The sequence below is a fragment of the Asparagus officinalis genome, chromosome 5, assembly GCF_001876935.1.
Source record: "Asparagus officinalis chromosome 5, Aspof.V1, whole genome shotgun sequence".
Lineage (NCBI taxonomy): Eukaryota > Viridiplantae > Streptophyta > Magnoliopsida > Asparagales > Asparagaceae > Asparagus > Asparagus officinalis.
Genome location: NC_033798.1, coordinates 124014725 through 124085326, shown reverse-complemented (window position 1 = coordinate 124085326; position 70602 = coordinate 124014725). Strand labels below are relative to the sequence as shown.

Sequence of the window (70602 nt, the reverse complement as noted above, 5' to 3'; positions counted from 1 at the left end):
CCCGATGGTTCATTAGTTCGTGTTGAGCCGTGTTAAGGGACCTATAAGCAATTTTATATGCCTACAGTATCATAGTGAATACGTGGACCAAATTCCATACAGCTTATTCAAAATCTGATTGTCACGGCAAGACATATTTCCTTGACTTTCCTACAGAATTATCTCATGTCATTCATGGCCAATCATAGTCCCAATAAAAGAGTATTCACAAAAATACAGACAAAACCAACATCTCATTTGTGAAATGAATGAAAAGACCACAAAAATTTCATTGATACAAATAAGATTATCAAATGTATTCCTTGAGGTTGTAAAATGAGATCCTATTCCTTTTCCTACCTACAACTACAACATCATAGGCGCAGTTGCTTTAAAAATAATATTCATTTCTTTCTTAAATCTTGAAACATGCAAAGTAGCAAAAATAAGAAAAAGGCTACTAACAACGCCCACTAAACATGCAAACAGTCCAATTAAAATGCAAAGTAGCAAAAATAAGAAAAAGGCTACTAACAACGCCCACTAAACATGCAAACAGTCCAATTAAAATAATCAAGTTGTGTAACAACTAACCAATATTGACACTAATCCATTGGTGCACGTAACCAAATATTTGAAACGACCGAATGCATGAAGCCACAGAGCTAAGAACAGTAACCATCCAAATCTATGGTAATCAGAAACATAACCTGTACTAGAGGGTAACCATCCAAAATCTATGGTAATAAAAAACATAACCTGTACTAGAGGAGACTGCAGGATGCTGAACACTCCTTGAATTGCACTTAAAGAACTCTTGATACGCACGTTTGTAGTACCTGACATACCATGCAAGTTTATGATGATCAGTTGTGGAAACCTGTCAATTAAAAATGTAAGAGAACTAGAAACAGGCAGAGTGTATAAACACAGAGCATACACCTATGCACACAGTAAGATGCAGAGCAAAGAAAACCCAGCATATGAAAAATAGGGACATATCCTTAGATCACCATTTCACAACAAAATCACCTTCACACTGGATCTGACCATCACTTTCGAAACTGAGAACTGGCTATATGTTTAGTTATCACAAGCAAAAAAACATCATATGCTATTTTTAAGTTGAAATCATACCACAACTTGTTTGCATGTTCGTCATCACAACATCATCTATTATAGCTGTATCCAACATATTGGAACCATACTAATAGCTGATATAAAATTACTAAAGAATTGTCATCAGATGTAGTTTACAGTTATTTAAGCTGCTTAGCAATCCATCAAACAATACTTATAGCACAAAGAAGTACCAAGTTCAATAAAGTGAGGAGAAAAAATTGCATGTTTAGGCATTACACATGACAAAAGCAAAACCAGAACAGAAGGTTATAGCCAAAGAGACCAGACAAGACAAGAAAGCAAGTTGTTGGTAAAACTGTCATTAAGAAGTTCAATAGGAACTGCTTCCTTCATAACATCTTCTAGGGTAAACTCACAAGTATTAACTGCCCTTACTATAGTGGCTTACCATGATAATTTGCATTAATCGACGGAAATATAACAGATCATACTAGATGGATGCTTGGGCCTTTACCTGCTAAGAAGACTTAAATTGACAAAATTTGCCTGTAGCTCCTTCAACTATTGCAAACAGGACAGCCAAACGAACAACAAACAGGGTCAAATAATGGATAAAAGAAAGTTAAATCAACCCATACAAAGATGGAAATGAAATGCTTTAATACCTCAAGTTCTACTAAAATCACTGAAGAAAACCATCGCCTGCCTCATTGTGCTCTCATCAAGCCCCAAATCATTCTTCTCATGCATCAAAATCAGAAAAAGAAAAATACATGAGACCTAAAACCTAAATAAATACCAAAAGTAGAGAAAATTTCCCCTAAATCTGAGAAATTTAGCAGAACGAACCTTGCAGAGATTAGAAAATCGAGCTTCAATCGTGCCGCCCTCATCCGAATGTGACGAAATCTCCGGCTTCACATCCTCCATCTCTCAAAATCAACTGAAAGAACATGAAATACAACGGATCCGACGGAGGCAGCGGTGAACTTCGACGGAGGCGGAGATCTCCGACGATGGCGGCGGTAGGCTTCGACGAAGGCGGCGAACTTCAGAGAAGAAGGTTTGGGGGCGATTTTTATGATGAGCGAGAGAGCGGGGGTGGGGGTCTTCGTGAAAATAAAAAGGGGGAATTTTCCCTCCCTTGTACGAGTGGGGAAAATGTCGCGGGGGTGGTTTTGGCGACGCGGATAAATAAAGAAACGTCGCAAAAAATACAACTTTTAGCGACGTCAAATAGATACGTTGGGAAAAGAAAACTTTTAGCGACGTTAGCTTAATACGTCGCTATAAATGCATATTATTAGCAACGCTAATCCTAAACGTCGCTAAAAAGCTATATTTTTGCCGACGAAAATAAAAAAACGTCGGGAAATCCATAACTTTTACCGACGCTAAGTTAAAACGTCGCTAATAATATACACTTTTAGCGACGCTAATTATAAACGTCGGGAAAAATATATTTTTTGCCAACGCTAACTAAAAACGTCGGGAAAAACATACTTTTTGGCGACGTATTTAACCATGCGTCGGGAATAAGCGTCGGGAAAAGTGTAATTTGTTGTAGTGATTTCTCAATTGTGAAAACTCATTATTTTGTAAAAACATGCATGAATATGAATTTGTTAAGAACATGTTTTTGACAAAAAGAGTTTAAACGCATATTGAAACTTTATGAAATGTCTTCATAAACATTATAACACATGAATATAAAGTAAACATGGTCAATAAAATAATATCACAAAGTTTTCTCAAAATAGCTCATTTTGTGAGAAAATCCAATATTGTGTGTGTATATGATATTGAGCTTAGAGTATTAAACACACATAATATAAACCTATACTAAATATACCCAAGCTTGATGAAGGTCTTCAATGAGCATGACTTGGTAAACTCGCGGATGAAGCTTGAACTTGATCTTTAACTTTGAATTGCAAGGCTCCACTCTACTATTCCGCCAACCTTCATTGGATATGATCGTTGAAGCTCTATTCCATCCATCCTCCAACTCGTTGTTTGCATAGAATAAATACGAAAACATAAACACTAGACAAACAACATTAGTTGTAAATTGTTTGTTAAACATCATCAAAACAAGAAGGCCAACATTGACAACTTCTTATTTCAATCGATCATTTAGAATGAAAGACAACTTTAATACCTTAGTGTCATATTATTTGAAATAACTAATTGATCCACTACCAAATTTAATTTAAATTAAATAATTTAATTTAAATCAACTGAATTTCCATAGATTAATTAAGGGTCCATAATGAATTATGACCCACAAATAGGATTTAATTGATAAATTTAATTAATCCTTGTGCCCAAAACGAGCTTAAAGGAGCTTATACCTGATAATTAAATACATGTCCAAATTCTTAATAAATTTCTCAAGTCAAGGCCTAATGTTTAAAAAAGGACACCAGAATGAACGCAAGGCTCATTTTGGAACAAACGCAAGGCTCGTTTTGAAACGAACGCAAGGTTCGTTTGACTGAGCACGAGGCTCGTCGCAGGATTCGACGAACACAGATTTCGACGAACGCAGGTTTCGACGAACACATGGTTCGTTAGAGAACGAACGCAACGTTCGACGAATGCATGTTTCGTTAGAGAACGAACGTGGGTTCGTTTGAGAACGAACGCAAGGTCCGTTTGAAGCTTTCAAGCCTCGCCAAAAATTAAGGTAACCACCTCCTTAATTTCCGCACGTTTTCACGCGCACGAACCCCTTGAGGGTTTAATCTGAAACCGTCGCCGCTGAATCAACTCCGGCGAGGAGTTTTGGAGATTTACGACAGATCAAAAAATCCCAAAAAAAGATAATTATTTTTCTGTCGATTTTTGAACTCAAATCATTTAGATCCAAACCTCAAAAAATTGAATCAAACACAAAAGAAATGAACTTTGGAGTTCATAATTGCTACAGATCCAAAAATCGAAAGAAAAAACCAAACAACCTGGAAATTTTACTATTCATCCAAAAATAAAAAACCTTTACTGTTCATCCGAAAATAAAAAAGTTTACTGTTTAACCAAAAATAAAAACGGTTACTGTTCATCCAAAATTAAGAAACTTTATTGTTCATCCGTGAACGGCGGATCTGAATCAAACACAAATTAAGATCAAAGAACCCTAATTTTAATCTTAATCTCTTAGAACAAATCAATGGTGGCCCTAATACCACTTGTTATATCTAATAAAAACTTAAGATCTAAACCATAAAGCCATTATTTAATTCAAAGAGATTAACAAGAATCAAAAGGTACGGAAGCATATACCTGAATCCATTGGAAAAAAACTTGATTATGGTTTTGATGATCTTCTAACCTTAGGGTTTCTCTCTTATGGATCTCTTTAGATGGGGATAAGAGAATGAGAGTGGTTAACCCTAGATTAGGGACCATAACCCATTATATATAGGTGTTGTATATTTATAATTTGGCCCCTCATCAAATTACAATTACAACCTGGTATCTGCACATATAACCCCCATGATTTATTTAAATACCTATTAACCCAAATTGATTGATCACTTTAAGTGGGTTATCCTTAAAGATAGTAATACACATTGATTAATCATATGTGCCTACAAATAGATTTAATTAGATTTAAATCCAACACCTCCATGTAACCAGCCGCGGATAGTAGGAGAAGACTAAATAGGAAAACTTGCTTAAGTTGATATAGCCGCTAATATAGTGGTGCATTGTGCTGCAAATAAGAAGGCAAAGACACTTGAATGAGTATTTATTATGGATTTAATGCAGGTTAAGGTAAAGAAATGAGAGAGAGGCTGCCGCATTGCAACTAAAATAAAAACAAAGAAGGCTTAGCACAACGGGACTCAGATGCATGATAAGACAAAAACAAGTTTACAAATTATTACCTGGAGAATTGCAATGTCAGAAAAAAGAAAGAAAAGAAAAGAAAAAAGGGATTCAGATGCATGATAAGACAAAAACAAGTTTACAAATTATTACCTCGAGAATTGCAATGTCAGAAAAAAGAAAGAAAAGAAAAGACTCGGGTTGGACCTCAATGTAACCAAAACTGAAATATTCTGGCCCTCACCGAATCCTAGAAGTTTGCTGGAGGGGCTTTTTCCCTTGAATATCAGTCGGCCTCGTGATGGAGTAAGGCTTTTAGGTGGAGCAGTTAGCATGGATGATGGGTTTGTTGGTGGGTTAGCAGCAAAGAGGGTGGCAAAGGCGACTCAGTTAATGGAAGCGTTGGACCAGCTTAGGGATCCACAGTGCGAGCTCGTTCTTTTGAGGGCTTGTGCGGGTTTGTCCAAGTTGTATTTCGCCTTAAGGACTTGCCCGCCACAGCTCTTTGGAAAGGCCGCGACTCAGTTTGATATTGCGCTTCGGAGGTCAGTCGAGAGCATTGTCACATCCGAAGGCCCAGGCTTCGGGGATCTCCAATGGAAGTTGGCCTCTTTACCTATCAAGGCAGGCGGGTTAGGGGTCTATGCAGCGGCTGATGCCATACAATTTTCTTTTGTGGCCTCTCGGATTCACTCCATCGAGCTCCAAGACCACATTTTGAGAGGTTGTGGTGAGGTCTCTTTAGGTGAGCATTTTACTACCGCTCGGGCCTCTCTTCAAGCCAAGCTACCTGAGGTTGATCTTCTTCAAATCACCACTAAAGGGTCTGTAGAGATTTATCGACAGAGTTTGACCTTTCAGAGAGGCAGGTTGCGATTGTTGAGTGCCTGTGGGCAAAGCACGCCCAGGATTTCTTGTTGGCCACGCCTATTGAGGGTTTGGGGCAGCGTATGACTCCGGGGGAATACCATGCCATCCTTAGGTACATGTTGTTGGTTCCTTTATTCGTGGAGGGGACAGTGTGTCCAGTTTGTCGTAGGACGCAGATGGATGCTTTTGGAGAGCATGCCATCCATTGTCAGAAGCAGCCGGGGTTCAAGTATAGGCACGACTTAGTGAGAGATGTCTTGTATGATATCCTCCAGAGAGTAGGGATCCCATCAAAGAAGGAAGCGTCGGTCAACTTCCTTACTCCTCCTGGAGAGACTAGATCTACTCTAAGGCCGGCAGACGTTCTTGTCTACAGTTGGAGCGGGGGGAAGCATGCTTGTGTTGATCTTACAGGGGTGTCTCCGTTGGTGGGGTTTGGTAATGGAGAGTTCAAGGTTGGGCATGCAGCGGATAGAGCGGCAGAGGCCAAGGTGGGCAAACATGATCAAGCTTGCAAGGACAACCACCACAGCTTCATCCCGTTCGCTTTCGACACGTTTGGTTTCCTTGCAGCTGATGCGGTGGAGTTCCTCAGGAGGGTTCAGAAATTCGCGAATAAGAATGTGGCGACAGCAGGGCCCGCTGAGTATGTGTTTCGTAGGTTAGGTTTTGTAATTCAGAAAAGATTAGCGGCGCAACTTGTTATCCGCTTGTCATCATCACATGTGTAATATTTTTATATTAGTTATAATATTGATAAAAAAAGAAAAATTGCAAAAAATAAGAAGATTTGCACCAGCCGGGAATCGAACCCGGGTCTGTACCGTGGCAGGGTACTATTCTACCACTAGACCACTGGTGCCACAACGACAACAAGACCTGAACCTTTTAACATGATGCATTAAAGTTGCCAATGATAACTTGTAAAAAGAAAGCAGGGTATATCATCGACATCCCTAGCATCATTAAGCATGGCTTGACACTGAGCTATTACGTGATAAAAATATTTCCTTGATATTTTAATATAACAACATCAACAAACAGAAGTGAGAACAATTTTTAAAAAAAAATTGACTAATAGCGTCAAAGGTGCAGAAAGAATGAAGGATTTAAGGTGAGGATAAACGCATTGCTCGCAAAGGCTCTATGTTAATTACTTTAACTGGCTTAATCAATTGACCCTAATTTATTGGCTCAGCTGGGAGCTTCAGAGCCTTAATTACTAACACCCAGTTTCTTGCTCCTTTTCCTCAAAAATAAAAATAAAAAAAAAGATCAACTGTCTTATGTTTCCAATGTTGTTCTAATTCAATTTACTGCATACTTGGAACAAGCAATCATTTTGATACAGGAACAAAACAACTAGGATGGACCACGGCTTAAGAGATGTCTCTAATCATTTTGATACTGTGTAAACTATCAACCACGTTTCTAAATTCTGACCCTTTATTATTTGGATCTACAAGTGTTGCAGGTTCGGCGGGGCTCCACAATGCTCATCAATGCATCTTCATGTTGAATCTAGACTGTGATCAAAATGTGTTACCTCGATGAACCCCCAGGTTTGAAAGAAGCTTTGTGATATTTGCGATCTCTAGTTGCCAAATATATTCATAGGCATCCATCAGCAAGATAGATATAGTTTACACAGTCTTCTTTGATGCGAGCTAATAAAACACAAGAATCTGAAGAACACAACGATTTTTTGAATGAATCAAAAAGAAAATCAGAGGGAAAGCATATGAACATTCTATTAACTTGGTTCGAGTAATACTATAAGGTACAAGCTTCAGGACAACTCTTCCATGTACTAAATAATAATTTTCCTAATGAACAAATGAAGTGGTAGAAGCAAGAATTAGGTCATTACTATTCCACCTTACATACTGTATGTTCTCAAGTAGACAATAAAAAATGATTAATGTTTTAATGTCAATATGAAATGTATAGATGTGATCCAAGAACCAGTGTTCATAGGCACTCAACCTGCAGGCTCTCCACGGCTATGATCCCCTTGGTACTGCTGAGGAAATCTGACATAAAGAAGGAAGATAAAGTGCAAAGACGACCAAAAAGAATTTTCTGGAAAAAATGAGGAAAAGAACTACATGAAGAGAGGCTAGAGGGGTACAAGGAGCTCGAGAAGTCACATTTCATGACGCACGAAAGCTCTGAGAAGACATTTGGACTAGTATAGAGTGCCCATCACGTACGTTGACAGTTATGTAGAAGATGGAGGCCACAGGTTTCCGATTTGGGATCCTCTACTCATGAATAGTATTCTAATATTTGCTAATACTCGATCTTGACCTTTCATTTTACATATGTGGGGCCCATTGGAAGGAATGGAGGGTGATGGAGGGGATGAATCTATTAGGAAACATTAGGAAACCCTATTCACGAGTAGAGAATCCGGATCCTAGGTTTCCACTTCCTGCTAATTCCATTTACTAACAAACTAGGAAACATATTTGGATAATTATTCTGTTACGCTAGGAGGAATGACAGAGCGGGGATTCTGGCCCAGTGACTATACATATGTAAATAACGCTGATGATAATTTAACATGCATGATAAGACAAAACTGCTTTCAACAAGGAGGGCTGGAATGTCCAAGGAATATCCAATGAACATCGTCAAAGAGCAGATCTCCATTATAACTGTTGATGTTAATAATCACACAGATGATGTACTAAAGGTGAGATTGAGTGGGAACCACTAACTTTTTCGAATATCCGGTTTTAGGGTTGGGCTGCTTCCTCCCTACACATGTAACAATTTGTACGAGGACGGGGACTAGTTCCCCTGTTGTTCCTCTGACGATCAAGTCAGTGATATATTTGAGTATGAAAGTGATGAACTGTGCGAATTCTCTAGCGAAGAAATTCTGAGAAATTACTTACCCTTGTATTTAGAATATTTTTTCTTTTTATAACCATGCAAGAGTAGTCTAGCCTTTTTGGCCGAGCCTGAGCTGACGGCTGAATCAGCGTTGACTTTACAGGTGTCGGTCGTAGAGCGGTCACAGGATGGGCGCTGTCACTTCGGCATTAATGAGATGGGATAAGCGGCGCACGAAGCCGGCGTGGTCCGATGTGTCATAAATAGTGCCATAAATCTTATAAGTTGAGCATTGACGATGCACTGGTACATGATAGCCTGAACAATCCTGCAACAGTAGAGGTTGGTGACAATGAGGAAGATGATATCGCGAAAGCAGGATCGGCATTGCAGCATCATCTTTTAGCAGTACACAAAGCATACACTATTCTTGATGTTTCTCGATATGCAGGACTGGGAAAAGTCGGCTTTGTTAAAGGAAAGTTGCGCGCGATCTATGGAGATGCCCAAATGTCATGTTTTGCAAGAAAAAAATAAGTGGTTTGGAGTTTCACTTTTGAAAGTAGAGAGATTTTTAAGATGGAGAGTAAGACATGAGGTAAGAGTAAGGCAAGAGGTAAGATATTTATGGATTAATGAGTTTGATAGTTGTAAGAGACGAAGAGGCCTTATTATTGACGAAGAGACTAAATGTGGTTCTCAAGAGGTCTCTTTTATGATTAACGCTATACATGAATATATTTAGATATGAGACTTAAAAAGGCACATATTATTACTTCATGTTATGTAAAGACGCATGTTAAATTAATATTGATTAACGCTAAATTAAATGTTATATAAAGAGATATGTCATAAGCTTCTGAAACTTTTGATGGATGTCGTCGAGTTTCATTAATAAGGATAATATTCTTTTATATCGAATAAATGTTAATATTTCAATTGTGGTAATATACTATAATATACAATAATATATAATAATATTATCTTAATATGTAACATATCTTACAGATAAATTTAGTACCTATAGCATTATATCTACATAACATTTATGTCTATTTTCTATAGTATTACACTGCAAATTATATTTTATCTATGTATATACATCTAGTATGAGAATAAATTAGTATTGGATTAGATTATTAGATTTTGCTCTAGTGAAAAAATAGCATTCATAAATATTAATTATTGAAGTTAATTAAATATTACATTTAATTGTAAAAATTTTAGTGAAAACAATGAAAGTTTTAAAACTGATATGTAATGACATATAAGGGTCTTTTGGTGATTATGAATGAAACTCGAATTGAAGGATATTTTCGGAAAATTTATTTTAAAATACTATTAGATTAGTTAGCTAGTTAGAGATAATTGTTATACTTAAGAAATATCAAAAAATACGAGGATAAAAGGGGAATTTAAAAGTTTTAACACCCCAATCCTCTTTTATATGTAGTATAGATAGATATAGATGAGCTTCTACCGAAGCGAAACGTATTTATAAGCAGAAAATGACATTATTCCGTGAGTGATACATTTATACGCTACTCGGCAAAACACCCACATATGTTACGCGTATATTCTTATACATTTACATTTTACGTGTATATCTTACGCTTATTTTTAGCTTATATCTTAAGCGTGTATTCTAACATGTATTCATATGTATATTATTGTATTTATAGCAAAAAAATCCCTGACATTTACCCCTCTTTCTAAGAAGACCTTAGTTTCCTATGTTTAACTACCCCCTAGGTTTTACCCCTCTTTTTAAGAAGCCCACACTTTTTTAAACAACAAAATTCCTATGTTAACAAGAAAACTTGCGGGCGGGGGATTCTAGAAAGAAAGGAATAAAAATTAGTTGTTCATTGCCTAATAAAAAGTTAAGGGCTTTTTAGAAAGGAGGTGTAAACATAGAGACTTCTTTGCAAAAAATAAAAAATTAGGATTCCCAATATATGTTCTTGGTCATCCACAAATCCTAACTCTACTCTAAAAAGAGACAGATAAAACTTTGACTCTTTAGACTACGTTCGGTCTGTCTGAAGCATCTTAAGTTATGAGCGTTTCTTAAATAACCTCTTAAATAACCCCTTCGCCCTTCTATTTTCAACAGTTTTAAAATTTCAACATTTTAAAAGTTAAGAGGTTTATCTAAAAAATTCCCAACCTCAAGGGGGTTTTAGTAAACTTAGCCATTCTAAAAAGTGCGAAAATCTAGTCCTCGCCGGTTTGGGCTTTGGACCAGTCCAGGATAAGCCTCGACCCACCGCGAGGGTGACCGCTACCGAAAGAGGGCGAAACCCAGAACCCTCGCTCTTGAGTCCAAATGCAGGCCCTGCTACTGCCGTCGTCGTCGCCGCTGCAGGCCGACGCGGTTCGCTGCAGCGGAGCTCCGCCTCGCTCTCGTTATCCGCGAACCCTAACCCTACCCTTCCCTCAAAAACCCCCTTCTCTGCTCCCAAGATCTCCCCTTCAATCTTCTCCCTTCTCATTCGGCGGAGAAATCTCGAGAATCGCGGAGAACCGCAGGAGGAGTGATGGAGTCGTTGCCTCGGCAGCTTCTGCTGGCTTCGCCTCGCCGAGCGATGAGTCTGACAAGGAGAAGCTCGCGCAGGTGTGGGATTTTCTTTCTCCATTTCTTGTTTTTTCGGTTAAATTTGGAGCTTTTGGTTGTCTGATACCTGTTTGCTGAAATGCCGCGATGAATATTTTTATGTGTTGTCTGATTTCACAGCGCTTGTCTTTTTGACAATCATTGTAGTCTAAACTAAAGCTCCTTAGTCCCAGTGTTTAACATAATTCACCCTATTTCCGTTGAATTTCGGTGTTTATCAATGCGTGCTGAATTTTCCAGTTGTATCGATCAACAGGCGGTCGAAGAATTAAAAGGAGGGCACCAATGAGTAATTGGTTCAGGGAGATATTTATATGTTTTCTTCTAGTATTTGGCATTTGAACATAGTCAATTACTTTTGATCATATAACGGAATTACAATTGCGTTCGTGTTTATGTTTGAATAAGTGTCAGACCGGGGCTTACTTCAGTGAAAGTTTCAATTATCATAATCATAATCTTTGAGGCTACATGTTTTGAATGGGTATATATGTATTTTCTCTGTCAGGATGTGCACGCTCAATACATGCTTGAGTATCAAAATGGCCCTGATGATCTGATCGAGCCTACTCCCGTTTTACCAAGTATTATTGTAGGTATCGTACTGAGTACTACTCAAAATGATTTACCTTGTACTCATACCACAATCCAAAGCAAACAGGGAATCTGGTCAGACTGATCCTTACTATTTCGACCTTGTCAGGGCAAGCACAAACTACTTGAGACTGAAGGCCTTATCCTAATAGATCAATGATTTGGAACCTTTGGATACTCCAGTCAGTCTTAGTATTTGTAACATTGAGGTACATCGTGCTTCGATGAAGAGGCCAGAGTTAGCATCTATTCTTATGTGAAATAATGGATGTCATAAATGTGTTGACAAGATAAAGTTATTTTTGAAGGAAGGTGCAGTGGTTGCATGTAAAAGATTCATAAAATTAGCCACCCTCCATTTCTTTCATAAGTCCCAGTTATCTGAGTATGACGACTTGCAATGCGTAGGGAATTCATGGAGTTACGTTGACTATGTTATGCAAGTGAGACTCCCTCTTGAACATGTTATGGCTATAATGATCTATGTTTGAGATTTAGGATTTTTGATAATGCAAAACATTTCTACAATTTTTTTTCTCTCGTTAAATATACGATAGTGATTATTAAATGATGCTTTATTTATCTCACTTGCCTACTCACCTTCTATTGCAGCACACAAAGCCTTGTAGGATTTTTTCCCCCTTTTATGTAAGGTTAAGTAAGTGAAAGTTTTCCTTGCTTGAAGATTCAGTGCGAGGTCCTTTAGGATGCTACATTGTGGTCATTATGATTGGTCCAATAAAAAAAATTCTAGGTCTGTTGGAGTTCAAAACATAACTTCGCTTATCAGTTCACTTTTCTGTGGACACTTCTATAAAACTAACCATGCAAGTTTCTCACTTTTATTGGTTATGATGATTTCATGGTGTATCTGCAGAATGAAATATCTTTGTACACTTACAGACAGTTGTTACTTTTAACATGATTAAATGACATGATATTTTTCATATCTTTGATGTACATGCTAAATTAACCTTTAGATGGCTTTTGGTTGCATGAGCAGGTGGCGAAGAGATTAGAGAGTACCTCTAGATCCTTTAAGCGGTTGGGTAGTCTAGGATTCTGGGGACAGCTAGTGTGTACCATTGTGGCTGCCGTCATTCTATCATTCTCTGTTGTTATTACGGGGAAGATCACATCACCAGCAACATTCTATGCCACTGCTGGTGGCATTGCTGCAGCGTTTGTATCTACCTTTTGGTCCTTTGGCTATATCCGTCTATCAGAGAGGCTCCGAAGAACAGCTAATGATCCTGCAAAGGTATTTTATTTTCACGCTTCCTCCTTTTGTGCTGCTACATTAAATTGTTTTGTTAAACAAATCGGTTTGTTATAGATTTATTTGCATCTTCCTTTTTCCTGTCCTTGACATTGAGCGGGAGTTTTTCTTTATGGAAATGCTGATGTTTGTATTCATTAAGACTGCTGATATCTTTACTGTGAGTTTGCTATCCATGACAGCTTGCCAGTCTTTTGCATACAAGAGCCATAAAGATGCATGTTTTCTTTCAGTAGCTAACTTAAACAAGACAAGGCTCCTACATAGTAACCGAACCCAGAAGAAAAATGTTAACTTGACTGTATACCTTTCCTTTCTTCTTACATATATTTCTCTCTGTTACAATGCAATTACTTGTCATAGAATGCAGTGCTTTCATGTTAGTCATATTTCTGAAGGTATGTATTGTTGGTGAACATAACTACCTCCTGAAAGTATTTATGTAATTGCCGCATGATATATTGATCACCTTTATAATTTGCTTGGAATCTTCTTTTTTTAAACTGTCATCTTTTGTGTGAATCTCATGTATATACGGATGTATGTTTTCCAGGCTCCTCCACGTGCTGAAGTTGTTAAAAGTTTGAAAAATGGGATAGTGTTAAATGTTCTTGGGATGGGTGCTGCAATCCTTGGCATGCAAGCAACCGTTGGATTATTGGTTGCAAAAGCACTTACTACCTCAGCAGTTCCATATTACCAGGGGATACCTCCTGGTCAGAGTCCTGTTTTAGCTCTAGATGTGTTCTTGGTCCAGGTACATGCATAGTTTTTTCTTGTATATCAAATAAATAATTAAATAATCTTTCAAGCTTGTTTCTATTTTCAGTTTGATAGCAAGTAAAACAATTGTTATGTCATTCCTTAGAGCAAGCTGGTTTATCACCTTTACAAAACAAATTTGTGGATATGAATACATTGATCATGGTCACTTCTCAACCGCTTGGCGTAGAATGAATACGTTATTTTCGTTCAGTAACTAGAGGGAGCATTACCAAATTGTGAAGATCACACATACATGCAGAGGAAAACCAGAAAACCCTCAACATTATCTTTTTCCTAGACTGATGCTTGGATGACTTCAGTTATTTGCTGGAATTAGGGAATCCATCACAGAGTTATATGCTAAGCTTAATAAGAGCCTGAAGGCTGAGGCAAGTGTAATGTATGGCCAGATAAGATACTTGGGGCTAATCTTTTTGAGTTATTATATATGAGTAAGAGTTATGTTTTAATTTAATTATTTGTTCCATAAGTTTGGTTTGAACTATTTAAGTTTTAACAAATGCGTCTTGGGTGTGTTTTAGAACCCTACAGTTTCCAATTCAGTCAGTCAACGAAGGATAAGCCTCATTGAGGGGTCATTTGGAATCTAGAAGAGAAGGAACTACAGTCACGTCAGATGCTTAAAAAAACATGGGCAATACCATCAAGTAGGCGTATAAAGTGCACAATGGGAAAGAGATACCTTCTTATTTTGCTTCATAGCGAAGACAAAATAGCAAGCATGCTACTAATACAAAAATTCTATTATTTCATGATCTATTACATTCATTAGCTTTTTGTGCAACTAATTTTAAAATACAAGGGTATTGATAGCTGAACACGTACTAGAGGAATAATAGTGTGCATATTTTTCATCATATTCACAAATCACTTACCCAAAGGTTAAGCTGTTAGGTTTTGGACTTACTATATAAAACAAGTGATCTTGGCATGGGCACCACCTTAACAATCTTAATAGAAGCTGTGGGTCATTAGTAGGATTTAGTTTTAGCAATAACAACAGCCATCAAAGAAATATGAATCGGACAGAAAATTATATAGCAATGACACAATTTGAAATACAAACATCATGTAAGCTCATGATTTTGAGAGGAAATGTGGAGGAGGTACTGTTTATGTAAATTTCTATCATGGTGCTCATGTGATAGTAACCACACAATGGAATTATATTTTATTAGACAGAAGCATATCTTTGAGTTCTAGTATCTCTGTGAATGGTCCCTGCAAGTTGTCACAGGATCTGGAAGAAGCTAAATAGAAATACTGGCTAGCTTTTGCAATTGAAGAGTTTTGATTTTATATCCGCTATTCTGAATCTCTGGTAGAGGATATCTGGTCCAACCTGAAAGTCAAAGCTCAAAACAAAATAAACCAAAAGCTGTCTATTCACCCAATAATATCCTTTCTATACCAGAACATCTTTTTTGGTGATTTCATACTTCCATTCCTGGCCATCAAGAGGTTGTTCTGTAGGTGTGGCTACAGCTCTAAACGAATGCTTAAAACGTCAATCATGGTGAAAGTAGATTCTTCTATACGTGAAGCAAGCACTAAATGATACTGTCAGATGTCTAATAATTTATTAAATACTTAGGGGTCACGTTATTAGCATTTTTTTAAAGTTAAATAAAAAGGAAATTATCTGCAGGCTGCTAGTTCCATATTTATAACCACATGCCTGATACTCCTTGAATGAAACACGTCTTGTACATTTATTTTTTGTGATCTGCATCTCTATTACCTTGAGTCTTGACAATTACTTGTTTTTGAAAAGTATCAACTCATTTTTTAGAGAAGAAAATCGATGCTTGCAAATCTTAATTTATGCTATAATAATAATAGTATAAATTATATTGAAGATTTATCAATGACTACTTCATGATCTTCAAAACATGTTACATCTGATTTTCCCAAACCATTTTGCTTCGAGTTTCCTGTGTTGCCTTGGTGACAACAGATTGTCGGTTTTGCAGGCCTCAGCCAACACTATCCTCTCACATTTCTTGGGGCTTGTTTTCTCTCTGGAACTTCTTCGGTCGGTCACACTACCGAACGTGCAGGGTGTTCCTATTCCCAAAGCAGCATAGCCCCATTCAATTCTACCATTGCGTTGTGTTTCAAGTTTCTTGAGTTTGTTTGTTTTCTTCTTTGTTCAATGTAAGAAATAAGAGTTTTGAGAATTAAGAGGATCCATGAACATTATATGTATGTGACAGTTGTGTGAGTTCTTTCAGCCAGGAAGGGAATAGGTGTGTGCGGTATCGCTAAAATTGCTTCTCCCCTGCTATCCTAATTTCTTTGGGGGAAACCAAATAGGGTTTTCAGAGGTTTTCTTTGTCGTTTGGGGGAGAGTGTAGAGTCTATAGACTTTTGACAGCAAAATTTACTGTCATGGCAGTCAGTTACTGTGTACAGGAAACTCGGATACAGCCATTTCTGGGAGTATTCAAGCAACCATTTAGTCTAAAACAGTGGTCTCTATTTCAATAGAATATCCCAATAATTTTTTTATTTTTTTATTTTTTTATTTTTTTATTTTCACTTCTTTATTTTTTTATTTTCTTGTATTCTCATGTGAAAGGACAATTTTTTAAAATAGATCCTATTAGAATTTTATTTGTAAAAATCGACCCATTTGCAATTTATTCACCATTTTCGATCTGGTTTCAGCTAACTTGCTGAAACTGGATCGAAAATAATGAATAAAACTTCACGGGATTTTAAATTCCGTGAAACTTAGTACCTAATTGCCCAGTCTAATTGTGATTATGTTCGGTAATTTAGCGACTAAACTGCACGGGATTCTAAGTCTCATGAAGTTTTCGAGATTTATTTATCATTTTCGACCTAGTTTCAGCTAAATAAACCTTCAATATAATTTAGTGAAACTGAGTCGAAAATTGTAATTAAATCTCAAATGTGTTAATTTTTACAAATAAAGTTCTAATAGAGTCTGTTTTGAAAATTTGTCCTAGAGGTGGGCAAAAACCGAAAAAAACCGGTTCAACCGAAAAAACCGTCCGAAAAAACGGACCGTTTAACCGAACCGAATTAAATGGATGAGAAGAAGTCTCTAAACCGCCTGAACCGAATTAAATCGGTTTGGATCCGGTTTGAACCCCTGAACCGCCCAAAAAAAACCGATCCGAATTCTGTTGGGCGGTTTAGAGACTAAACTTATACCTCAAAACTTTTCCTGTTATCATCCAATAGATTCAAACGGCGCAATGAGCAGTTTCAAGCAATGAGTACAACAATATCAAAGAAAAATATCCTTGAGAACTAAGTAAAGATTCAAATCAATCCAGAAAATTTGTTATGCACATAATGCACTTACAAAAGATGCATATGCTACATTATATGAACAATATCATACAAAACATCACTCCCCCGTGTAATTAAATAAACTTAAACTTTAGTTAAAAAATTTCACAGAAAAGATCTTGAGAATTACATAAGATTCAAATCAATCACAAAATGTGTTATGTACATGATACTTACAAGAGATAAGCATGCTGTATTATATGAACAACATCTTTAAAACATCAGTTCTCTGCGTAATTATATCAACTCAAAACTTTATTCTAAAGATGATAACCAGTCTAATAAAGCTTTGTTGGCGAGCTCAGGAACCTCATCATGAGGACAATGCCCAGCTTGCAAATTCACAACATTAGTCTTTGGATAGAACTCTTTGCAAATTCAAAACCGAAACCGAACCGAATTTCGGTTGGGCCGAATATTCGGATGAAGGGGAAAAAATCTGGATCTGGATGAGAGTTTTGAGAATCCGAAAAATTCGGATTGGATGCGGATTGGGCATAAAACCGAACCGAACCGAATACCGATGTGGAATGCACACGCCATCTCCAAGCTGCACAGGTGTTTTGAAGTAAGTTTATCTTTGTTGACCTTGATCGGTGAGATATTTTTGAAATGAACAAATTTTCAAATCAGACCCATTTCAATTTTTTTTTATTTAAACCGACACATTTTTTTTATCAAAACCGACCCGATTTTGTAATTAGCAGCTTAATCACCATCCTAAACAGTCGGGGTTGCCAACCCCGACTATTTAGGAAGGTGTTAAACCCTAAAAATTAATGTCCTAAATAGTCGGGGTTGTCAACCCCGACTGTTTAGGAAGGTGATTAAGTAGCTAATTATAAAATCGGGTCGGTTTTGGTAAATAAAAAAAAAAGGGTCAATTTAAAAAAAAAATGGAAATGGGTCTGTTTTGAAAAATTCTTCTTTTGAAATCTTTCTTCTAGGATTCCAATCTAATACAATATGAAGTGCAGATCGATGCAGCCATAGGCCAGCATCGTACAATTGTACTATAAGTAGAGTGTATCTTCATGTAGGTTTGTGCATGTTCATGCGTTGGTGCGAGACAGTAATAAGGCCGTTTTGATTCTTATCATATCCGGTGCCAGACTCATGGATTTCTGGTTGCTTGCTAACTTGTAATATTTCGCATTTTCGGTATCACATGGATTTAACGATGTTGTTGTACCTTCATTCACACTCACCAAGTTTCTTGCCGGTGAATGAAAGGATCGTTCTCGTCTTCAGTCCAGTTGAATGATCCACGCGACCTGAATTTAAAATTAAAACACTCAATTGTATACACACGAGGAATTTTCTCCTCTTATCCCTCCTAAACCTCAAAAACTTGCTCATTTAGTTCACTAACGTTTTGATGGAGGAAAACACACGTGGTCAGGATTTCTCCTCGAACACAAACCAAGACCGCCAAAAAGATTTGTTGTTGTAGACGACAAGGCAAAAAATCGGGAGTGCCAAGGCGAAAATTGACGAAGGGAGAGGCTGCTTCCATCTGATGTGCTTACTGAAAAGATGAGAAAAACAAGCCCACAAACTTTTACACACGAGAGAATACTACGACAGCCCTCAACCTCATCGTAGTCGATGTTCAAGGGATAACCCCACGCAAAGACCATCACGTGTAACTACATATACTCTGTAAGTTACATGGCACCAGTAGTCGGAGACGTTCCCATTCAAGATAGCAAAACCATCGTTACGAAAAAGAGAGGACGAAAGGAACCATCAATATGGAAGTGAGAAACCAAGTGGAGACCGGTTAACAGTTTGTACAAAATAACATCAAAGATTCAATGAAGATTGACAAAGATAATGTTTCAATCGAAAGATGATACAACAATACATTCAGCTGGCTATTAAACCAGAACCACCACAAATTGACCTTACGAGAAATTCGAGTAGAAATCGAAAATAACAACAACGATTTGTTAACACAAACATACCAGAATATGAAACCTCGTCATGCAAAAAGTACTCTTTTGATACAAGATGGTTACCGTCAATGATATTGAATACTTTGCACTAATTTTTCTAATAAAGATTTAGCACTGCAGGATGAAATTGGTGAACAGAACAATATTAACAAGGGGCTGGCAACTCGAATACTCTTCTGTGGACCAGTCAACGCCTAACGCATGATGAAACAGTGTTTCCATAGCAATTTTCACATCACAGCTCTACTTGTAGTTGAAGCATCAAATAAATGATACATCCCTGAGTAAATCAAAGAAGTGTTGTCAGTCTTACAAAACCTTGGTGCGACCAAAGTGAAATGATAAAAAGACCAATAGTTCTTGCAAGTTATTATCAGTTCAAAAGTTGAATTTGCCCATGCACAACAGATAACAAGTAAAACAAAATTGGTCAAAACACATTAAAGCCAAGTTTCCTCCATTTGGTCAACAGTTCCCCCTAAGACAGTCTCATTTAGGCAACTAAAAGATGCCGAAACATAAAAGTTTTTTTCAGAGGCTTTTATAACTCCTGCTAGTGTCTATATTTTTTGGTCCCCAGAATTCTCTCTCAGCGGCTCAGCCTACATGAAGCTTGGTTTTTGATTCAATAAGATGTTATCCTTTTAACATGTCTCAATGCAAGTAACAGGATCCACCACGATAGTCAGTGAGGACTTTATTCAGACCCACCGGTAAACAAAGCCTTTACCGTATTTGTGGTGGACATGCTCAGGCAGCTTATCTGTGTGCAACCTATACCGTAAAAGTTTCATATCCAACATGAGATGCACAAAGTGTTGATGCCAAAAAGTTATAATATTATTACATCTGGATTTTGCTTAAACCCAGCCAAACAGATGTATCCATGTTACTAATAGCAAGTTATACATGTCTTTTGACCAAAAAGGCCAAAGCAAACCATTAGTTTGGAGCAGTTAATGTCTCCACTAAATGTCAAATGTATTCATATGCTCTGAAAGTCAACTATGTTAGTGTATTCTCAACGTGGGAAGCTTATGGATTTTATGCGTATTAAAGAAATACAAATTCTCAGAATTAGTCTAATCTATAAATACTGCATCCGGTAAAGTAGACCCAGCACTTATCCAGAAAAGCACAAGGGTATAATTTGCTCATATTGTTGCATAAATCAACTTTTAAGGCCAGAGAAGACTATTCTGAATCGAGAAATAATTGTCCATCTACCCTCACATATTTTAATGGACACGTGTAATGGTTACAAATATCATACTTGGATACATGTAGCATACTTGGATAAACATTGCATACACCTAAGATATTTAATATTCCAAACAGTGTTCTGTGGTATGGTATGGAACAATACGTTATATGCTAGTGCATATGGGCATAGATCACATATGCACCGCATAGCAGTCACTTATGCAGTGTACATAATTAAAAAGGGAAAGACCAAAAATACTTTAATAAACAAATAGAAGACTTAAGCACTTGCAAAATGTGTGCAAATCAAATGAGAAGAGCCAGAGGTGACCACTTAAATCAAAGTAAACAATACTAATTACTCAAGTTAACTAAAGAACAAACATTAGTTGACAATTACCTTACCTAGCAAGTACAATGTAAGAAAAGCATTTGTAGTAAGAACTAAGGAAATAAAAACCAAACGTAACTTCCAGTGTTATCAAAGGCATGCACTTCACTGGCCCTCATGCGCCCTATGACGCGGGGCAGTGGGAAAGCGCCCTGCATATGATGTGGCAATGGCTTTTTGTGCCTTGCAAGCGAGAGCTCTTCATGCAGGGCGCCTGCAAGACATAACCTTGTATATCTTTTGTTCTTTAGCATTTCAATCGGCCAATGATAATCCATATCCCAAAAAACAAAATAAACACATTAAGCCTTTTAGTAACCCGCTAGAGGACCCTAAATGATCCTCGTTTACTATTTGATTTTGCTTCGATATTAGAGATTTGACTTTTAATTTGGAAAAAAATATGATTTTTGCTACCATGTTTGATGTGTTGACATTATGAATTAAGACCTTATTTTGTGACTTGGTAGTAGATATAATTTATCTTAACGTATTTAATGTAAAAATTCATAAACATGTTCTTTCATGCTTAATACTATCTCGAAGAACTATGTGTGCAGTGTGCGCCTCACTTCCCTCAAGCACGCACATCACATTGCACCTTGCGCATGTGCACATGAATGGACTTTGCGCGCTGCATTGCGCCTCACGCTTAGATAACACTAGTAACTTTAGTGTTAAGTTATCAAGCATTCAAATGGTGAAACTACCATTGACTTAGCAGGAATTTTAACTGAGAAGTTTCCAAAGGGATACAATAAAGAAAAGGAAAAGTGGAGGAGAAAAATACAATGAGGAAAGGAAGCATTAGTGTGTAGCAGTCTTTAAGTTGAAAGGTCGGGTATCGGCTTAAATTTTAGACCCACCTCACCCACATATGCAGGCACATAAGAATTATGCATCTTGATAATTATTTTATGTGATGAGTACTATTCTTCTGCTGCATTTTGGCCGAATGTGGGTATGAGAAAGAGATTACAAACACATGGCTGGTCACATAAAGCGCTCACTTGAAGATTGATCCTAAAATTCAAAAAGGATTTTAAATGTATCAAGCCATATCAGAAATGCAACATGGCCAAGAAGTTAAAAGAGGTAGAATTTATGAATGACAAGTTCTAGGTTCTATCTGATTGCAGATGCATTGCATTGTATAACTCGTGCAATTCCTCAATAAGGATTATTAATAAGAAATAATATTATTCGGGCAATCGTTGATTAATATAAACTGGAAAAGTGCAACAATATCTAAGAATTTTTCTGCATTAATATTTCTGGCCTCACAGATAATGAATGTTACTACACATTCACACACAAACACACCATGTATATTTTATTTTTGTTATATCCACAACCTATCACTATCCTTAACTTCAAGGATTTGTTGTATCCATATATCCACATTGTTTTGTACTGTATCGTGGCTTTGCATTGTAGTTTTGTGTTTATATCTTTTAGATATTATTTTGAACCCTAAAATTATTAAGCAGTTGAAACCTTTTTCTCAGTTAGATTGGGACTTGCATAGAAGGCTTCACACCTTACTTTTGCAATCAAGCTTTATGCTAACTAGATAATCAACAGAACTATGGTTTCTTCTTTGTGCTTCTCATATAAGTACTGACCCTATTTGCTCTAGCTTGGTACCTGTTTGCTCAGTGGATTTGAAATCATTGATGCATTTATTCTCTGTAAGCTTGTTTATAACAAGCTCTGCTGATTGTAGACGTACCACTACATTCATCTTCCTTTTCTATGATTCCTTTGAAACCCACTTCCCCTGACATCTTCCTTGTAGCTATGCGTTTAGAGTACAATTACATACTTTTATCTGTCTCGAGCTTTCAGAAGGTAGAAACCCACTTCTGCTATATATATTATTTTGTCTCCAAATTCTTAATAAAACAACTGATCCATCCCTTTTGACAATTAAAAAAATGACAACAATGATAAGCTTGTTGGATCACATCATTTAGGAAAATAATCAAATTCATTTACCCAATTTGAGATTTTTTTTCTATAATTCAACGGCCCTAGCTTGAACCCGAATATATGGCCTAATCTAGCAAGCCTGATATTGAAACTGGCTCACCTGCAATCCCAAGCATCACTGCAAAAGCTCCATGTAAAAGAGCACATGTTTCTATATCCACATATACATGCTCAGGCTGAAGTCATGAAACCAAACCTATTGCACACAAGTGCAGAAGATGATCTTTACATTGAACAGGCTTCAACATGCTGGTGATCCCCCCTGCATAGGGGGACTAGAACATCTACAAAGTAGGGGATGAAGTTAAATACCCTAAACCCCAACGTTCGTATAGATCGCTTCTCAAGGAAGAAATTATAGTTACAGTCCCTTTCTCATGGAGAGGTGAGGTGGACAAATATCCTAGACATATCAAGTCACAACATAATGAAGTCCTAGGTTGAACAATTCAAGATCTCTGCTTTCACTTTGTCAAAAGCTGAAAGCATTTATACTAGGGAGTAGGGATACAACCTGAGGAAATTTTCCAATTCTAATTGAGATGAAACTTCCCTAGATCATGAACTTGAAACTTTATAGTTGAGTCCTCCATCTAACAAATCTTCAAGATTCACAAGAATCAACATCATAGTTTGATTGAAAATGCATAAAGAAGTCGTCTAGAAAAAATTATCTATTTGACGAATAATTCTAGACTTTCAGTGCCAGTTAACAACAAGTACCCAACATTATCATATATTAGTTACATAACTATGATCAATAAACCACAGTACAGCTTATGGGTAGACTATAAGCAGAATAAAAAAACCAGATTAAGGATAAAAACGATATCCTTCTGCCAACATCCAAGCAATTCACAAGGCACTGAAATCAATAGAAAATGTGAAACATATTAAAAATACTGTTATGAAACAATAAAAACGAGGTTGTCTCGTCGCTGAACATAACATTTACCACAAGTATTTACAAGACTAGATTTCGAGAAACAGATCACTAAGGCTGTCTAGTGATGGCAACAAAGCCATTCTAGAACCCAATCACAACTATGTTAACCAAGTGGATGTGAAAAGGCTCATGCATATTGCTAACCCATGTTTAATTAGTTGTTGTGACTGCACAACTTCTGTTTTTACTATGTTCTTTCTTCATTTGCATGAACTTTCAACACCAAGAGGAGCTTAGATGGATACTTTAATACAAAAACCGAGCTCAGATCTTCATTACACTGAGGTGCAAGAAGAAAATTTCCCCCCTAAATTGGAATTGGTAGGATTTTCCACCGTTACATCCCAAGTACCATATTTTGATGCCTTCGACTATTAGCTACTTTGGACTTAAGTAAATACTAGCTTGAGTATGGATATGCATAATTATAGAGGACTAGCTGAAAATAATTATTTGTAAGTATTTGGATTTTCTGGAAGGCATCATATTTGACCTGGAATCTTGGTCTGTGATTCTGTACATGCTCAAGGTCCTAACAATCTAATAACCTTTTCCTAAGTATCGCAAGCTCCCAATGTGCACTCTATTCCCAAAGGTTCCAACAATAGATCACAAGTAAAAGGATAGTTCATACAGGGAATACGAGAGGTCTCTCTCTTTTTCCCATATCTTTACTTTCGCACTGAAATTTGCAAAACTCCACGAGGCGACCACACTGTTTTCATAAAGAAAAATGACAGGAAGTTCAGAAGCACCAAGGAAAGTCAACTTGTAAAAAAAGTGTTGGAGAAGGTTGGACATGCAGAAAAGAAGCTGACTACCGCATTTTTGGGAGTGTACGATCACAGACCACAGTTGGAAGGCACAGGTTGGACTGTCCTTACACCAAAATAGTCTTTGCTGAAGTAGTAAGAAAGAATGTCATGTTTGTTAATTTAACTGATGAGGCAGACTTTTAAATAATGTGTCCAGATAAGGGAGAGAAGACTTCCTCAGAACCGTGTCTTCTATAATCATCTCATAGTTCTAACTGAATCTAATTGTTAAAGCTTCTTCAATAATTCTGTAAATTGGCCTATGCTCAAATGGAGATAACAACAAGATAACACTTGCTCATCCATAAGAACCTGCAATCAAGAAAAGAAATTTCTCCAAGAAAATGAAGATCTTTCAATTTACAAAGTTATTTTCTGCATGATGCTGACAATACGTTTCAACGAGAAATAAAATACAATCATATGCAACTAACTCACTTGCAAGGCAAAACATGGAATACAAATCAAGTTAATGAACTCGGCCTGGAAATGTAGGAAATGTAGACACAAGTATCGTGTAGAGGACCTTAAAGTTCATGTCCCCAGTAATGGAGCTAACTAAAGACTAAGTAACGTAACTTACATCACCGTTAAAAGATAGCAAAAAAACGCTGATCTTTTTTCTTTTCTTTTTCTTTTTCATAATTCCAAACTAATTCTTTAGAGAATCACTTAGGTTACATGTAAATGAAATTACAATCTTTAAAAAGATGACAGTGCCATAAAGTAAAAATATCATTATGAAGGGAGTTACTGAGGGACTACCATCTTTCTATTGGGCCTTCTTGTTTGCTTGACTACTGCTTCTGCTCAGAGCATTGTTGTAGTGCTTCAAAAGCACCTTGTGTGCCATGCCAAGCTTCTCATCAACACGATCCTGGTACTTCTCGTACAATACAGGAACAGTAAGTGCGAGAACAATCCCTAAAAAGGCATGAAAACAATGAGCTACTAGAAACTGCATGAAAACTTTAATACAGGAAAACCTTGTGGCTTCGTTTTATTTCAAAAGAAAGTGTTTTTCTTTTGGAACTTTAATTAGGTCAGTCAAACAATGGATAAATTATTAGAACTCACCCATGTAAATAAGAGTGAAGATACTAAACAAACTTCCAATGTACGAAACGATCCACAGTCCCACGATGACCTAAATTAAACCAAACATCAACATAATTAGGTCAAGAAATCATCCATTTCCATAAATTAATTAATTAAAAAAAGAGCTTAATCACACCTGCAGGAAAACCTTTCGATCCCTCCCAACTCCAATATCTCTCGCCACGGACAACACCCGATTAATCCAAACCCTAACTCTCTCCGTCGCCTTCTCTACAACCTCATTCGAAATCTCCAGATTCGGAATCGGAGGAAGAGGTCTACAAATACAAACTTCCGTCAACAATCAAAGACTAAACTTAAACCCTATCAAAAAAAAAAAAAAAAAACAATTAACCTATTGAGAAGAGTGGCAGATTTCGCCCAAAAGAAAATAATCGAGACGAGGAGGAGCAGAGTGTTGGCGACCAGAGAGACGACGCTCTGTTAACCAACGAGTGAGTAGGATCCGAAGCAGTGGACCCACCCGTACCGAAATCGAAACGTTTCGGTTCCTCCATAGCAACACAATCGGCCACTGTGAGCATCGACGAAGAGAGGGAAAAGAGAGGCGATCAGATGAAAGCCCATGAGAGAAGAGAGGGAGGGAGGAGAGAGGAGATTACCAAATCCACCGCGAGAGTTCGCCGGCATGAGACGGCTTGGCGGGCGGCGGCGAAGACGAAATCGGTCAAAAACTTCCGCCTCAGCGGCAGGCCCGCGCCGGCCAGCATGGATGTCTAGGAGGCGAGAATAATGTGGAAGAATATAATGTGAGAATTCTAATGAGAAGATTCCTGCTAAAGGGTATATTTTTGAGATTTTTTATAATCGCTGGTGGTTGGGTACCAGCGTGGACAAATTATCAAAACCAACCCTTTTCATGATTTAATTGTTAAAAACGATCCGTTTCTGTTTTATTTAGAGAAACCGACCTGGTTTCAGCACTGTCGCTGAAACCAGGTCGGTTTTTGAAAAAAACTTTACGAAACTTCACGGGAGTTCAACTCCCGTGAAGTTTTTTCTCATAACAAAACTTCACGGGAGTTGAACTCCCGTGAAGTTTGGAAAATTTTTTTTCAAAAACCGACCCAGTTTCAACCAACTGGATCAGTTTTTATAAATAAAATAAAAACGGATCGTTTTTTGCAATTAAATCATGAAATGGGTCGGTTTTAAAAATTTGTCCGTACCAGCGTAGATGGGATCATGAGACCTCAGACGGCAGATACTAAAATAAGTAGCACGTGAACTGCATAAATTGCAGAAAACACCCTGTGTTATTAAAATTTGGCGGTTAATAAATTATCGCCGACTTCACGTCTTCATCCGTGTTCTCGAAAATAAAAGTCTTGATCTAAGTTAAAGAGATAAATATTAGTTGCAATAGAGAAATCGTCAATTTTATTATCCCTTGGAAAGCAATAAGATCTTATGTAACTACGACCCTGAATTTCCAGTTTCTTCATGCTTGAATATTTATCTTATTTTTCAAAATTAGAATATTATCTTTGTAAATCATAAGTGTTCACCACTAGGAATAAACCATGTTCTAAACGGAAACGTTAGGATTCCACTTTAATCTCTTGGCAGATGTACCAATGACAAACAAAACTTAGAAAAACAAGGTAGAAGTTGTAGGTCCCTGCTTTTTTTTCCCATACCTGCAAACAGAAGCCACCATCATGAGGAGTTAAAGTTAAGCAGCAATGTTTCTTTTCGAACTTTTCTTTCTTTATGAAAAATAGTATAAATACTAAAAAGATGCTTTTGAAGACGAAATTTTCCTTTCTTACAATTTGCAGAGTTTCTCATTTTGAATTACATGATCTTTAACTTACTTTCCCATCTCTATATATAAATAATAATAAAGTACATAGACACTGATCAAACACATGCAAAAATTCAAGATACCAGTGAAATTAGATGCCTAAGTCGCACTACCACTGTTAGAATACTTTAGCCAGCACCAAACTCCTCAAAGTTTGTTCAAACTAAACTTTAGCTTTACAGAGTCCATATGTTGCCTAGTCACACTCAAGAAAAATGGCAAAAAAGAAAAAAAAAAGAAAAGAAAAGAAAAGAAAACATCCTTTCTTATGGATCTCTATCTGCTTTCTTGATTTATAATCAAAAGGGGAGTCTTCCTCCTTTTCGCATGAATTTCTGTATGAATCAGCATCAGCAGTGACTCCATCTCTGGATGGCTTCTTCTCTCTGCTTGAGTTCGAATCATGGCTAACTGAAGTATAAGCTCAAGAAATATCTTGTAGGGTTGAAACCAGTTAGAATCACTACAAGCATCCAAACATACAATTGTTAAGTATATAGTATTCAAGTGAGAACTGTATATAAAGTAGGGGGGGAAACATATTATTAAGTATGGAGGTTACTTAGAGGAGATAGGATGATGACAAGGCCAATTGGGTATAAGAAGAATGTCGTCTTGTCCAAGAATGGAAGTACTGCATTAGTAATTCAGTATAAAGAAATGGTAAGTTTGGCCATATTCATAACAAGAGTAAGCTTTGATGACATGCAATAGTTGCGCAAAAAACACATACCATCATAACCGAGAAAGTTTAGATAGTGGTAGTAAGAAATGGCCACCATGAAGAGCAAATTTGACAACAGAACAGGAAAGAAACCATGAGCTGCTAAGATGGGTGACACAAAGTACTGAATCACTGAAAAGGATTAAGAGACGTTAGAGAAGACAAAGGAGACATCGATAACAAAGCTTAATAAGTTGAATTTATTACCATAAAGCAAAATAAATGATGGGAAGAAAGAGTTGCAGTGCACGTCAAATGCATACAACCTACAAAATAGAACTGCAAGTTGTTATATTGATAATTGTGTTGATAATACATGTGGAACTGCTTATTTTATGGTAAAAAGAATTGGTTTTTAAAAAAAAACTATGTAACTATTGTTCAAATTATATCATAGATTTGAAACTGCTAAACATGAGGTTTGATGGCTCCAGTTTAGTAGTGCTTCCATACAATTAACATTATAAAAATTCATTTTCCCATAAAGCACATCCAGGAGGGTTCACTTCATTCTTTATTCTGTTGAATAAGGATGGGTCAGCTACCAGCCTACCAATAATACTCTTTTCAGAGAAAGTTACAAAAACAGAGGGATTAAATTTGGACTGAAAGATTAATTAGGTAGATGATATAAAGAATTAGGCATCTATCATAATTTGATATTTATGCCATCCAGCGAAATTGCCAGAATTCCAGAATTGAATTCTAGTTATTACCATTCAACACGTTGCTCGACTACATGGCTGTTTGGAGCCTCCTCACGCAGATAAGCGTTTGCCAGGAACCTAATGAAAACAACAACAGATTGCAATTATCTTCAAGAAATTAAGTACATTAATTAGAGAAGTAATGGAATAATGTTTACACCAAACGACTGGCTTACACAAAAAAGACAACAGTAAGCCAGAAATACCAGAATAATCCAGAGTCAAAACTTTGCGTTGAACGTATACTGGTATTGGAAAATCATCAAACTAGTACAAACAAAGAGTACTTGTGCATAAAATAATTTGATATAAAGCTCCAAGTGGAGATATTGAGATCAGATATTGCAATTACGTTGAGCGATGCACTTCAGACCCATTTACTTGTTGTGGGGGTAAAAGGCTTACAATTGAAATTAAATCTCTCTTTTTTTTCTTTTTTTCTGCCTGGAAATAGCTTCTCTAGAAGGCCTGTTGGTAAATCTTTTATATTCAATGCAATCGGGAATAATAAAACTTGCAGTACACATTACCTGGCCAACGTTTGACCAAGGCTCGCCATAGTTGGGGGCATTTAAATATCTCCTTTTTTCTGCTTGTGATTCCTTCCATTTTCTTTTACGTTGTGCTTAAGTGTAACGGGAACTACTTCAGGATTAAAATCAAAACTAAACCTTACTTTTCTTTAATCTCTATACTTATGCACCCTTCGTTGAAATATATATGGTGTAAGTTGAAGGGGTAACCTTTTATCCAAAAAAAAAAAGTTCTCTGGAACCTTATCATCAATTTGAAGGGCTAGTTAAACCATTAATGATCTTGTAAAAAAAAATCCTTCTGGATCTAGTGAATTGTCCCCAGTTTCTCCAATTATAGTAGGAAAATGAGCCAATGCTTGACGATAAAACGGGATCTACCTACCCTTATCCAACGCATATTTAACTTAATTTATCAACATCCCCTCATGTTATAAGGCAGAGATGGGTCTGTTGGTCTATTCGCCTGACCAGATTGACCCCTTATTTTTGCTTTATCCCATACCCATCTCCTACCATCATGCAGAAACCACCAGCCAGTCGAAGTGCTTGTGAGGGGGAAAATATATCATGGAGGGGCTGCAACAAGCTATATTAGAGCAGGGGGCAGGAAAGCCCAAGCAGTTTATGGCTTCAAGTTGTCTAAGGTTGGTCTCATCAGATGAGATGAGAAATACCTTCTCTTGATAAAGCATATGATCTATCTGTGCATCTTAACCAGGAGAGTTTCACCCTTGTACAAAACATCTCATAATATGGCCTCATCAGGTTCTGACAAATCTAGCAGAAGTGTATACATACAATGAAAGAGTGGAGAAAGAAAGTGAATCAGAGGATAAAAAAGGGATGAGGTGCGCAGGGGAAAAGGGAGGAACGAGAATAATATTAAACAGAGATCGTACACAGTCACCTCATTACATGACTGATATAACAGAACACCTCAATATTACAACTGAGTGTTCAGGCATCAGCTTCATGTCTTGGAAAATAACCAGGACTGTGTTAGGAAATTGCAACAAACATTAAAATTTATACTGGTATTAATATTCCTGTCTATATGTAAAATATTTAGAATGCGCTAAAAACTAAAAAGTAAAGACTTTTCTACGTTACGCCAGATATTGCAACAAATTATTGCAAAACACAGCAGCACCAGAGGTTGAAACCAACATGTACAGTCAATGTAAAATTCTTACCAACAAAATGTGGCTACAAGTGATCCAGCTAATAAGAAGTGAAAGACAACAACTGAAATAACTGTGAAGACAGCATGTGCCAAACTCTGACCATACCTGAAGGGGTAAAAGAAAAAAAGAACATTATCATCTACAAGACAAATCCAGAGCAGGACGTGCATGATCAGCTATCTCAGGAGATGAGTCCTTCAAAGTGAAAGTGAAATTAGAAAAAATATACTGCTTTGGTCACTCAGAATTGAAGTCATCCCGCAGCAGCTAAAAGTGAACCAATGATTTAGAAAATATATAGGCAATATGATAATCTTAGGAAACTTACGCAACACAGTAAGCTGAAGTGGCAACTATCAAAAATAAACAGAAGATCACAACAAAAGCAGGGTCATCTCGTGCCCATTGATTTTTTGTTTCTGAAACAGAAGGAAAAAGAAACAAATTAAGAATTACCAAACTGAACAAAATTCTATTGCATAATCCAATCTGACATCTACAAGATAAGTAACTGTTTCCATGCTATTGAACATTCAAACAAATAAAAAAAGAAGTAAAAGCAAGAAGCAAGTGCGGAATGTAGGTATTCTCTTTTGTTTGCAAATCACCAATAAAATGCGTATTTTTGTTTTCATTTAAAATAACCAACATAGAAAATGCAACCCTTGGTTCAAGAATTTGTCAAATTTGCAGAAGGTAGGTTTCATTGATTAAATCTGGGATATTCTATGACTTTAAAACTACAAGGTACGAAAAAAAAATTAGAGTGAGAATGACTAAGATGAAAGCAAATACTCTTGAATCTTTAGGTTCATCAGCTAGAGAAAGGGGAAAAAATAGTCCAGAACAGTGGTTTAGCAACAGCGTAGCTAAGGAGAGAATTAACACATACATTCATCTATCCGCAAATGGGGAAAGAACTTTGGCCCAAATGTTCATATAACTTGATTTACATAAGGTAACTAAACTCATCTTATATCTTATACTAGTGGATTGAAATGTTAAAATATTTTTTCCGAAAACGCCCTCCAACACATGCCTACATGCATACATGAATAAATAGATTCTCCATATAAATGTGATAATTACACCCTTCATCACATACATATATATGGACACATTCATACAAATATACATAATACAAGTTCCTTATGCTTTCATAACTCCCATTTCATAACCCCCAATTAAATTCACCATGAATTACATTAAATTAAATCAATTGTGTTTTTATAACTCCCTATTAATCCACAAGCCTTTTAAATCCCATCCCAAAAACATAACCCCCACCCCATCATTATATGATCATTTCTCTTATCCCTTCCACATAAAACATGCAGGGGCACAGCAAGTCATGTTATGCTCTTAATATTTTCAATTCTGTGCTAGGTTATACTTGAGAAACCATGGGAATAAATTATATGTGTTTTTTCTTCAATTATATTATGTTGGTCCTGGGATTGCAAATGAAGAAGAGTTGGAAGAGCTCAAGACTTTCGATAGCATTTTTGTAAAATTATAATAGATTGGATGTAAATAGCAGATGATTGAGGTAAGCATTATATGCTTTACACTTTTGTATAGCTTTTTAGTTCTCATTTTGTTTATTATGTCATTACTTAAGCAATTGAGTTGGACGTATACAATTGATTCAGTGTCCATCCTCAAACTGTTTGATATTTGTATGCTTAGATTTGTACAAAATAGTAAATCCCCGAGAGTTATTTATACTTAAGCAGGAATTTATAGTCAAGTTAGGCTTTGCACAAACTCTTTGATATTTGCATGTGCACGTAGTTATACCAAAAAAAACTCTTGGATATTTGCATGTAAATTGTAATTCCTGCTTAGCACTTACATTTGCACAAATCCCCTCCTCATAGATAAATTTCAATAATTGTAGCAAAAGAAAATCTACACCTGAATAATTCAACCACATCCTCAAACTTTTTGTCAAAAAAATCACTAAGTACAGTATCACTATATTTATGTCCCTCTTCTCATTGTTCTAACTATGAATATTAAAAAAAAAAAAGGATGAGGGGCTCAAGAGAACCCCCGAAGCCATGCCCGCATTGCCCATGCTCTCACTGTGAATTAAATATATTAATTTCATATTTACATTCTTGGATTTGTACTTACAATTTTAAAATAAAAATAAAAGGATTTGTGCTTACAGGTGACGACAGAGGTTTGAGGAATTGATCGAGGTTTCAATGATTGAGGCAGATGGTCTAGGCTGTAAATTGTAGGAAGAACCGTTCTTTCTATATTCAAGAACATTGATGGCATCAACATAAAGACCATCGGGATATATGTCTAACCTCAATAGAAAGTTTCTCTTCTAGTCTTATAATTTTTATTGTATCTGGTTTCATATGCAATAATATGGATAATTCGATGTCATTAAATAGCTTTCTCGATATAAAAGTGAAGTCATACTATATAAATTTCTTATACATGGTTTTGTACTCAGTTTCTTTTTGTCACTAGATAATTTGGGTCTCAACAATCTGCTTCTATATGAAATTCAATTGTTTGACAAGTCATTTTATCCAAAATTCTAATTATAAAAAAACTTTTTTCTATATGTAAATGAAAATTACATTTTAATTGAATTACTTCATCCAATATTCTAATTATAACAATACTTTTATCTATACATTTTAAATTTATGTTAACTAAAATATATTAACTATAAGTTTTAAAATATATTTTGACTACATGCATTTAAATTTAATAATAAAATTGGACACATTTAATTCATTCTCATGAAGGAATGGAAAGTCCACCTCCCTCTAAGCCTATCTAAAGATTTTTAAAGAAATCTCTTTTTTTATTACACTAATTTTAAATATAATTGTAAAGATGGAGGAGCTTGGAATCCCAAAAAAGTGGTTGGAAATTCAAAGGTGAAGTTGTACATAGACATAGAAGAGAGCTTTTATTCTCTATGAATTACCTTATCTCTTCAAATTAATAACAAATTATCAAGAATACTAGAGACCTTTTATTCCCACTAAATTTACCTCCATTTACACCCATTCTTACAATATAAATACCTACAACGAACCCTTCAAGAACTTTAAAAAATTTCCAGGAACACCCAAATGAATTACATATTTTGCAAAAAAATCCATAAATTTATAAAATCTTCATAAATACCCAAGAGATTTCTAGAACATGCAAATTTTGCAGAGAAATCCACTGAACTTACAATAAATCTAAAAGACTTCCAAACCTTGTAAATTATTTTAAAAAAAACAGAACCAACCAATTCGGCAGAAAAATCCAAAGAACTATGAATTTTTAAAGAAAAGTACCTAAATTATCAAAACATCATAACTTGCAAAATTTAAAGAATAAATGAATTTCCAGTTTAAAAAAAAGTGAAAATTGCTGAAACAAACTGAACCTTTAGTTTTAAAAATAAACTCTAAAATTTAAAAAAGAGCCTTGAAATTTCACATTTTTAGAAATTCGTAATATAAAATAAATATGACCACGTGCAACGCACGTGCACTATACTATAAACTTAAAACTTACTTTGAACACATACTTTCTGGGTAGAAAGCTGATAACAGGTATTAATAAATGAAATAGGACGAAACTATTACTAGCTGAAAATTCGGAAGTAATCTTCAGTCTTATAACTGCTTCAGCGGTGGCATCCCTATCCACTCAATAAACACCTCTTTTTCCCCATTTCTTCTTTCGACAGAATATTTCATATCAAATGAAAAAGATAAAAGAATAAAAGAACCCTAGTCATAACGCCTAGAACATTTGGCATCTCTGTCAGGTGTTTATGTTGGCTCCCCATATGAAGTAAGAAACTTTTGAGACCCCAATTTATTCTCTAGAGTTACTCTATAATTACAGTACTTGAAGTGTGGTGAACCTGATCATAGAAACTCCAAGCAAATGAAATTGCATTTCTCAAGCCAAAGGTCTTTCCTCCCCAGGTACACTTTTATTTCAGAAACACAATCAGGAAGCATGCATGGTGTGGACTACCGGAAACCAGAAAACCCAAAAAAGAAAGAGAAAATGCAAATGATGGAAAGAAGAAGAAAAACAAGGAAATGAAAAACAAAATGCACAATTACACAGTATGCGGGATGTAGCGGGTCAAGGTACAAATTCGGCTACACAATTCGCCACTTAGAAAAGTTGGATACGTTAGGGAATAGCTTGCTTTGGTACGCAAGTTTGTAAGTGGTACGTTGTAAATTTTTTTAGGATGCGCTTAAAGTTTTCCAAAGTATATAGTAGAAAAGTAGAATTCTAATTATGAATTTAATAGTTTTTCCATACAAAATACTTAAATACTTTTTTTAGATGGTGTTTGTTTCTTTGTTCCGTGTTTTCTCTTCACAAAGCTTGTTTTAGGATCATGGTTTTGTTTTACATCTAATTAACATACGTGTTTAGTTACAGTAAAATCATCGGCTCACACACTCTATTGTGTGGCTCTCTTCACTTGATTGCACACGATGCATTGCGTCTTGTGCATGTGCCCTTAAAGAGATTTTGCATCTAGCATAGTTGTAAGTGGTACACCAATTTTAGGGAAACGGTTCGTGTATCGGAAGGAATCAGTTCATAAATGTACCATGAATCCGTTCGCAGGAACTGTACGATGGTTTGAGGGGGGTTCAAGGAATCACACAACTATGGCAAAATGGACGGAAATTGAAGAAACTGAAAGAGAAAGGGGCAAAATAGAGGAAGAGAAAGCTTCACAACCGAATCAGAAAAGAATGGGAATTAACAGAATTTTATTTATATATATACTTTTTTAAGAAACATGGAAGTAACACTGAATTAGCATTGATTTGGAGATGACCATGAATTAATGAAAGCATATTTTGGAAAATAATCTTCAACAAACAAGGGTGCCTGCAAATACACTTTAAATGAAGAGAAACATGTAGAAAATACAAAGATAAATATGCTAAATCCCTTCAATCAATACCTTTCTACAGTATCAAGTAGCTAGAACATGAAAGCTTAAGAAATCATATTAAACAACTTACCTTTTTACAAGATAAAATGTATCAGGAAATTTTGGTTTTTGTGTTTCTAGATAGGTATTTATCCCACCCAATGATGCAAACGTTCAATTTGGGACCTCCATTTGCAATTCAAAATGGAAGAATCAAATATAAATGGGCAGTGTACATTAATGAAATATACGAAATTTGAATTAGATAGCAGAAGATAAACAAGCGATATAAATCAATGCTAGCTTAGCAAATATACCGATTACTTTAACATCAAAAGTAACATTAATAAATGTTCAAAAAGAATGTTTAATCAATAAGTACTTACGCTTATGATATTTTGTGTGTTGATAGCTATATTCCCAATCCGATTTCACATGCAAAAAAAAAACAAATAGATTTATCTAGTCAGATTTTTCCATCAGGTAAGCTCAGGTACATCGAAAAATAATATAAGGAAATAAAAGGAAACTCAAAAAAGGGCCAAACTTTGGAATATCAAAATCCCGATCAACATTTAACAGACTAAAGAAAATCTGACCTATCACATAAATGATGGTGCATCTTATTAGACCACAATAAGCATGGGTGTGCATATTAAGTTATGTTAAACCAAAAAGTAAAAAATGGAGAAGCATTATGGTATTTAAACATCAGTAAGATGTTGTAGTTCATGAATAATGATATGGACTCCCAATTTGAAAAGCCAGCAACGTAATTAAGAATGGAGGTGTCATGTAATTTGGACCGTCTTTGTATGGCACTCAAGAGTCCAAACTGAGTCTTGCAAATGAACAATTTCTCTAGCTTTACCACATATATGTTGAATTGACAATCTTTAATTATGTCACTAATAGACTTTCTTAAAATTGCTTTACCGTGTGTTCAGTCGGGTGTAGTTGGAGTGTTTAGTGCATTTCCAGTTGCATGCAGCTCTCACCGTTGTAGCAGGAGCTGTATTCAATTTTTTGGTTTAGTTGCAGCTCCAACTACCTGGTTTATAGAGCAAGTGTTTGACTGCTTGTGTTTACAAAAGAAGCATAGTTATACTCCATGTATAGATTCCAACTATTTGAGCTCAATTTGAGAGAAATTGCTATTGCAGCTTTTGCTGACAATTTTCCTGCTGGACCTACAAGTTATGAATATAGCTATACCCAAAAAACATATATGCCTAAATTTTCAATAAATAAAATTCATTGGATAAAGGTTAGAACGCATTTATTAAGATATGAAAATCATTATATTATACAGGGATTATTATCAATACATTTGCATATGAATCTAGAGTATATTGGATGGTCAAGATTCGACCTCAATATTATGTGTATATCTAATTATGATCAGAGATTACTATCCACGTTTTTAAACTATTTCTTCTCTTACTTGCTATTTACTAAATCATGTGTTATATGTTCTCTTTGTGATGATTTACGTATTTTACAACACAGCAATAAATGTTTCAGTCAACTAAGATGGGAGAATGGTGAACTAGAACTGTAAAGGTGTACAAGTAGTTGTTTGTCACGTGTACAAGTAGTTGTTTGTCACGTGTCTTCGCAGATGCTGACGTAATTGGAAAGGATTGTCCTGTAAATTCATCTCATTTGTTAAAATTCACCGACATAATGAATTATCTAAATTAAAAAGCTTCTGAGATGTATATAACATAAAGCCGGCGAATAACAGCAGGAACTACAGGCGAAAACTTCAAGAACGTTGAAAAATACAGATATATGTTGTTTTGAGAAGGCGTCGACTCACAGTACCAGCAACTCCTGAATATGGTAGCAGGACATGCTGCTTATGGTGTGGTGAATTAATTAACACAGCAAGGAAGTGTGCTTTAAAGAAAGATGCTTACACAACTTTCGGCGAGGTACAAAGATGAAGCATCTGCCAGAAAGTATACTCAATATCCATTTGTTGCCACTACAAGAAGTGAAAAAATACGACATAAATAAGAGATCATAAGAGTACCAAAAAAAAAAGATGGTATCGACTATCAACAAGCTCAAGTAATCAAAAAAATAAGAAAGTAATGGCAACATAATATGCAAATAAAAGAAACCATCAGCAACAGCCATTAGCAGGTAAACACGAAATGGGCAAGTCAGACATGGAAATAGTTCACCACTTCAACATATTGTTGTAACTTTATGATTAAAGAGCTTCTGTCTACACGCACCAACGCAATAATAAGTAAAGAACGTTCCCTAAAAGAAAAGTAAGCAATGGATCCACAACATATCTTCACTCTCAGCAACTCAGCCCAACATAGCATCAAGGTGTTCACAGACCAGCATTCATTAACACCAAAAAGAGCATAACCCTAAAGCGATTCTTATGTTATCCACTAAAGAACAGCCTGAGCTATATAAGAAGATGTTTGCTCATTTTAAAAAACTATTTTGCTTAATGTCTACATGTAATAACAATGCCTCCACTTGAAAAGGTGTATGTATGTATCACATCAATTCATGATTCACAAGAAAAATGGGTTCCCGAAATGAGCAGAAACTCTCATTGATCATACAAAAGCTCCCATTTTCTCAGCAATCCTGACCTCCAGAGGTGGAACAAGATGAGACATAACTTCTAATATTGAGTTCTATTAAATTCTATAATCTTTAAACCTAAAATCCTTTAGCAAACAGCTAAGCAACTCAACCAATCAATAAGCAGATAGATCTCGACCTTCCCAAAGAATTTGGTAACCTTATCATATAGATCGGAGGCAAGGGTACGATTCCTTTCTGTATAAATTTAGATCAAGAGCTAGGGTTTCTCAAAGCATTTTTGAAGCATTAACTAGAGAAATACCTTGACAATTCTGCGGAGATATTGAGCGACGACCGGAGCGGGGCGCACGTTAGAGGACGTGCGCCCTTTCGACACCGTCGGCAACATCCTCTCTCTCTCTCTCTTCTTCTTCTTCTTCTTCGACGAGATCTGAGAAGAGTTTTCGCAATCGTCGACGAGATCTGTGTCTTGGTTGAAGAAGAAAGCGGAGTGAGAGCAACAAATCGAGCCCTTTTCTTTTCTTTTCTTTTCCTTTTTATTTTTATTTTATTTTTTTCGCACTGACTTGAGTTTTGGTCTGGAAGAAAAATCAGACTGAGCCCAGTTACAGCATTACTTGGTCAGATCCGACCCGAATCAAAGATTTCCAGACGATAGCCATGACTATTGTTTTTTTTTTTCTAATATTTTTATTTTTATTATATATTTTTTTTAAAAAAAGAGAAAAATATAATTTAAGAATATTATACATGTGATGATGACAAACGAGCAACAAGCTGCGCCGCTAATCCTTTCTGAATTGTAAAACCTAACCTACGAAACACGTACTCAGCGGACAGCAGTCTGTTGTCCCTACATTTTTCTTTTCTTTTTTAATAAAGAGCAGCAATTCAAGTTCTTTTAACCAAGACCATGGGAGCCATGAAACCACTGTCTGGCTCACCTGCGGTGGGCCTGCAGCAACTCAAAATCTTCATATGCATCAATGCTCTTCTTATTATAGGTACACTAAAAAGTCCATTAAACAACAAAACATAATTGGTGATCTACTATATTAAGCCCGTCAAATAATACACGAGTAGCTGCTGTAGATTATAGGCAAATAGATTAATGAAATTAGCTGATGATTTTTTTAGAATTAATATCAATTCGAAAAAAGGAACAAAATTGCGTTCAGGCTCTTTTATGTCTGCGGACACCAGCAAGAGAATTACTACATGTTGCTCTAGAAATTATAATATTTGGGAATCAATAACCAAATGATCGACAATATATAACATCAGATGTAAGACAGGAAAAATGAATTACTTACTATTTCCCAAAAAAAGGAAGAAATAACAGCACTTTACACCACAAAATAAAGGCAATTGAACTATTCTATTACAAAAGATTAGTATTTCACAGTTACCTCTTAAATAACTCGATCAACATCACTTCTCTATGATATCACCCTGTAAAGCTACACTAGAGCAAGCATAGTTCTCTCCTCCTCTGTTACAGCTTTCCTGAATGCTAGAGACAAAATCTAATACAATACTGTACAAACCCACATAATCTCCACCTTAAAATGATAACAAAATTGGTAAAAAGGTATATAAACTGGACCAGCCGAAAGAATATATCCACTATTATGTACATCAGCAAGTATTGAAGGGAGTCTGCAAGTTGACCATGTTCATTATGCGCATTGGCTTTACAAGCGCATCAAGTTCATCCGGGTGCCTGTCAGAGAGGTCAGAATCAGACTCTTTTGAGTTCGAGTCCTTTGAAACGTTAGTTTCTATATCATCACCATTATCACTATTAACGTCGATGCTGATAAATTCAGCAAATTGGTCTGCACCCTTCTCCTCATTACATTTATCTGAAGCAATCACCATGGGTTCACTAAACTTGACAATCTTCGAGCTGAAGTATCTCCCCCTGCTACTGTTTTGAATTTCAGAGTGTTTCCTCTTTTTGGACTTCTTTCTGCTCTTAGGATGATGAAGTTTGCATTTAGATCCTTGTGGACAGATTCCTGTAGCTTCAAAGAGGGGGCACACATAACTGTGCTTCTTGCGGCACTGCTCGTGGAGGATATTTATAAATTCAATTTTCCGTAGATTGGTTAGAAACATAAATCCGAGAAACTAGATATTATATTCAGAAGCAGACAATATTATTCAATTCAAATACCAAGGTCAAATTGTCAAAATGCCTTGCCCTGACAATATGTTCAGTTCTTTTATAAAACTTTCCAGACTTTTGGATTGTGCTGCATAAACAAACCCAGTTTTGATTTGAAGAGGCATATACCATTTTGTAACCTTTTTAAAAGTATAAGAGTCAACCAGTTGAAAACTGCCCAACAATTTCGACAGCCACAAGGTATAGCAAAGCAAGGACAGCATCCCAGAGTAGCTGCAATTTCATGTATGTGCAATAAAAACTAGTCTGAACTTAATCCAATACTAAAGATTAAGATTCTTCACTTGCAGCGCTGCATTGGCAAAAGTATCATCATATCAGGCAACCCATATGCAAGAAAAAATGAAAAGCACCTGGATTGCTTGTTTAATTCGTTTTGTTAATGGTCAATGTCAAATATATCACCTCAAAAATGAAAAGCACCTGGATTGCTTGTTTAATTCGTTTTGTTAATGGTCAATGTCAAATATATCACCTCATACTGGAAACAAATATCATATCTGGCTTTAATTCGTTTTGTTAATGGTCAATGTCAAATATATCACCTCATACTGGAAACAAATATCATATCTGGCCTGAAGCAATAACTACATAAGCTGATTTTACATGGACATGGCTTCATTCAGAGATTCAAATGAGATGTGACTAAAAGGTCCAAATCTTCTACCAGACCGACATCATAACAAGTAAATGATTTCTCACTTCCTCAGAAGCCACATTTTTCGAAGCTTAAGGGAAATGATAAGATTATAATTGACGGGGAAAGAAGAACTAAACCTAGGCCAAAGAGACCTTGACTAGAAGTTGTTGAGGACATGTTAAAGATTAACTTTGTGGCGGGCCCTCCTGCCGCCCTCCTGCCGGCCTGAACAAAATGCTCCTTCAGGAAGTAGCCCCATCACCCTCGGGCCCGGCGCCAACCAGGAGGAGGCGGGGCTCTGGATCTCTCCAACCATTCCGAAGAGCAGAGATCTCGTAAAGGAAAAATAAGCAAACCTGAAAAGACCAAAGGCGCGGTATTTTTTTAACTCAAGATGGGTTTCTATGCCAGGTGTTCTTCCCGTGGCTTCAGGGGTATTCATGTTTGGCATTTGCCTACCCTAACCGAAATCTTTGGAGATGATTCTGTACTACAGTTCGGTGGAGGAACTTTAGGACACCCTTGGGGAAATGCACCTGGTGTGGTAGCTAATCGGGTAGCTTTAGAAGCCCCCAGCAAAACTGAGTGAAAAAGTAGGATTCATGTAGCCAACCCAGAAAAAATGGGGATATAGGCATTGTTGTTGACGTTGATGCTGTTGTCCAAGAGAAGCATTGCATGTTCTATAAAGTGTTGAAGTTAGAGCTTTCTAAGGATGCTGAAGTTATACATTGGATACATTTCTACATACTTCCCATGTAGAAAAGAAAAACTCCAAAGGGATCATATGATGTGCCTCAATGAGACAGAAACATGGCCAATTTAGCAGGACGTACACTGTAATGGTAGCTCTGATACAATCAGCAATCGAATACATTTGAGGACACATAAAAGATCTAGCGGCAAAACCATTGTCAGATGAAAAATGAAAATTAAGTTAGTAATTAAGTCAAATAAGAATTGAACCATAAGGATATAACGATAGAATCTTGGTGGGCAGGATAGTCAAAAGGATATAACATATGTTGTAAAAAGAAAGAAAATACTTTGGAACAGCAAGCTCATAGGATCCGATGGTGTCAAATACAGCAGCTACCGGTGATATAAAGGAAAGTGTGGTAACAAATGAAGGGCAAAGTCACTTATGAATATTTGGATCACATCAGAAAGAGGGTAGGAAGGAAAGGAAGAAAGGATTAGATTAGGATTTTCTTACACTTGTAAGTCTTGCGGGACCTTGCTGAGGTACTGTAAAATGTTTGGTTCTTACTAATTTTTGATGTCTGCTGCTCAAGTCTGAGCTTTCATGTGAGTGATTGTTGTCTAATTAATTTTCATCCAAATCTTCCTACGTCACAAACAGCAGGAAACTTTCCCATAATTTTTTCATGACTTTTACAGGAAATCCTCTTCCCTTCATTTTAGTTCCAGTTCACTCTCCAGTTAAAAACAAAAAGGCTAAATACCCATATTGGTATTTTAATTCCACTTCATTTACCTCATTTACCAAGAAGGTATTTTAATTAGGCAAATCTGCTTTAAGGCATTTTAATTGATTTAACTTACCAACAAAGTCCTTTTTCTCGTCGGCGATCAGTTTTCCGGCGAGAGCTCGTCACGTGCGTGGCAGGTGATGACTTAAAACTGTTTTTTTGCTGCTGATGTGGCACGGATTTTCTGACGTGGCAGTGTTTAAAGGCGGGAATTAACCCTCTAAAAATCCCAATTCACCCAAAATAGGACAGATCAGTGCCATATCAGCAGCTAAAAAACAGTTTAAGTCATCACGTGCCACGCACGTGACGAGCTATCGCCGAAAAACTGGTCGCCGACAAGAAAAATGGCCTTGTTGGTAAGTTGAATCAATTAAAATGCCTTAAAGTAGGTTTGCCTAATTAAAATACTTTCTTAATAAATGGGGTGGAATTAAAATACCAATATGGGTATTTAGCCAAAACAAAAAGGTATTATTAAAAGACGCAACATAGAGAATGTAACTAAACCAAAAAATAACTAGCTTAGACGAATGGCAAACATAAAAGGTAAAAAGAGAGAAAGACAGAACTTAATAGCCAGACAGAAAAACCATATGAAAAAGGAGGATAAGTAGGTCTAACGTTCCTTGGGGCATTAGAATATGAATGAGGTAACTAAGTACGAAAATAATAGTCAGCGAAGACAAGGTAATAAAATACAAAAATAATAGTAAGCATGATCCAGAATGCTGCATGATTGTAAACAGAAAGCAGATAGCCTTCCACTGGTATCTCTAAAACAAATAGCAACAGGAGAGCAATACAGTGCAGAAGAATCCATCATGCTGCACACAAAATTGTTTGATACTCTAAATTGTGAATCCACAAGAATAAAATAGAAACCGATATGAGTATATCCTTTTCTGGTTTTCTAAATGACATAAGTTGCTAGAATGGAACATTTACTTACATAATCAAATTTAAAATAATAAAAGTGCAAAAATGTCATAAAAATTTAGAAAGGATTAGTAAATCAACAAACTGTAAATAAAAAATTTAATACTTTCAAAAAATTATTCTTTATTTGAAAGCTAGTTTCATCAAAAAATAAGAAAATTCAGGCTTTTTATGTGTGGCATAATAGGATCTTGTCTGCAAGCATACTCCAATATGATGATACGAGGAATGAGGAAATTTTCAAAACAGCCTCAAAAAGTTTTTTATTTTTCAAAATCGACCCACTTTTTTTTATTTATCAAAATCGACCCATTTTTTGCCACGTGGGCTTAATGAAGTTCCTAAACAGTCGGGGTTGCCAACCCCGACTGTTTAGGACATGAAAATTTCGGGTTTAAAGGTTCTAATTGGGGTTTAACACCCTCCTAAACAGTCGGGGTTGGCAACCCCGACTGTTTAGGAACTTCATTAAACCCACGTGGCAAAAAGTGAGTCGATTTTGATTAATAAAAAAAGTGGGTCGATTTTGAAAAATAAAAATCTTTTTTGGGCTGTTTTGAAAATTTGTTCTATGAGGAATTAACAGTTTTAATGACTCAAACAACAATAATTATGATTTCAACTTAAGCTCTTACCTCATCGCCATCAGCACAATATCCTCTGAGGAACCCATCACAAACAGAAGCTTTGGGATTTACATACACATGTCGATAAGAACAGCTTATATTTGTGCAGAGTCCTGGCAGAATGAGATGAGCAGATTATACAAGTCAATATTAACAACAACCAACTGCAGTACATTAATATTATAAAGAAACTTGATACCTTGTAAGAAATATGAACAATCTGGCATTCTTTCCGGAATAATCTGTGGAGGAAAGGTCCAAAAATCAAAGACATGGTTATCACAATCATCCAGAGACAAACATTTGCACAGTATCAATATGCCAAATAGAAGAATGTCACCTGATGAGTTAACTTGCAGTTAGCATCAGTACATACTCCTCTAAGAAATTTAGTGCAGATAGCAACCTTTTCAGGATCATGGATGTATGTGCATTTTCCTGAATTCTTATTACACTTGCCAAATCGAGTAAAAAATTGGCAATATTGCTGTTTTTTAGCCAATCGCCGCCTAGCGGTGTGCAAACTCCATCGTATTTTTTCACTAGCTAACATACGAATAAGTTTCTTTGGGTCTCTAACCAGTCGATTACCATTCCCTACTCGAACATACCTGTTAAGCGATAATATGATCAGAATGAAACTTGAAAGTGCTTACAACTGGTTGCCAGATAGAGCTGTGAAATAATTGGGAAATTTGAATTCGTAGCTGCTAAGCGGAACATACTCATTATTGCCAATTAACAATCTCCTTGGAACAAAAGTATTCTTCTGTATTTGCTTATCATCAGCACCTGGTGATTGGTCATCTGCAAAAGGCTCAATCAACAAGGCACATATCTCAATAAGGACGCCTACATTAGCTGCATCGGTGAAAAATAAACACAACACTAAAGGTTACATGAATAAATTGAAAAAAAAAATCTCAAAAAAAAGGAATCTTTATTTCTGGATTGGAGGATACTTCATAGTACAAGGACTCTCCTGACAAACAGCAAAAAAAACTTGCAGATGTTTAAATTTATTCACCACCAAAACTCTACTATTCATTGTGCACCATGCTAACCATTCTGTTAACTATTACTTCACTATTGATGCAATACAATCGAGCTGTTAAGATAAGGTTCAATTGCTTTACTACTTCATTGTTGATGCGGTACAATTCAGCTGTTAAGATAAGACTAAATAAATGCAGCCAAATGGTGAATCAACATGCAAAGCGAATAAACTTTGATGATTACAGCATGAACAAAGTGATGAATATAAAAAAAGAATGAGAAGGTAAAGCTTACCCTGTATCGTTATTAGAGTCAGTTTGGAAGCATCCATTTTATATCGAACTGAACCAACACGAAAGATTCGTTCCCCTGAACAAAGACGAAATTTATATAACGACAAAGTTTATTCACCAGATTTAGTGAAACCCATAGCAGATAAAAGCGATATGTATCTCTTGACTGTAAGAAACTAGACCTGAAGGGTTACGCAAGAAAATTCAAACACACTGAAGGAATAAATGGAAAAGTATGAAATATGTACTCGTAAAAGATAAATTTCTGAAGACAAACATTGGAAATATTTAACTAGTTAATCAATCAAGTGTAATCTAGTAAAAAAATTACACTTTTACCACGCAGAGCTATCTTTGTTTAATTCAGAAAAGAACAGCCATCAATAACAGATCAAATAATAGCAGCGATACATACGCATGAAAGCAGAAACAATATTCCAAAGCCAAATGAATCACTTTTAGCTAGGCACAATAACTTAAAGCACTTCAATAAACTGTAATTGTTCATAATGTATGAGATATTTTTTTCCTTGACAGTGTGGCAGGGGGAAACTTATAATGAATATGTTGTTGAATCAAACTTATATGTGGTATGGTTGTGCGTTCACTACCAAATTGTAGCTCACTTTACCTTGTTGTAGCTCAATATCAGAAGTTGACTTGCGTGTGAAGCTATGCTTTCCACGAGAACCCATGGGTTTTTTCCTTTTTCTTTCTCTCCTCTTCCTCTCTTCTTCAGCTACTGCTAGTGTAGCTTCCTGCAGCAAAAAAACTCGAACTAGTTGATAAAAAGTGACAATAGTACAGTGCATAAAAATATTACATGTTCCACAAAAGCAAATGAGCTGACATTATCAGAATCTTAAGACAGAAGCACAAAGTATTCCAGAATATCAGTTGTCTTTCACTAAGCATGAACTACACTAGTCAGACTTGAATGACATATCAGTGAACACCATCAATGTTTTAAAAAGCATCTGCGTTGCCCGCCTAGGCGTACGCCTAGGCCTAGGTAGTACCTTGCACGCCTACCTAGCACCTAGCACCTAGCACCTAGGCGGTATGTAGGCTGCCTACCTATATTTTGAAAGTACCTAGGGGAGCATGGTTTGCTTACATGGACTATACCCTTTACGCATTGATCATGATTTCCTCTATTAAAGCCTCCACTTCCTCCAACCTCCTCCAAACTTTAGCTATGAACACCTCCTCTATCTCTCGTGACCTTGAACAAAATATCCTCCACTACCACTCAAGAAATCTACCTAGGTGTCAGTCTAGCACCTCAGCTTTTTATAACATTGGCACTTACTATCACTATTTATAATTAAAAACTAAAAAATAGAAAAACGCCTAGGCCCTGCCTAGGCTCTAGGCGTCGGCTTCAACGCCTACGCCGCCTAGTGCTTTCTGTAACCTTGAACACCATTGTAGTACATCATATAGTATCCTTGGAGCATATATGACATATCAGTTTACACCAAGTTCGTAATATAATCCAAGAAAATATAATGATCATGCTAATATGCAACATCAAGAAATATTAGATTGCATCAATTGTCTCAGAAGTAAAATAAATGAGAGCATTGAATAGATAACTTCCACCAATGTAGAATTGGGAACAGATTTTGGAAGTAGGAAACAGTCAGGGTAGAACCTTCAATATTAGTAGTCTACTGAAAACAAGGCCATATATAACTGGTATGGTCCATTACAGTGGCAGCTCTACTCAATAATCACCATTTGGATATTATATACATATTATGTATGTATGCGCGTACGTGTGTGCGTATAGTGTTAGGTCATTCAAATGAAAATTCCATTCCACTATAGTTGATCTACATAATTGGAAGCGCCTAATATGAAAAGGTGAAGTGTTTTTTAAAATGTTCATATGTCAACAAAGCACATATGGATGGCAGAAAGTAGCATTTAAGTTGGATAACTTTGTAGAGGTGCTGGGCCTTTTTCTGTGGGGAGGGTGTTTGGGCTGGAGGAGCAGGAGTGAAGGTGACTTGATTTGGGTGCTTGGAGAGCAAGAATATGTCAACAAGCCCAGTTTTTCTGCTAGAAAGATTTATAGTTTTGCCATTCAGATTCTTGATATTATCATTTAATCATGATTTAATGCTTAAAACGCACATTTTTTTGTTAGGTATCACGTATGACTGGAAACTTTTTTTTTTAATTTTTGAGTTTTGGATGAAGTGGATCTAGGTTTTTCTCTGACTTAGATGAGACGGATTTTCTTAGACCCTCCCTCCCTCTTGCTCTCGCTTTCTCTTTCTCACACATGATGTGTTTGCACGTCTTATGCCAATTGCCCATGCACATTGCTTAAACTGTAATTATTAGGAAAATTTATACAAGGGTTTTCCTTTGAAGATTTAAGAAGTGGAGGAAAAGAAAGTATCCTATTAACATGCCTCCTCAAGATATTCCATTTAGATTATTTTAAGTGTCAAAGGACCCTGCCACCATACCACAACTTTGAAGTTATTGTGAGGGTTGAGGGTTACAATTTTATACTCTAATATGCCCCCACACGCTGAGGGCTCTTTAATGGGCTGAAATCTGGACCTGTTGAGTGGTATCTCTATTTTTAATCCACTTTAGAAATACGTGGCGAGAGCCTTGATTGCTCTAATAACATGTCAAAGGATCCTGCCACTGCACCACAACTTCAAACTTGCGCAGAGGTTTGAGGGTTATGATTTTGTAATCTAACACTAACACCACCAATGATTCTCAAGTAAAATAGCAAGGGAAATTATGTCAGTGACCAAACAACTCGCCTCATTAGCCTTCTTTGAGTGTCTATCAATGGATTTTGACCATTTCAAGCTCGATCCCCCGATGCTAACAACTCCAGCTTTACGTAAAGAGAATCCATCAGTAGAAACAGTATAGATGGTATCCCTTTTTCTTGTAAGCTGCAATTTGCGACTGAATAAAAAAAGCATAGCAATTTGTCAATATAATGATCAATAAATAATGGTCAATAAATAAGCAAGCAAAAAGTATGCTGATACATTTAAATCTAAAAAAACGAGAGAAACAAAAGGATAAACTAAAACTATGATTAACAAGGTACTAGGTACAGGTTACCTAATTAGTGATAGAGAACCTCTGTTGGAGTTCAACACAGACTTATTTTTGGAAAACTTGCAGTATGGGCTTCTTTTCCATGGGAAAAGGTATGGCATGACTTCCCAACAGCTCCGTGATGTAACACGTTGTTTATCCGACTGTCCACCCAGTGTCCACACTCGAGAAAATTTTGAATGTTTATGTCTCTTCCTCAGAACTGCATACGCAAATAACCTGGTTAATATTTATATAAAAAAGAAAACATAGCAACACAGAGACTGCACATTACATGCAGAAAGTCTTTGACAACAATCAAAAATACAAAAACTTTGACTTTACTAATAAGAAGTAGCTTTCTAAAATACTGATTAATATTATTCCATTTTCTCTTCAAAGTCAGGACCAGAAAATACATGTACATTGAATAACTGTAAATTATTGACAAAAAATAATGATAGAGATGCTTGCCAAAAAAAAGGAAAACAGAAGACAAAAAGATAATAAACACATGCATGGGCCAAAAAAAAAAGAAGCATTCTCCTGAATAGAGGAAATATTGAAACCTAAGCACATACTACCTCCAATTTCTAGTCCCTTTTTCATGCACATATAGGATATCCACAAACTGAAAGAGAGATGTTGACTAGTGATTCTGAGATTCCAGATAGCATGAAACTGAGATATTTCTGAGGCCATATGAGATGAGCAAATAAGCTTCCTGAGCCATGAACATGAAACTTACGATTGAACTCAATCCAAGGGTCACATGCATCCATTTCTCTCCCACACACTGTGAATAGCCACCTCTCTGATTCAATAAACAATCAATCTATCTTTTCTACTGGCTTAATCCTTGACCATTGCTCTATCCCTACTCCTAGCCACTCCAATGATGTATTTCCTATTACTTCTAACTGGCGCACTCATCAATCTCTGTTATGGAATCCAAAATAGCTCATCTTCAGCTGCACTCCCTTGAAATTAACCTACGTTTTCATGAACAAACTCTTTTTTTCTTCCTTTTTTTTTTGTATGTTTGAATGCAGTTTGAAAAGAAATATTTTGACTATTGCCTAAATGGTGAAATTTTTAAAGGGAAATACAGCCTATTTGCAGATTAACACATTTGCACTTCATATATGATAAAACCTCTAAAGACTCGTCAAAATAATTAAAAGAAGAACAAGAAACAGAAAATTGGAAGAAAAGAAAAAGAAAAGCAGATGAACAAGGACCACTTGTAGATTAAAAAACGATGGCAACTGAGACATTACAGTCTACAGTATAGCATCACATTCTAGATTGCAAAGTAATGCTATCTGAGGATCAAAGGCATGGAAATTTATATCTAAGGGTATTTAACACATCATGTAATTAACGAGTGCCTAAAACATAGGAACTTATAACTTCTAAAAAATGTTCTTAAAGACATAATATGCATCAAAGAAACGAGCATCTCTTCCATAGTAGAGAATTATGAATTAGAAGTTCCTGTTGCTCTGCATAAGACCTCACAACTGAGGTGCCATATGTCCATTCTGATTCTATCCAGTTCTTTTAAAATGACAGAAAATTTCATGAGATTAGCTCAGAAACTATACACAGTCGTATTATTCACTTGAATAAATTGCATCCAACCTTGTATGGGGTTTTCTCCAGGAGAAAGGGCAGAAAATATGCACAGCACAGATGAAAATATTCATAAAGCTTGAAATTTTGTACTATTGACGAAAGAAATGAATTCACATCATGAACCCATGATACAATTCTAAATAATAACGGCGATGATAATAAAGTATTAAAAGAACACAAACCTCTATCTAGTCTCTTCCTAAATGGATCAGTTCTGCAGCATTCCAGGGAGAAAACATTGGAAGCATCTTGACCATCAGAATTTGAATTATGAACAGGGGCTGTTCCATCTTGCTTGTGCTGACTGTCTGAAGATGATGCATTCAAGATCAGCTGATTCTTTTTCCGCATATAGTAATGACCTGTAGAAGTAGATAATTTCTCAGTCTTCTCCATCTGATGCGTAGATGAATCACCGAAATCAGATTGTGGAGCAGCAACCAGTTGATTGGATTTGTGTTTCACGTATGACATTCTCTTTTTTGTCAAGGGTTCAGACTTCATACCATTCGCAATGCTCAGATTGTGCACGCTATCAGATAGCATGTCAAACTTTTGACCTTCATCTGGTTTTGCTTCAGCTTCTACACTTGGTTCAGATACTGGATCTTCTGACAGAAGTTGATGAGATTCCTTTTGAGTATCTAGAGTGTAACTAGGAACTTTGAAACCAAGAGACAAAGGAGGAGTCTTGGGCCTTTCAAGAGTAGGATTTAAACAAGCTTTGCGGTTTGAAATATTATCCATACTCCCAAAGGTCATGCTCCTCTCTGCTAAATGACTCTTTCTACTTGATGCATCAAATCGATGAGGTAGAATGGGAGAAGAGGCTACAGTAACTGGTTTCCTGATAAGCTTGAAGCCTTTACGAACATAAGAAGAATTGGGAACCCTTCCAAGCTTCTTTGGTGACTGTTTCTTTGCTGACTGTTTATCTATACCACCCATGTTTTGCAAATTTCCATGTATAGGCAAAGCAGAAGAAGAAGGGGCATCTATTCGGTGCCACGTTTTGTTTCTTACACTCCGACTTGAACGAGCAGTTTCTTTCGATGGCCCTGTTGAACTCAACTGATTTGTGAAAACTCTTGGAACTCCAGAACTCAAAATGAACTTTGTACTTGTAGTTACTCCTGTTAGCTTCACATCTGCATTTATGCATTTCTTTGGCTCGTGTGATTCTACGAACTGTGCTTTATCAGATGTACTGTCCTGTTCAGCATCCAATTCCAATAATTTCTTCGAGAATACTAATGAATCGTCATTAACGATAGGTTTGTCATCTTGCTTATTAGCAATGATATTGTTGCCACTGCAGCAAATACTATCAGATAATTGTGGATTATACTGCTCTTCCATGGTGAAAGTTGATGCATGTTGAGCTCTCTTAGCGTCTATCAAAGCGCAGTTTTCAGAAGGACTTAAAGGTAATAGTTGCTCCACTCTTTCAGTCATTACAACATTCACAGACCTTTCTTCCAAAAATGGTGTATTATCAGACACAGAGGGAGCCCTACTCAACCTGAGATCATTATCTTCTGCAATAGTGGCACCACTAGGTGGATTCTTATCCTGAACCAAGCTAGAAGCATCGGAAGGCCTAACCTCACTATTTTCGTTCATTTGTTCAGCGAGAATTTCAAGTTCGTTACTGACTGAAGATACCTCTAACTGATGTTGTTTATCTATTTCCTCTCTTTTCCTTTTGACATTCTCATCATAGGGAGAACAGAAAATGGGAGATGTCACTATTGGCATAGTGATTTCTGGCAGAGTTTGCGCATCACCAGCCAATCTAAATGAAGAACACTCAGTAAAAGAGGATATACCAAGCTTAGCATCAGATTCTGAGGCATTACCAGCATCTGTTTCTTTTCTACAATCCCCAGCATTAAGTTCCTCAGCCGAAATAGATTTAGATGGTGACCTTATATCAGTCACCATCTCAGGAGAACTGTCTGAACTGATATCAATTACAACCCTAGTACCAGAAACAACAGGACAAGTAGAGTCTGGAACAGTGCTCTCGACGGGCGTGATGGCTTCTTCTTTAACAGTGTCATTAGCAATGTTATTCCACTTCAAATTAAAATCTTTAGAAGACTGTTCTATAGAAGTATTCTCAACTGATGATGTTGTCACTATTGATTCCTGAACTAAATTAACATCTTTACCACACAGCTCCATGGGATAATTCACGCTTGTTGTTCTTTCAACCATTGAAGCCTGAAGACAACAACCATCTTTCACAGATTGTTTTGATGCAGTTTTCTCACTTGCTATAAGCATTGGCCCTGGAACAAAATTTGCATACGTACTGGGTCTAACTGCTATGCTAGTCTCAATTGATGACGTTACTATCATTGGCCCATGAACTGAAGTATCATCCTTAGCATATTGTTCTGCGGCACAATTTTCATTGGTTGGTGCTACTTCCATTGGCCAGTAAACAAATTTATCTATACTAGATTGTTGTGGGGCACTATTCTCAACTGATGTTGTTATAACCGCTAACCCTGGTTGAACAAGCTGTGAATTCGTACAGTCAGTAGACTTGCTATCACTAACTTTATCTTCTTGCCTACAATCCTCACTGACGTTCTTTATCATCGCTTTTGCAGGTTTTTTTGCTACAGCCCTCTTGACTGATGCCACTTTTGCTACTTTCTTAGATAAAGTCTGAGATCTAGCACTACCTGCAGGCTTACAAGAAGAACCAATGAACTTCTTTGATCCATCACTCGCAGGCTTGCTAGAAGAACTAATAGCCTTCTTTGATGCGTCTCCTACAAGTTTTGCCTTCTTTAATCCATTTGTAGCAGACTTAATCACATCTCTTGCACATTTCCCAGAAGAACTAATTTTCTTCTTTGATTTATCACTCGCAGGCTTGCTCGAAGAAGCCTTTACAATTTTTGAACCTTCCACACTGTTAGAAACTTGAGACCTACTCGATACTAGATTATTAGGCACTCCATCCCCTGTCCTAGAAACTATCAAACTTGAAATAATAGGAGTCCTATCCTTGTCTACCTTTTTCATCTTCATCCTATTTTTTGGGGTTAGCAATCTAGGACTTGTTCCCTCAACACTCGGCTGTGGTTCTGGGCTTGAGGGCGCCACAACCTTAGCCACCAAAGCATTAGACTTATATGAAAGATCGATCGAATCAATTTCCGGTTGGCTCTCCTCTAAAAACCCTAAATTGGAGAATTCGGAAGGCGGCGAGGGCTTCTCCTCTATCCTATTCCAGACAGAAATCCCGCTTTGTATCCTCCCCAAGGCACTAGGTTTTTGACCATTAAATCTTTTCGAAGAACCCCGTTCATTATTGTACTGAGAGCTCCCCTGATTAAACTTCCATCTCTTCCCCTTGTTCCCCAAGTAACGATTCTCTTTAGACCCACCATCCTCACCAAAGTCTTTCCCTGTAATAACCCACTTCCTTTTCCCTTTGCTCCCCGCATAGTGATTCACTTTCAAACCTTCTTCATTGTATCTATTGCCTTGAAATCCAATCTCAGAAGCATTCACTTCCATCGAATTACCCCTCCCAACATCATACGACCTTACAACTGGCGCCATCGTCACCGGCACTGCCATTCGTCTGTCAAAACTCGAAGATTCTCTAACCCTAGGGGACAAATCCTCCTCCAAGATCCCATCTTCCCTCATCCTAAGCCTAATCTGCTGATGTTGCTGCCTCGGCTGTGTCCTGTCACTAAACTCCCCATCCAAGCTACCATCTTCCCTCATCCTATACGCCCTCCCCTCCAAATCTCGCCGATCCCAATCGAAGTGGTCTGAATCAAGCCTCGGCCGCTCCTCATACTCGAAAGCCCTAATTTTTCTCGGTTCAGCGCCGCCCGTCCAAGGCTCGTAGGAAGGAGGAGGGCCGTGGTGGGGCCCAGCCGGGCGAAATAGGGACCTCTGGTATCCATTGATGGGAGAAGATCGAGAATTGAGGAAGAAGATGATGATGGAGATCCGGAATTTTTTTTTTCTTTTTAATATTAGGGTTCAGATTTGATATTTCCGTTTATAGCTTATTTATTGTATGAGAAATTGAGAAGGCGTGGACTACGGCGTTGAAGATGCGCACGGAGTCGAGAAGGAAACGCTCGCCGCAATTTGGTCCTGATATACGTGGGCCCTGGGCCTACAGCCCAGTGAAGGTGGTACGCTCCGCAACTTTAGATACATTTCTCGCACGGAAATTTTATGGGAAAGCCTATTTTCCAGATAATTATAAAACAAATTCAGATTTATTTCTGAAGGTCAATTTCGAATATCCTGATCCGCGTTTTATAAATTTTGAATACCAGCACCAAGATAAGTTAACCAAAAGGTGAACCTGCGTCCAGCGCCTCCATTTTCGAGAGAGAGAGAAGAAGATGAAAATACAATGGGATGTTGAGCCTGACGCATTCACTTACAACATGGCGCTCTATGCAAACAAGGGCCGATGTATAATGCTATCTAAGATTTACTTTTTGCAATACCTATACTTGTATTATCTTTGGTCATTCTACTCGAGGACAATGGAAAGAAGCTATGAGCACTACAACAAAAGCTGTATGTGTCCACATTTAATTTATGACACATATAAAAGTGTCGTTTTATTTGTAAAAGATTAAACAATAGTAACACAAATAAAAAAGTATAGCCTGACGGTGCCCGACACAACTGTCAACATCGGCCTCCTCTACTTCCTCTTACTCGACACAATCCCTTTGAGTTCCTACAACAGTCTTTTACCGCACTCCGCTTAAAGCTAGGTTTTATGCCGACTCCGACGACGGAGGAGCAGGAGGACGAGTCATCTCCTTCGCCGATGTTTGCGCCTTGGGATTTATCGCCAGCCAGGATTATTTTTTCGCCCAGAGCAAAAAAAATTCCTGGCTACGCCACTGCTCGTAGCCCGTCACAATTCTAGAGTTTCAGTCCTACTAAAATGGTATGCAAAGCAACCCGGTTTTAGGTCTAATTAGGGACGTATTTGAAAGTATCATATCATATCATAATTTTTTTAGTACAAGTTTGGGAAAATCTTTTCATGGTCAATATCATCCTTAGTTTTTTTAAATACTAGGCTTTAGACACGTGCATTTGCACGTGGTTAAATATCATGATTAAGTATTTTTGGCTTGTTTTCTAATTAAAATTTGTTTCTCAGTTCCACTTTAATAGTTTATGATCACTTTTGTCTCTAAAGTTTAATATTGTGATTAGCTATTTTCTTTGATGTTTGTTTAAATGGGCTACACCCAATTTAAATTTTCATGTTAATATTTGAATTGATAAAAAACAAATATAATTTGAAGCAAATTTGAATTTTTATATTATTTTGGCTTACAAACTAAGCTTTATTTGAGAAAGTATAGCATTGCAAAGTAAAAAAATATTAAAAGAGTGTTATACAAGGAAGGTGAATATTTAAAACCAAGAAGGTAAAATAATTGCTTGAAAATATGCTAAAATAATACAAAAAAATTATAAAGTTTGTTCCTAACCATTGATAGCTTTCATAAAAAATTATAAATTAAAGATTAATGCTAACTCTAGTATACTTTCATATGATAAAAGTATCTGCACAAGCATATAAAGGTACTGAAAAAAGCTCATGAAACTCTCATCTAAAGATTTCTAAATTCACTCAAAATAATTAAACTATTTTATAAAATATTCAAAAATATTATATTTTATTTCTTTTATTTTATTTTTTTACTGAGCTAATATCAATCATTTCTCACATTTATCTTTTTCCCGAGCAATTCTATAATAGTATATTCATCATCTACTCGATTGTGACATCAGGCTAGAGTTGTATTTTTTGTGTTGTTATCATTCATGGGCTCGTTAATCATGGGCTCGTTAATCTTTTATCTTGTTGTTTAACTTCACAAAGAAGTTAAATATATTTTCGATATTCAACACAAACTTCTTGACATACAAACTTTGATTTTTTTTCAATGAGAATAAATATTAATTTCATATATATAAAATTCCTTGTGTTCTTAATTTATTACTTAAATAAGATTAGGAGCTAACTCTTTTTTTCTATAATAAATTCTTCTGATGTGTATCCAATAAGAGTTTTTGTTACGTTAATAAGATTACATTTGCTCTATCCCTATTATTTTTCACAAAAATCTAAACTAAATACCTGTAGTTTTTATTACCAATTTGCCTTAGATTATAATATTAATATTTAATCTTTTTAGTATTTGAAGAACAAAGTATGAAATTTATGAATGTTTACTAATTTTTCTTACATCTTCCACGGAGAATTCTTCTTTGATTAGAATAAAGTTATTAAATTATTCTTCAATGTAACTCAGTTGGTATTTCTTTAATAGACATACCTTATGTTAATACCAATTCAAATGATTCATAGACGTTTTCCGAATTTTAGATTTATTTCTGTCACTTTCTCATTTGCAATAGAAATAATTTGATTCTTTTGAATGATATATCTGAACATTCTTATGGTTTCTCTATATGTAATTCATTATATTCTTTTACCCTATAAATATTATTAACATCATATATTAATATTTCTAAATTATAATTAATTAATGCTAAGCTATTATATTATATTATTTTATCATTTTTATGGATTTAAACATCTATCAATTAATGTTACTAATATGTTTTGCTGCTCTAACTTATTAGTAAAATTTTATACAGTTGCTTTAATTTATATGGTGACGATAATTTTTAAACTATAATATTTTTTAAATTTTTATTTCTTAATCGGATATTTTTAATATATATATATATATATATATATATATATATATTAATGAAAGAATATCTAACAATTACACTTTTCTTTGCCAATTTCTAAAATTTTAGCCCTTTTTGTGGTTTGGAACTTTAAGGGTGTGATTTGTAATTTTCAAAACTTTAGGAGTGTTTTTTAAAAAGTACTTTTAAGTTTGGTAGTTGTAACTTCTTTGTTTCATGTGTCGGTGGTAATTTTTAAATATCATGATATTTCTTACAACTCTAAATTTTTGAGGCTGTTTTTTACAATTGTTAAAACTATATATTAATTTTTAAAAAATTAAAATTTTAGCGGTCTATCAATAGTTTTCAGATTTGATGTGTATTGGTTATATATCTTAAAATTTTAGAGTTTTTTATAATTTTTAAATTTTAAAAGAGTTTTTCCTACAACGTTTGTAACTTTGAGGTTAATTTCAGTAAATTTTAAATTATTAGGTGCATGAGGGTAATCTCTTGAATTAATTTTTTGTTATTTGTAAGTTTTTAAAAAAATTATAATTTTAGAGTTGTTTTTTATAATTTGAACTTTTGAGGGAATTTTTATAATTTTTGGGATATTGAGTGTGTTAATTGAAAATTTTAGATTTTTCAGAGGCTGCTGTTAATTTCTTAATTTCATGTTTGTTGTTTTAAATTTTAAAATGTCAGACATTTTCATAAGCATTATGGTATCCCTTGAATTCATCTATATTGTTTGTAAGTCTTGAAATTTTAGAATTTTAGGTGGTTGTTTGTAATTTAAACTTTTGAGCGTGTTTCTATAATTTTTGAGATAATAAGATATTATCCACAAATTTTAAATTCTTCGATGTTACTTTTTTGATTTCATGTTTGTTATTTTAAGTTTTGATACGTCGGGTTAGTTTTTATAAATTTAAACTTTTCAGGGTATTTTATGCAATTTTAAAACTTTTTAGGTTAATTTGCAATACTTTATGTATTATAGTACGTTAACTCGTATAATTTCTTAATCTTTTGTAAAACCCCGAAAAATTTGAATATAGTGTGATAAATAATTATAAATATGTTATATGGTAAAAAAATAATGTATTTTGATGTTTGAGTATGATAGAAATTGATTTGAGATCAACTCAATGTATATTTGTGAATATATGAGTGTAAATACACAAAACATGCACAAAGGCAAATAGTGATAATCTGAGAATTTTGACCAGTTGAGAGTTTCTATGTTTTTCATACTAATTCAGTTAGAATCTGGAAGAGTTTATAAGACCAAAGTTATAGGTCTCTTCAATAGCTTTCCAACGAATCTTAAATCACCTCATTCCGAGATCGTATGAGAAAGTTACAATCTTTTTACCGAACCCCAGTCTGAGCATGGCCCAGAACTCTGAGCAGTCGACCGCCGTGGTCGCTGCGGTCGACCGCTCAGCGTACAGATGCCAGTTCAGTTCTGTTTCGGGTTGGTTTTGTTTATACCAAACCCGGTTGTTACCCTACTTATATATACTCGTTTTGAAGCCCTCAGAACCCTCTTTGGAACCCTAATAGCCTCAGCCTCCTCCTCTCCCTTCCTCAAACCCTAGTTTGCATTTTTGAAGATTTGGGAGGAGCTTCGAAGGATTTTCAGCGGATTTTTCTTGGTGTTTCAACAAAGGGGATCATTCTCCTACAGATCTAGGAGCTCAGAGGCGAGTAACATCTCGCCCAACTTCACCCTTTTCGTTTTTATGCTTAAATTGGGATTTAATCCGATTTTATTGAGCCTAAATCGTATTTTTATGTAGATAAAGTAGATCTTTATGGCGTAAGATGTGAGAATCATATATTTCAGTTTTAAAAGTTCACTAATGATTTTTAATTGAATGAGATTTTGATCTGAAATGTTTTTATGAAGGTTTAAATCTATTATTACTGTTTAAGAACTTTTAAAATCATGTTGATTAAAGTTTGGGATTTTTGGTAATGAGGTTTTAACTATTTAAACTTATTGTTTACTGCCATATATCACTATTGAAATGTTTAAATTAGGTGGGTATAGAAATTCCCAAATTGTTAATGAGTTTCGAAGCTGACAGAAACCCAGACTGGGATTCTGTATGCTTGGCGGTCGACCGCAGCGGACTCAGCGGTCGACCGTCACGAGATTTTGGCTAGCAGAATCGCTTCTGCTCTTTGAGCGGTCGACCGGCATGACCTCTGCGGTCGACCGCCGCTCAATTTTGAGCCCAGTGAGTTTCGGCTCAGTGAGCGGTCGACCGGAGGGGTCTCTGCGGTCGACCGCCGCACTGTTTGTTTTGCCCTGTTTATTTTTGTTGAACCTTACACTTGTTCGAGTGCTTGCCTTGATCATATAACTTTGGTTCTCAGTTTTATTAAGTATCTATGCATGATAGATGGCTTGAAATGCCAGTTTAGAATCACACACCGAGTTGAGTGTGAAATTTGTATAAGTATATCTCCTCATACATCTCATCGACGATTACTATTTGGCCCATGTGGTGGGAAAACTAGGTTAAACTCAGTCCTCGTGTTGGACAAGCACTACCCCTTTTGTCCTCGTGTTGGACATACCTCTTAGTCCTCGTGTTGGATATGCATTACCACCCGGTCCAGGCGTTGGACAACGGTCACATCCGGTCCAGGCGTTGGACAACGGTCACATCCGGTCCAGGCGTTGGACAACGGTCACATCCGGTCCAGGCGTTGGACAACGGTCACATCCGGTCCAGGCGTTGGACAACGGTCACATCCGGTCCAGGCGTTGGACAACGGTCACATCCGGTCCAGGCGTTGGACAACGGTCACTTCCGGTCCATGTGCTGGACAACGGTTATACTCAGTCCATGAGTTGGACGTTTATTTCATGTAGTCTATGTTCTGGACACTTAATCGTTTTCTGACACGTCACCCATGTGAGTATGATATGACACTTATGTAGAATACGACATGGTATTCATGTAGGTCATTACCTAATACTGTATTTATGTCTGAGATGGGTTGTATTTCCATTTTACTTGTTTTCTGTTCCCGTATTAGACTCCGGGTTTGGTACTTAGGGATTTTCAATTTGAGATACAAGGTATATACATGAGGGTTTCCTTGTTTGGATTATTTCGCTCGACGTACCTATGCTCGTGTTGAAATTTCCTAAGTACTAAGACCCCCTTTGCTTCAGGGAATTTGTTTATACATATACATTTTGTGATAACTGTATTTTCGTATACAACGAGCCCTTTTCCTTGGGGTTGGTTGTGATGTTGCTCGCTAGCGCTTTGACGCTCGTTGTCCCTCCCCCTTTCAGGTCACGAGCCAGGAGCCCGGAGAGTCGCAGGTTGATGGCGACACACTTTAGTGTTCAGCTATCTTTTCTAGCTATGCTTTATGTTGGAGCTCCACTGTAGTATTTGTTAGACATTTGAGGACTATGTTATAATTGTTGTAAAGGCTGTATGCCTTATTTCCTTTACTCGGACTTATTGTATTTGAGGCTTGTTGAAAACTCCAGTTTGTTCATTTCAGACTTTGACTTTGTACTTCGGTATGTTGGATGATGAAATGTTATTATGATCTCTACCATTTCATCAGCTATTCTCTGTATTATCTTTTACTTGCTTTTGTACCAACACCTGTTATTGACTCTACTAGAGTGATAGAATTGTGATGGTGAAACATGTTAATGCACGGTGTGGTGCATGGCAGGTTTGACATTCTTGGTTTCACCTAGGACTGCAGCCTTGTGTGAACCCAGGGGCGTCACATCTTTACAAACTAATACCATTAAAAGATGTTTTAAATATTTTATTAATATAAATTTTTAAACTGTTAAGCTATAGAAAGTTTACGTAGGATTAGGATAGGATATAATTATGATTACGTATAATTTCTTTATCTTTACAAACTAATACCATAAAAAGATATTTTAAATATTTTATTAATATATTTTTTTTAAAATTGTCAAGCTATAGATAGTTCACGTAGAATTAAGATAGGATATAATTATGATTGGGATAGATTAAGATATAAATAAAATATTTAATATAGTGAAGGGTAATATTGACCATAGAAAAATTTTCCCGAACTCGTGATTTTAAAGGGAGTATGATTACATTGTTATTCTAATCTATTCTAATTATTCTATCTTTCTTTGAATGGGTAATTAAATGATTTATCTTTTTACAATGAGACTTAACATGTTATTGGATAAAGGAGATACGTTTAATATAATTTAAATCCTTTACTTATTTTAGTTCACAGATAAATCTAAAAAACATATGCTTTAGACTTTGTAAAAAATATCCTCCAAGTTTTTTAAATTGTAAAAACACCACTACTAATTTCAAATTTTATTAGAACATCTTAAAAATTATAAACTTTGCTTATTTCAATTTAGTGAGAACTCTGAAAAACATAAGCTAGCTAGAAACTGGAAGTTTTTTTACTATAGAGAAAATATCTTGTAAGTTTTGAAAATTACAAAAAACACCCTTTAAAATTCAAATTTTGTAAAAAAATACCTTAAAAATTTCAAACTTATAAACACACTAAAAACCTACAAACAACACAAACAACCTTCGAAAGTTTATGGAATTTATAATAAACACTATGAACTTTTTATAAATTGCAAAATAAAACCCTCAAAATTATAAAATTTATAAAAATCCTGATAATTTCTAAACTAACAGTACATAAAAATATATGAATTAAAAATATCCCCTACATAATTTATAATTTATAAAAACACCCTTAAAATCTTAAAAATTACAAACAAAAACTCAAAGTTCAATTTTTTATAAAAAACACCCTAAGATTTTCAAACTCATTAGTAAATTAAAAATATAGGAATTATAGATAGTCTATAAACAATTTAAAATCTATAGAAAAGACCTATAAGTTTAACAAAATTATAAAAATCCCCTAAAATTCATTATTTTCAAAAAAATACCATGAGAATTTCTAACCTATAGACACTAAAATAAATATACAAAATTACTAATAACCCCTAGAAAATTAAAAAATTTGTAAAAAATCACATTTCCTTTAAAAGTATAGGTTTATGAAAAAAATTTATGGTCAATATTACCCATAATTCTTTTGAAAAGAACATAACTAATTAAAAATATATTAAATTTGAAATTTATAAAAAAAACATCCTTAAATTTTAGTATATTACAAATTACCCCTCCAAAGTTTGAAAATTTTCAATGTTTTTTTGTAATTCATTGATTTCAATTCCTATTTTTTGTTTGAGATTTATTCCATAGTTACGCATTGTTTTCGAGGAAAGTTGCCTTCATCATTGATTTCATTAAACTTTAGTCGTTACAAATGAATTCAAATAACGAAAATAAAAAATTACAACTTTCTTGAAAATAAACACAAGATCCGTTCGTCGTTTCTTGCTTGCGTGGGTCTTTGGCCTGTGACGGGGACGTCGATATCCGTGGACTACCTGGTAATCAGATCTGATCCAGCAAAATCGGACAGAGCTTCGTCGATCCGCGAGGAGATCTAGAAGCTTGAAGCGCCTATCTCGGCTAAAACGAGATATTTGCTCTTCTTAGGATTACCGGCGAAGGGTAATGCTAAGGAACGGACACGGGTGATGAAGACCTCTCTTGTGTTGAAGCGCTCGACCACTCTTCACTGCAGCAGGGCTTCACCAACTCTTCAAAAATCCAGCTCCCCCAAAAAGTGAGGCCTAAGGCTCCTATTTATAGGCAAGAGGGGGTACAGGGCGTTGGGACACCCCTGGGGTGTCTAGGAAAAGCCTAGACACCCTTGGGGTGTCTAGGCAAAGCCTAGACACCCACCCCTGGGGTGTCTTGGCTTTGCCTAGACACCCCTGGGGTGTTTTGACTTTCCCGAGACACCCCGGGTGTCCCAGTTCAGCCTGAGACGCTCCGTTGTGTACGTTTGATTGTTTCCGCCGTAAATTCTTCGTCCGAACTCGGATTTGAGTGATTCCAAGTGCGTTGGAAGCTTGACGAAAAGTTCCATCCGCTCCGATGGTTGGATTATCTAATCGAGATATGAAGGGCATTGTTCTTTTTGTGAACATCGCGGGGTTCCCGATTGGCCCGTGCCTCCGTTATTCCGAAATTCTATCGGCTCACGTAGTTCGTCGATTCACTTCAATCGTTCATCGACGTCAATCGAACTCCTGTGGATCGGATGGTGACGTTCATTGTCGTTCCTTAACACTGAGCCATTCGTGGAGACCTATAGGCAATTTTCGATGCCTACAGATACCCCCTCCAAGGCGTTCCGGACTCGTTTCTTTTATAGAAGAGGCTGGAATACTTTGGATGTGATTGGTCTAGCCTTCAGTCGGCGTAAAGGACCTGCAGTTAGCTTCAACTCTTGGCTCCTTCGATTTTCGGTCTATTCGATGCTTTGACGAATAGCCGAAGTTCTTCCGGCGCTACGTTTATCGCTTGGCCGTCGTCGGAGTCTCGAGTCTACAGCTGATGAATTGAGTTGGGCTTGTGTCATTGAGTTGACTTTGAACTACCTTCATCATATTGTGTTGACTTAGGGTTTCGGATCACAATATGTTGACTTTTTGTTGCAACGCGTTGACTGGCGTTGACCTAGGATTACGCGTTGACCGGCGTTGACCTTAGGGTTTCGAACGTCAAATGTTGACTTTTTGGTCGCAACGCGTTGGCCGGTGTTGACCTAGGGTTACGCGTTGACCGGCGTTAATCCTAGGGTTTTGAATCGTCGAACGTTGACTTGTGTGGATTTCGAATCCCCGAACCTTGACTTTCGTGTATTTTGAATCCTCGAACGTTGACTTTCGTTGCAACGCGTTGACTGGCGTTGACCTAGGGTTACGCGTTGACCGACGTTGATCCTAGGGTTTTGAATCGTTGAACGTTGACTTGTGTGGATTTTGAATCCTCGAACCTTGACTTTCGTGGATTTCGAATCCTCGAACGTTGACTTTCGTTGCAACGCGTTGACTGGCGTTGACCTAGGGTTACGCGTTGGCCGACGTTGACCCTAGGGTTTTGAATCGTCAAACGTTGACTTTGGTTGCAACGCGTTGACCTAGGGTTACGGTTGACCGGCGTTGACCTTAGGGTTTCGAACGTCAAATGTTGACTTTTTGGTCGCAACGCGCTGACGGGCGTTGACCTAGGGTTACGCATTGACCAAACGTTGACTTGTGTGGATTTCGAATCCTCGAACCTTGACTTTCGTGGATTTCGAATCCTTGAACGTTGACTTTCGTTGCAACGCGTTGACTGGCGTTGACTGGCGTTGACTAGCGTTGACCTAGGGTTACGCGTTGACCGACGTTGATCCTAGGGTTTTGAATCGTCGAACGTTGACTTGTGTGGATTTCGAATCCTCGAACCTTGACTTTCGTGGATTTCGAATCCTCGAACGTTGACTTTCGTTGCAACGCGTTGACTGGCGTTGACCTAGGGTTACGCGTTGACCGACGTTGACCCTAGGGTTTCGAATCGTCAAACGTTGACTTTGGTTGCAACGCGTTGACTGGCGTTGACCTAGGGTTACGCGTTGACCGGCGTTGACCCTAGGGTTTCGAATCGTCAAACGTTGATTTTGGTTGCAACGCGTTGACTGGCGTTGACCTAGGGTTACGCGTTGACCGGCGTTGACCCTAGGGTTTTGAATCGTCAAACGTTGACTTGTGTGGCAACGCGTTGACTGGCGTTGACCTAGGGTTACGTGTTGACCGGTGTTGACCCTAGGGTTTTGGATCGCTCGTCGTTGATTAGTGTGGATTTCGTCGAAATGTCCAACAACCGGCGAAAATAGGCAAATTCGGACTTCGAAAAAGGCTCAGGGGGGCTCGAATAGGGTTGAGACACCCAAGGGGTGTCTCAACAAAACCGAGACACCCTTGGGGTGTCTCGGTTTTGCCGAGACACCCCTTGGGGTGTTTTGGCCAAAAACTGAATTCCCCCCCTCCCTTTTATTTGAATTCTTTCCATTTTTGTTTTCCCCCCTCTTTTCAAAGTCTTTTCAAAAGAGGATTCTTTCCCTCTTGAATCATCTTCTTCTACCTCTATCCCTCCACCATTGTTCTTTACCTTCCAAGAACTCTAAACCCATAAACTCCATAAAGAAATTTCGGATTTTGGTGTTCTTCCTTGGCCGAAAATACCCTCTCCTCCAAGCTAGGGTTTTCATCATCTTCAAGCTCAAGAAAAGCCTCTTGATTTGGTAAGTCCCCTTCACAAGATCTCTTTTTTTTTTGACAAGATTGTAGCTTTATGTTCTCATGAGTTAGAGGATAGGTTCTTTGATGATGGGTTGTGTATGCACAAGAATTTGGGGGGTTTTATGCAAAGTTACAATAGGGCCGAATTTTGGGGGGCTTTTATGTAAAGTTGCAATATGGCCGAAAATTTGAGGGGTGCTTTATGCAAGAAAACCAATGTTGTTTGAGGGGTTTATTTGCAAAAAGCGACCTACAAAGTGTAGAGGGGTTTATTTGCAAAAGGGCTGAAATTTAGGGCTGAAATTCCAAAAGTTTAGACCACAACCCAATAACCAAAGTTTTGATAAGGGCATGTGGACGTTAAATTGAAATTTGTGGAGGGGTTTATTTGCAAAATTGGCTAAATTCTACAAAAGGGCTTATTTGTAAAATTAACCAAAATTGTGGGGTATCGGGGGTGCTATATGATCAGATATGATGACCATGACCCAACTCGAGCGTGTCCTTGACCCGAATTTAGCCTTGAACACGAAGGGTATTTTAGGTATTTCACCAAAATTTACTGCGAAAAATGACAATCATTGTTTCGCATGCACGAAATTTGTAGGTTTAACTAGACTTCAATTATAAAATCCTATTTATACATAGGACTTTAATTAAAGTTCTTAATTTCCCTTTTTAAATTTCGTGTATTCATATTTTAGATTGTGCCTGACTTGCTGCTTTTCGTTACAGATTTTCAATGTCTCCACGCCGATCTCGACCTCGTAGGAGTCGTTCTCATTCGCAGCACAGCGAGGAAGAGGTTCCCGCGACATCTTTTCCAGCGGCCTCTTTCTTTGGGGGTGAGAATTTACATTTTCTGTATCCCTGATTGACCTCTTCGCGGGTCATGAAGGAAGAACCGACACCCTCCTTCGCGGGGGTTAAGGTTTCAGACTTGTCTTGCTTGGCCAATTCAAGTCTTCTTATACATTGGGGCGATTTTGTGTCGTCCTACACCTTATAGGTCGGTGTATGTTACCACGTTATTTACGTGATGATGCATACCGTTCTTCCAGTGTAGGACACTCAAAACCGTCTCTCTAATTATTCCGTGAATGAGCTTATCTTTCTTATTATGAGATGGATTTTCTGACTCTATCCTTGTGCTTTATTGCAGTAGAGTTTCCTGCGGGCAGCCTTCCTCCTCATGCCAATACTGGTTGTAGCCGGGAGGTCTTCTCTTCAGCTTCTCTCAGGCAGGCCGTTAGTCCACTCCCTCGGTTTGACAGAGATCGCTCCGACGAATCCTGTCGTTTGATACGGGAAGGAGGGCGTCATTGCTTGCGCCAGCTTATTACGGATGCCTCCTTTACTGCGGATTCTACCTCTACTCAAGCTTTAAAGAAGCCGAGTTTCCTGTTCGGAGATCACGTCGAGGATCCTACTACGTTGACCCTTACCGAGGAACACTGGCTGACTCTCGACGAAGGAGCTCTCTTGTACATTCCCTCCATTCCGCGTCAATATTCTTTCAGTCACTTGAAGGGACAGGCCGTGGAACGACAGATGTCTTGGCATCTTACTGACGATGCTGAGCGAGTCCAGTGTGGATATGCCTCTCATCACAAGACTCCTGGTTCTAGCGGGTATCATGATATTCGTGGTCTTCGACCAGGGATCATGGGCCTTGACACTGCACCCCCAGGCGAGGTGTCAGCAGCTGCTCCTACCGTGGGTAATCGTCTGGCTCTTCTGGGGAGAAGGTTACCTCCACCAGATTATAGATGCTATGGTTGGGCTTCCTCACTAGCCAAGGGGTGGTGGGCACGCATGACCAGTTTCGTCTTGGCGCGCTGGGAGAGGGATTTGAAGAGCAGTGGATTGTATGCACCCATACGAGCCACCATGTACGGAATCCCGGTCAGCTGTCGCCATTTCTTGGCGTTGCTAGAGACCTACATGCCCGACAGTAACACCTTCCTGACCAGCGGTGGCGAGTTAGGGTTGGCCTTGCATGAGATGCATCAGGTTTCTGGTCTTTCGATGGGGGATTGTCCATATCAGGAGTATTTTCCCTCGAACCAACAGTTGGAGTGGATGAAGAAAGATACTCCCGATATGTATGATACTCTCTAGGATCTTACCTGTCACTATTATACTTCCTTGGTCCAGACTTCTCCTCAAGCGAAAAGGAAGAGGCAGGTCGGCTTGAAACAGTTTGCTAGCTATTTGTTCCAGAATTTGGAGGGTAATTCCAGCGAGCCCATTCGTGAATTAGATGTGTTGACCCCTACCGCCGTTAATGAGTTGGTGGAGAAGGCTGAGGCTCGTTCTTTCACCATTGCCAGCGCTGAGGGAGCTTTTCCTGCGGGAACCAAGTTTCGTTCTTTTCTCTGCCGTGCACAGAAGTCCATTGGGCCCCGGACTCTACTAGCAGGCTACCTTGCTCTCTGGTTGAAGAAATGTGTTGTCCCGCACCAGCCTTCAGACGCTCTACCCATCGAGGTGCTCTTCCCTACAGTTCAGCTAGCTTACGGGAGAGAGCTTTCCCTGCTCCCAGCGATGGTTGCTGGCATCCATTGCGGGCTTAGGTGTCTAGTCAGCAGTTTTACACAGATGGGTTCTGAACCATCGACTGAGCTTATTTGTCCGAAGGTCGAGCTCCCTTATGCATATCTGATGGTGTGGCTTGTCCTTCACCGTCCTGACTTGATGTCGGCGCCCAGCGTTGTTGATGTCCCCGTTCCTTTTATGCAGCTATTGGAGAAGAGCAGATGGCTCGGGAACAAATTCGGTGATGTACAACGGGAGCTTCGAGTCCGTAAGAGCTGGGAGTTCTTCAAGTGTTTTCCTCACTTTTCGGGTTGCTATGGTGACGTGCTGATTGACGAGGAGAAACCTAGAAGTGATCGGACTGTTCTCGACATTGGTTGTTTTCGCTGGTTAGCGAACATCCGCGTTGGGTATCTTGTTCTCCGGGTGAGGAATCAATGTCATATAGAGCCTTACCTTCCCTGCCGTTTTGCTCGTCAGTTCGGCTATGACCAACTATATGTTGGGAATCCAAGCCGTGGTCTGCAGGTTGAGGGAGGGCTTATTGACGGCATACGAGCATGGCTGTGGACTATGGTGGGCTGCACTGGAGCCCATTTTGCTCTTCCTTCATATAGGCGTAAGCCGTTGATCACTTTCCTCAGCTGCAAGTGGTTCCTTTCTGCCTATGAGTCCATAGGTGTGAGGAGCCTTTCAGAGTTACAGTCTGAGCACTCGGTCTAGGTTGCTATGATGGCTGCTCGCAGGGCTGAGCTTGCTCAGAAGCAGAGAAAGGGGCATGACAAATCTCTTCTCACAGATGATGAAGAGCTCCTTCCTACGGGTGATAACGACGAGACTTCCGAGGAAGAATATGTGGATGTAGATACCGACAGAGAAGAACTCGATACAGGTTTGTCATGCTTCTTGGTTTTTTCCTTCTCCATTCTAATTGGTATAAACGACAGATCTTGTTCGCTTAATGAAATGACCATTGTCACTTTAGGTAGGACAGTTGACGATCATGAGCCGCCAGCTCCTCGTTATACGAGCTCAGGGCCTGACGATCGAGCTCCCACACACGTTGAGACATGTGACAAGTCTGTGCATGACCGACCTGGTTGTCCTAGGAGGGCTGGCGCCCCGAAAAGGAAGAAGATCGCTCACAAACCACACGACGGCCAGCGTCTTTATGGAGTGGATTTAGGAAGCATCACCGATGGAGGGGAAGGTAATATTTATTTTTTATTGTTTTAAGGTGATTTACCTTTTGGGATTCGTAACCCTGTTTTATGCTCCAGGGTTCTTTGAAGAGGGCGAACTTCCGCCGGGTCCGGTATCTCCTGGATCTGATAACATGGATTGCTTCATGCAGCAGATGTGTGCCGCTCTTCATGACGGTTCTCTGGGCATCGATCTAAACATTGATCTTGAGCAGGTGAATAGTGTTGAGCCCACCGTCCCATATTCAGGTATATCTACATCCAATGATACCCTCCTCAAGCATGGGGAAAGAGAATCTCCTGCTTTTTGCTACAGGTATTTCTGAGCTTTCCTTTCTTCCTCATCTTCCAGCATTTGGGTTATCCTGCAGATGTCACGATGGAAAAGCCAGCTGAGGATGGAGCCTATCATGATGTAGGTTTCGAGGAACAGGGGTGTGCCTCTGCACCAGGTTTCTCGGGGCCCGGCGCTGGATTATTTGCCGACATGTTGGCTGAACAAGCCACCAGAGGAACTGTGGGACCACCCTTTGAGAGTGATTCATTCACAGGTATATAGCTGATTTCCTTCATTTTGCTTGGTCTTTTATCTGACTAACGAAGGATTAATGTTACAGTGCCAGATATTGGGATTAACCCGATATCGATTCCCGGCATATCTAGCTCACTTCAGAGTTACGGACTTGCAGGTATGCAGACGATCTTATCATCCCGATTTTCCTTATTTGTCTAAATTTTTATTTTGACTAATAAAGAAGTGTAACTATAGGACCAGCCGTTGTGCCTGATGCCACTACAGTTTCTGGGACTGATAGTTTGCCTGAGAGCAGTGTTTCTCCACCACAGCCGAGAGGTATGACTGATTTGCCTACAGGGGTTGATATACTCTCTATGACTACTCCTGCAGTTATTTCGGAACCTGTCGGATTTCAGCCTGAGGGGACCTCCGTTGGCCTTGGTATGCTCGGAATTTGCCTTTAAATTTTCTTATCGTATTCGATAATCTCTTAGCTTTCCACACTGTTTCTTGTAGGGTCTCGATCATCTCTATATGAGCATGTCCGCGCCCTCTTGGCTGATACCGATCTCGATAAAGACATTTTCCGTACGGACCTCGGCCTTTTTACCGTCTTTTATAACGGCATGATCGAGAAACTTCTTCATCGAGGATACGGTTTCGATCAGTTCAGGCGTTCTTTTTCTCGTCACATGCTGATGTTCAGAGAAGAAGGGTATCCGGAGTTGGCCGATTCCTTCACTGCCGATTTCACTGTTCTGGAGTCAGAGATCCGAGAGTTGGGGTAGTTGAAGGCTGGTGGAGCTTCTTCTTTCGTGTCCTCTCAGATGGAGCATAGGCTGACACAGTGGCACGACCTGAGATCTTCCATCGGCAGCGAGCTTCGATCACATGAGCATTCTGTCACGCAGCTGATGGCTACCGTGGCGAGGAAGGATATAGGTAGAGCCGAGTTACTCAGCTCTTTAGATTCAGGCCGTGAGGAAGTGGCTAGATTGAAGGAGGCCTTGAGGCACGCCGAGGAGTCCGTTACTCTTATTGCAGAAGACCTGGCTGGATTAGAGCGCTCTCGTGAACAGACGCTCGAGAAGCTGGGATCTAGACAGGAGAGATTGATGAAGCTGAAGAATGAAGCCGCGGAGATCTTAAGCAGTTCCGAAGACTCTGTCCGTATAGATAGGCTTTCTAGTTTAGAGTCTCATGTTCTTAGCCGTCAGCTGCCTTCGGGCTAACGAGCTTTTTATTGTATGCTTTTGACTCGATCTATTAATAGAGACTCCGCATTTGCTTCTTTCGTGATCTTTCTGTGTTTATTCTGAATGACAAGATTTACGGGATTTTTGGCAAACCCCCAGCCCTCAATGGGTTTAATATGCCT

At 37.3% G+C, this 70602-nt stretch overlaps 4 protein-coding genes and 1 non-coding gene across 5 annotated transcripts; 1 reads left to right on the top strand and 4 right to left on the bottom strand.

Moving 5' to 3' along the window:
• Positions 6558–6628, bottom strand: TRNAG-GCC. Its single transcript has one exon. It is a non-coding gene; the product is annotated as a tRNA-Gly (tRNA).
• LOC109841106 (protein TIC 21, chloroplastic) lies at positions 10821–16207 on the top strand. The gene is made up of 4 exons (XM_020409974.1): positions 10821–11224; positions 12822–13079; positions 13651–13854; positions 15857–16207. The coding sequence occupies exons 1-4, from the start codon at positions 10937–10939 to the stop codon at positions 15968–15970; spliced, it is 864 nt and encodes a 287-aa protein (XP_020265563.1). The 5' UTR covers positions 10821–10936; the 3' UTR covers positions 15971–16207.
• Positions 19032–26341, bottom strand: LOC109842551 (reticulon-like protein B11). The gene is made up of 6 exons (XM_020411415.1): positions 26234–26341; positions 25966–26051; positions 25747–25888; positions 25590–25659; positions 25278–25436; positions 19032–19445 (listed from the first exon to the last, which is right to left on the bottom strand). Exons 1-5 carry the CDS (start codon positions 26339–26341, stop codon positions 25285–25287), a joined length of 558 nt encoding a protein of 185 aa, XP_020267004.1. The 3' UTR covers positions 19032–19445; positions 25278–25284.
• On the bottom strand, positions 27492–38646 carry LOC109841105 (protein unc-50 homolog). Its single transcript, XM_020409973.1, has 10 exons — positions 38416–38646; positions 37457–37524; positions 35921–35946; positions 30918–31008; positions 30599–30694; positions 28879–28947; positions 28370–28428; positions 28172–28294; positions 28001–28072; positions 27492–27901 (listed from the first exon to the last, which is right to left on the bottom strand). The coding sequence occupies exons 1-10, from the start codon at positions 38500–38502 to the stop codon at positions 27846–27848; spliced, it is 747 nt and encodes a 248-aa protein (XP_020265562.1). The 5' UTR covers positions 38503–38646; the 3' UTR covers positions 27492–27845.
• LOC109841104 lies at positions 39444–53926 on the bottom strand. Its single transcript, XM_020409972.1, has 10 exons — positions 50197–53926; positions 48401–48599; positions 48088–48238; positions 45924–46050; positions 45294–45368; positions 44729–44810; positions 44344–44614; positions 44203–44245; positions 44013–44116; positions 39444–40181 (listed from the first exon to the last, which is right to left on the bottom strand). The coding sequence occupies exons 1-10, from the start codon at positions 53768–53770 to the stop codon at positions 39753–39755; spliced, it is 5055 nt and encodes a 1684-aa protein (XP_020265561.1). The 5' UTR covers positions 53771–53926; the 3' UTR covers positions 39444–39752.

Bases quoted from the DNA above. Each gene is read 5' to 3' on its own strand.
- LOC109841106 (XM_020409974.1), top strand. From the start codon at position 10,937: ATGCAGGCCCTGCTACTGCCGTCGTCGTCGCCGCTGCAGGCCGACGCG. The intron at 11,225-12,821 runs GTGTGGGATTTT...TTGCATGAGCAG, and splicing joins ACAAGGAGAAGCTCGCGCAG to GTGGCGAAGAGATTAGAGAG. The intron at 13,080-13,650 runs GTATTTTATTTT...TATGTTTTCCAG, and splicing joins CAGCTAATGATCCTGCAAAG to GCTCCTCCACGTGCTGAAGT.
- LOC109841105 (XM_020409973.1), bottom strand. From the start codon at position 38,502: ATGTTGCCGACGGTGTCGAAAGGGCGCACGTCCTCTAACGTGCGCCCC. The intron at 35,947-37,456 runs GTAAGCATCTTT...TTGGGAATATAG, and splicing joins TGTACCTCGCCGAAAGTTGT to CTATCAACACACAAAATATC. The intron at 28,948-30,598 runs GTAAGAATTTTA...TGTTTTCATTAG, and splicing joins CTTGTAGCCACATTTTGTTG to GTTCCTGGCAAACGCTTATC.
- LOC109842551 (XM_020411415.1), bottom strand. From the start codon at position 26,341: ATGCTGGCCGGCGCGGGCCTGCCGCTGAGGCGGAAGTTTTTGACCGAT. The intron at 25,889-25,965 runs GTTAATTGTTTT...TTGTATTTGTAG, and splicing joins TCTGCCACTCTTCTCAATAG to ACCTCTTCCTCCGATTCCGA. The intron at 25,660-25,746 runs GTGTGATTAAGC...GGTTTAATTTAG, and splicing joins ATCGAAAGGTTTTCCTGCAG to GTCATCGTGGGACTGTGGAT.
- LOC109841104 (XM_020409972.1), bottom strand. From the start codon at position 53,770: ATGAGGGAAGATGGTAGCTTGGATGGGGAGTTTAGTGACAGGACACAG. The intron at 45,369-45,923 runs GTAAAGTGAGCT...GTCTTTGTTCAG, and splicing joins TGATATTGAGCTACAACAAG to GGGAACGAATCTTTCGTGTT. The intron at 44,615-44,728 runs GTATGTTCCGCT...ATCGCTTAACAG, and splicing joins TTGTTAATTGGCAATAATGA to GTATGTTCGAGTAGGGAATG.